At 37.4% G+C, this 61,336-nt stretch overlaps 1 protein-coding gene and 1 pseudogene across 4 annotated transcripts in view; one reads left to right on the forward strand and one right to left on the reverse strand.

Moving 5' to 3' along the window:
- IMPA1 (inositol monophosphatase 1) overlaps nucleotides 1-2,404 on the forward strand; it is a 24,267-nt gene extending 21,863 nt beyond the window's left edge. For all 4 annotated transcript variants that reach the window (XM_021712034.1, XM_008057474.1, XM_021712033.1 and 1 more), the window contains one exon: nucleotides 840-2,404. In XM_021712034.1, the coding sequence (XP_021567709.1) occupies nucleotides 840-955 (116 nt within the window). In that variant the 3' untranslated portion in view covers nucleotides 956-2,404. The remainder of the gene's footprint in view (nucleotides 1-839) is intronic.
- Nucleotides 2,405-22,915: 20,511 nt separating this feature from the next.
- On the reverse strand, nucleotides 22,916-54,427 carry LOC110595584 (annotated as a pseudogene).
- Between the last annotated feature and the right edge of the window lie 6,909 nt (nucleotides 54,428-61,336).

Consider the following 61,336-nt stretch of genomic DNA (forward strand, 5'->3'; position numbering starts at 1 on the left):
GTAAAATTTTGGGACAGTGGGCATTTTTCTCTCCACATCTGTTGAAACTTTCTCCATATATAGAGTTTTGAAAAAAGTTTTATGTGTGTTAAACTTTTAAAGCAGAAACAAACTGTAATTTTGTATAAAATAAAAATAAACAGTAGGAGATAGAAGCAAGGACAAGAGCTAGTGGTCATGTGGAACTGATGATGATAAATGACTTCACCTTTTCAAATGTGATAACAATCTCCTGAGGGGCTGTAGAGAAAGTCTGACAGTCACTGAGCTGTGGCTTGTACCCAGAGCTCTTTCGTGGTGACTGTGGTGATAGTTGATGATGGGCTTCCTCCACCATCATTCTCTGCCTTGGACTGAGGGAGTTTAAGTATTTGCTTTGATCTTATGGTGAAATTTGTAATGTGAAGGGTGAACCTGGGTTCACAGAATTCACCAGTGATCTGGGAGAAAGGGAACAAAGAAATAGGAAGTGGGAAGGACAGTGGTATAAAAAAGCATTGCAGATAAATTTTCTGTCCAGAGATTCTCAAACAATAAAGAGGTAATAAGAGTGCACAAAAGAAGCAAAAGAAAGAGAAAAGACGACATTTTTCAGGATGGTATGACTTTAAAACCTCCCTTTAGCCCGGCAACTGGTGTTTACTAAAAAAATATGCTTAAAAACTTAGTTGTGTACTACCAAAGCTTAACCATTGTAATTATGTGACAGAATAGATTATTTTAAAGAAAACAAAGTATTAAAATGTTATAATTAACCATAGTATATATTTCTGTAATAGTTTTATATGAATTATTTTTGTACTAGATATGATTATTTTCCATACTTGATTTGCTTTTAGGTGGACCATTTGATTTGATGTCACGAAGAGTAATTGCTGCAAGTAGTAGAGCATTAGCAGAAAGAATAGCCAAAGAAATCCAGGTACTACCTTTGCAACGAGACGATGAAGATTAATTACAACAGCCTCATATTCAATCACAGTTGCTTTGACCTGAATTCGCTGACTTACTAATGGATATCTGTTTCAGGTGTATGATATGCTTGGTTTAAATTGTCTTTGCCCAGATAAAAAATTGGAACTCGTTCCATAGTTTACTAAGACTCAGTTTGCAAGAATAGATATAATGTTTGCTTAATTATCTTTAAAAATTTGCGTGTAAGAATGTACTTAGGAAAATTACACAGGAAGTACACTGTTCATGAGATATCAACTGAAAGAGTCAATTAGCAATCTTGAATTTCTAAGTATCTGTATTCCTTGGACATTATGACTTACTATGTAAATACATAGAGTGTCACCTAGGTTATTACCTGTTTAGGAAAAAAATTTCTTTTTAGTTTCAAAAGCCATATTTAATTAAATTTGTAAGGATATACCTAGTACTTCCTAGACTAAGGTTTCTTTCTTTTCGGAGAACCTTAATTTTTTTATTCTTCAATGCCTACATAGCACCTGACACATTACTTGTCAAATAGTAGGCAATTCAAGAACAAAAATTGTAAGAATGAATATTTTGAAGGCAGCAAATCCTAGTTACAACTGATAAAGTAATGAGCTCACCATTCTGTATTTTTGCTTCAGGATTCGAAGTAAACGTTTTCTAGGTATCTTTTTTATATTTCACATTACCATACCATTTCACATTACCATACTACCAGATAGTGTAGTGTTGCTTATTGTAGTCATTTCTGCAATGAATGTATTTTCCAAAGCACTTTGTTACAGTATAAGTTTGGATTTCCTTTAAGTCCCTGTGTAATAGAGAATAATCTTACCAGAAAGCACTCTACTCAGGTATCTGACATAATTAGAAACAGTCTAACATTTTTACTGAATTCAGTATTCACATTTTGAGGATGTTTAGACTGATGTGGTGTGCTGGCTCATGTACTGTGTTGTTAATATTGAACTGTTTAGTTTTTTCCCAAACTCGGTATTTATTTTCATTGCTGCTGGATTCTATTCAGCCTTTAAATACTCCTGCACAGTCTTTGGCCTATCCAACTTAAAAAGAAAATTTTACTGGTTCATAGGCATTTTTAAAGGATTAATTTATTATTTTAGTCTTGTCCCTTAGCACATGAACAGACTACTGAGTTTTATTATAGGTTTGTATGAGCCTTGTATTTGATAAAATGAAGAGTGCTTCTATAATGTTTTCAAGGTAGGGAGTTATTTTATTGTTGTGTGCATCTAATATATTAAATTAACTTATAGAATTTGGATACTATAATTACTGTATTTGTATGGCTGAACACATGCACTTAAAACATCTGATACTGTATTCTAAGAACGGTTGTTTTTGCAATTAAATTATTTTAATTAAGAAAACGATCCTGAATAAAATTTTAAATAAAAAGTGTAATTGATATTTACATTATTAAAGTTTATAGTTTAAACTACTTTTAGTCATTTTTTGTTGAGTCACAAATATTTAAGCTTGAAGTTGTAATTGAAATTTTTTTTTTTCCTATAGTTTTTTTTCAACTCTTCTAAAAACTTAAACTTTTTTTTCCTGTAGGTAGCTTTTACATTTTATTATTCTAAATTTAGTTGGGTACAGTGGCTCATACGTGTAACCCCAGCACCTTGGGAGGCTGAGGTGGGAAGATTACTTGAGGTCAGGAATCAAGACCAGCCTGGGCATTGTAGTGAGACTACATCTCTACTAAAAGATATGTAAAACATAAAAATAAATGCAATCGGATGCTTTATGACTGAAATTTCTTTAGATAATGAACAAGGATGACCAGCAAGATTTATTCAACAATATTTGTAAGTTTTAAGTAACAGGACGGACTCCTTAGATTTAACCTGTATTTGTTATAGGTAGAATATATTATCTTTCTGTATGTGTAAACATACAGAGAGAAAAATAAAATATGTACACTGAAACACCCCTCCTCCCTTTTAAACAAAACTGCTCTCATTTTCTCATATACTTAATTGTGAAGCATTTGGGCCTTCATTATGAATTAGTAGTTATTCCTATCATTGGTTTACAATGTGAATCTGTAGTTTGCCTGTGATGTATAATTATGACTCAATTGTCCTTAATTTCATTATCTACTTTAGAGCCTAAGATATGTTTAAAGAAAGAAAAAAATAATTATTTCAGTGTCTTCTTTTGCCTCAAGACTTTATCTTTACCCTGGCTCATTTAGAAAAACTATGTACTTTTTATTATTATCTAATTAATATATATACATAATTTAACATTTAAAATAATAACTCAAAGCTAATGAAAAGCAGCATTTTCCTGTCCCATTCTATCCCAATGCTGTGTCCATGTCCCAAACTCCTAAAAGTTGTTTCTATTTGCCTCCATTTTAAAAAGGATAGGTATGTTCTAATATGTCTTTATTTATTGACTTTGCTCATTCTTTGCAAACTTGCATCGTTATAAAAGTTGATCCTATGAGTTACCTTTTTCTCCTCTCTGTCCTGTTATAGTGATATATACATTTTTTTGCTAAAATTGTATTCACAGTTTCTTTCCTGTGCAACTTTTTGTTCTTTCTGAAATTAACACATTTCCCATAGGATTTGTTCACCATTCTCAGGTATTCTGTTCTAGTAGAACTCTTTTCTTTTCTCTCTGTAGATAGATCTTTTGGGACTCTTTCCTTTTTTTCTGTCTGAATCGGTTGCTGGCCAGGTGTGCTGCATAATCCTTTGGGGTTTGCCTTGGCTTATGTTGAATCTTCTGTGTCCTGGATGATTCTTGGCTTATTTTGGTCAGCCTGACTTCCAGGTGCTTTCTGTGAAAGGTACTTGGGAGGTAAACTTTTGTGATCTTCCATGTCAGAAAATTTCTGTTCCTTCTTACTTCATTGATTGTTTGACCAGATCTAGAATTCTAAGAAACACAATATTTCCTCAGAATTTTTAAAGCAGTGCTTTACTCTCTCAGCTTTCAGTTTTGCTGATGAGAATTCATCCATTAATTGTACTCTTTTCTCAAAGATTTTAGGATGTTCTCTTTATTTTTGGAGTTTTCTAATTTCCTTGTGGTAAGCATTGATTTGCATCGTCTCCATTCTTTGTGTTAAATATTTATTTCCTTTCATGCTGACATATCGAGGATATAAATAACTCCTATGTAGAAAAAGGAAAGGTAATCCAGTTATAAAATAGCCAAATAGCTTGATTACATACTCCAAAAAATAATATATTCATACAATAAGCAAATCTAAAATATGTTCAATATCCTTAGTCATCTAAGAAATGCAAATTAAAACAATAATTTTATGCCACTACATACGCCAGAATGGCTAAAGTAACACATAGCAGCAACATTAACTGACTAACCCGAAAAATACCAAAGGTTGGTAAGCATGTGAAGCACCTTGCCTTTTCATCCACTATGACAGGGGTGTACATGGGTGTAACTATGGGAAGCTCTGGTAGTATCTACTAAAGCTAATCATATACTTGCCCTAGAACTCAGCAACTTCACTCTTCAGCATTCACCCACCATGAATGCACACATAACACCTATATCCACCAAAAGGCCTATACAAATCTGTCCACAGTAGCTTTATTTTATAATAGTCCTAAATAGAAAACAATCCAAAAATCTATCAACAACAGAATGGATTTCTTAAAAGTGTGGTTGAATCATGTCATGGATGCTGTATATCAGTGAAAAAAATGGTACCCACAATAATGTGGATAACTTCCAACCTGGCTCAAGCTCTAACTCCTCATTGGCTTTCCCCTCTGAAGTCACCAATCCTGTCTTAATAATTTACAGAAGCCAAATTGTTTCCTCTCTATTGTTCTTTCCTCTTGCTTGTCTTGCTTTTAAAAGCATACTCTGAAATTTTCCTCTTTGCCTGCCTACTTCTCCATCTCGTTTGTTGACTTTTCCTCCCCTGATGATGATGCTCTTCTGTAGAGTGCCGCTTCTGGTGGCTTACCTTCTAATTATCAAGATACTCTGGAGAGGGTCATGCATGCCTTAGGACTTCAACCATTATATCCATTCTACTGACTCCTAAATCTTGATCTATAGCCCCCTTCTGACTGTTCTCCACTTGATTCTAACCAAATTAATTACTTTTCTTTTTGCTCAAAATTTTCTGCTACTCTCCTGTTTGCAATTCTCCTTTGCTCTTCCAAATGAGTACCTGATATGTTTGAGATTTCTTTCCCTAGTGCTCACATTCAACTTGTCATAGCCAGTTGTTTTTTATTTTTTAGTCATACGGCCCAACCTAACATTTCCACTGAATATTCTAGCCAAACTGAACCACTAGATCTTCCTTGGACTCGTCTCACCTTTTCAGATTATATTTCTTCTGCCTAGACCTATTGGCAGTAATAATAAGTGACTTATTTTATGATTTTTAAGATAACTTAAGTCACAGTGATTCTCTTTTCTCTGGAAGCTGTCCCTAACACACAGGGCTTTGCCCACTGTCATCAGGTATGCAGATGGTGTGGCTCTGTTTCCCAGTTAGTTCAGGAGAAGACGTCTAACTCAAGAGGACAACTGAAATTTTCTAGGGAGTTGGGTATTTTGAACCCAAAGACAGATTTAGAATAAATTAAGGTGTTATAAAATATTTTAGGTCGGCTCTGGATAAGAAGTAATGTGCTTCTCAAGAGGGACCAGCCCTTGGATGGAGCTGGGTATCAGCATTCAGTCCCACAAGGCTACCTGCTTAAGAGGAATAAAAATATGCCATATATAATGTGTCCAAATTTCCGATATGTAATATGTACATATCCCTCTGGTAGCTTATTCCTCAAAGTAGCTCATGAAATCTTTTCCTTGATAATATTGTTATTAATAATATATTGCATTTGTTAAGCACAGTGTACTTAATATATAATATAATATAATATATTGCATTGTTAAGCACTTAATATTCATGATTGTATCTAATTCTTACAATAACTCCAACAGAAGTTATTGTCCTTATTTTACTGAGGCAAAGAGATGTTCTTTAATTAACCCAATTTTCCTGCTGAAAGTGACAGTTAAGTGGTGAAATTCCTGTAGAGACAAAGCTAGGGTCCATAGTCTTGACCCTCTCCCATGTCCTCACCCTGCCTGCACATTAGAGCCACCTGGGGAGCTTGTAGAACAGGCCACTACTGGGGATCCTGCCTGAATGAGTCTGACTCCAGCCATCTGTATTTTTAAAGTTTCCCAGGTGATATTATCAGGTAGCTAGGATTGAGAACCATTTTGTTTTCCAGGCGTAATTGATTTCTTAAACATAGCCAATTCACCTACCCACCCACTTACCCATCTCCACAAACCTCAGAGGGTTTTAGGGTACAATTTGATACCTGAAATTTGAATGTTTTTGTGAATTCTCCCTCTGCCACCTGATGAGCCTTCTTCGACAATTATGTGCCAGCCTTTTTTCTTTCCACAATACAACACTAGATGGCAAACTGCACATAGGGAGCCTTCTTAAGTTAGGGATTTTTAGTTGTTGAAATAGTTTTACTTCAGATAACCTCATTAGGCAGTATTAGAGTTTAGTGACACAGTATTAAAACCAGGGGAATTCTTAATAAATTGGATCACTCTGGCTCATGGGTTAACTCACTTTTCCTTAAGCACAGCCATAGGTACTCTGTGTACCCCGTGGCGTAGATTTCAGTTGTCTTCCAGCTTCAGCTTTTTAAAGGTATTAATTAATCACAAACATATAAAACAAAATACTTGTCTTGTTATCATACCTAAGAACACATTTCTACTGATGTATTTTTTCTTCATGTATTTTTTTATTGAACCTATATAGAATTCTTGTTTTTGTTACAGATTTTCTCTCATGAATATAATCTTAAATTGCCTTACCCTTTGAAAACATTTTTTTATTTTAAAGATGCGGGGTAAAGTTCAGGGTTAGATATATATATATGTTCATTATACAGGTTATTTCCTTGTTAAAGAGTTGGCCCACTAATAAAAACATTTACAAATACTTGCTTTTTGGGGGGTAGACCTTGTTGTATCTCCAGCGGTACAAGGCAGGGGGTGCTCAGACACTACTGTATACCCATTTTTCCTTTACTCACGAGTGTGTTTTCTTGGATGATGGCAGTATGTAGGTGAAGTATGTAAAGAACGATGTAAGAAAAGTATACAATATGCTATATATATTATATTGAGGAACTGCACAGTCCCATTATCACTGATTTACTCTCTCACAACGGGCAAAGTGCTTTCATATCCCTGACCTCAAAAGTAGCAGTAACCTGTCGCACCACAGCAGAGTTGTACTGGCTACACCTTTGGAGTGGCAACAGCGTTCTCCATTCTAAATTTATTCCACTACCTTAGGGTTTCAAGTATGATTTTCAGGTTCAAGTACTCTTTCTAAATGCAACTAAATGATCACCAGCTTAACGGTTCCTCAATACCCTTGAGATGAAGTCTAAATTCCATAATGCAGGTTACAAAGCCATTCAAGATCTGGTCCAGCTCTCCTTATCCCAGCCTTTTCACCCCAGCCTCACATACCCATGTAGAGGTCAGGTTGGATTTATTTCATCTTCACATACCTCTTCTGTCTTGTGAACCTTTACAACAAACTAGTTTTTTTGTGTTTATTTCTGTAATACTCTCCTACCTTTCATTTTGCACTCCATTCCAACTCATCTCATGAAATTAAATAGGTTAATACTTTCACCTGTTTAACTTCTACTTACATTTTGCCTATTTATTTGGTCTTAGCTTGCATGTAACTTCCTCCAAGAAACCTTCTCTGACCATCCAAATGTGAATCAATATTTTCTCTACTGATTGTTCTGTATTTCTTCATTCAGAATACTTACCACACTGCTATAATCGCCTCTTGTGGGGAAAGACAGGACTACAAACACAGTAGAGGCAGTCTCTTGCTCATTCTTGTATTTTCAACATCTAGCACAGTGCTTGGTTAATAACATATCCTCTATAAATATTTGTGAATACATGAGTGAAGTCTCATTATCTAATAGCAACTCTTGGATGCCATTTTTTACCCGTGCTTTAGAGCCATAATTTATGCCTGCCTACAAATCAAATAATAGACTATCTAGAACCAGGCAAATTTTTCTTCCCAGAAAATCAAAGGACTAGCCCATCTAGTACTTGATTTGTTTTAAAAAAATTCTTGTCTGTGAAGCATACTCTCAAGTGACAGATATGAAAAATATATTAAAATGTAAGTCTTTATGAACCACTCTAACAAATTAATGAAAAAAAAAGTCTCTACTGCTACAAAATTGAACTGAATGAAACTTCACATGATCGTGCAGAATTTATGAGTTTTTTTTTTAAATGTTGATAACTTTATATTGAGAATTTTGTTGATTAGGCCCACTAAAAATGGATAGGTCTTCACCAGAATCAGTCCCCACAGTGAGGATGAACTCACTTTCTTCCATTCCCTCTCTCTTCCTCCTCCCTCCCTCACAATTCAAAGCCTGAGGAAGAATAACCTTTAAAGATAGAATCAACTAGATTACATTCCTCCAGAACCACATGAATTTGTAGATAAACATCAGTGCTTACATGGCCCTGAAGCCTGTGTGATTTGCTGGAAGATTTGCAAAGGGGTTCTTAAGTTTTTGTTTGGTATCAAGATTATGGGATTGAATAGCTATAAATAGTTATAAAGTCCTTTTTAGTTCCTATCCTGGGTCAAGCCAAACTGGTTAAAAAAAAAAAAAAAAAAAAAAAAAAAAAGCTCTTGGAAAACATTTTTTGTCTCTGCCCTACTTTCACCAAATTGCAACATAATTATTTTTAAATAGCTCTGTCAAAGTTTTTGGGTTTTTTTTTCTTTTTTTAAACCGGAGTCTTACTCTGTCACCTTGGCTGAGTGCAGTGGCACACTGGTCACCTCAGCCTCGATCTGCTGGGCTCTTCTTCTAAGTAGCTACCTATATTGTAGAGAAGAGGTTTCCCCAAGTTGCCCATGTTGATCTTGAACCCCTGGGCTCAGGCAGTCTTCTCACCTCTACCTCCAAAGTGCTGGGATTACAGGCATGAGCCACCACATTGGCTCAAAGTGTGTTTTGAAGGTTATTGTAAGCAACAGCCTTGAGACCTCTGAAATTCATCTGTCTCTGTATTCGTTCATTGTGTCTCTCGAGGTTCTCTTTGTTACTTCTTAGACAAAAGTTATCTGTGATTTTAATGTACAATATAATGTCTCTTGTCCTAAGTACTTCCTTTGTTTTCATCTGAGAGATCAATACGAACTTCCTAAAAGTATAAATTCCAGGATCTCACCCCAGATCTAAGAATTAGAAATTCTGTAGTTGGGGGTTCTAATTATATAAGCTTTTCAAGTGACTCTGGTGCACACAAAATTTGGGAATCTCTCTTATAGATGAGAATTATTTAATTGACTAAGTTTCTCTTTAAACTTTATCACAGAAAAGCTTGGAGAAAAATCTGTGGTTCACTTGTAGCAGATTGTAGAGCATTGTGCTCTCTCTAGTTCTTTCCCTGCCTCCTACATTTTCATCTTTTATTTGTTTTTATGTCTATTTTCACCTTAATTCTAATTTAAATTCTTATCATATTACATGTCCACATAAGCCATCTTAAATCCTTTTTGAAGCATGGCAAAAAATAGATGGGTAGATAGCTAGACAAATAAGTGAATAATTATTACATTCAACTTCTATAGGGAAAAAATATTATTGGTTCTTGGTGCAGGATAAGCACCCTTGGCAGACCTGGAGAAAGCACTGTGTCTGTGTGTGTGTGTGTGTGTGTGTATGTATGTGTGTGTACAGTGTACACATACTCATGCTGGAAGTAGGGGACAGGAGGTTGTGCATGTTAATTAGAGAACTGTTGTTTATCAGTGAATGACTTTTTATTTTTCTATCAAAGTCAACTAACTGTACTTTCTTGCTCCTCTTCATTTAAGTCATGGTACATGTACCAGCTAAAAAATTCATCTGAACCAATATGTGGGTGTTTTGATAGGATGAATCCTTACCTTTTTTGGTGTCCTGTCTTGCTTGACCACAAACCTTTCCACTTTGATCCTTGCTTTGTCTTTGTTACTTGGTAGCTGATCCCAATGAAAACATTAATTTGTAGGACCTTTAGAGAGTAATTCTGAGAATTACTGAACGTGAAGGTGACCCGTAGGTTGTTTTGATATGTTTCCATAACGGGAAATTCATTCTCTGCTATTCTGTCTCTATCAAAATGACTGCCTGTGCAAATCACTATACATGGGGTTGAGTCTGAGCATTATACCACATAGGGACTGTCTGCTGAATGTATCTGATGATTAGTCATGTGTTGTGACTGGGAGAACCAGATTTTCTAGTGTTGCTCTCCCCAGTCATTCCCATGAAGATACTCCAATAAGACCAAAATTTGAGACTTCTTAGCTAAATGACCTCAGGGAGCTCTTAGGGTGTGTAGAGTGGTGCCACTTTCTGCCTTAGAAACCAGTAGTGACGTTGTTGGATGTCCGTGCATTTGCTGAGACTTTACTTGTTTTTTTGTTTGTTTGTGTGAGTAGAGGTCTCACTCCGTCACCCAGGCTAGAGTGTGGAGGCATGCTCACAGCCATGGCAGCCTCGACCTGCTGGGCTTAGGTGATCCTTCCACCTCAGCCTTCCAAGTAGCTGGAACCACAGGTGTGTGCCACCACGCCTGGCTAGTTTTTGATTTATTGTAGAGATGAGGTCTCACCAAGTTGCCCAGGCTGGTCTTGAACCCCTGTACTCAGGCAATCTTCTCTTCTGCCTCCCAAAGTATTTTACAGATGTGAGCTACACGCCCAGCCATAGTTTTTGCTTTTTTAGATACTTACTTGCCACACAACTACAACTGTTCTGAAAAATAGGTGATGCTGCCTGGGTTTCACCATGCCAAGAGAAACTTTATAATAATTGAGTAAGGTTTGGGCCATTTTCACGCAGCTGAAAACCTGAGCACCTGTTGAACCTCACTGGGAAATATCCTTTAGTGCTCTGTAGGTCAGCACGGTGCTTGTCCAACTGTTACTCAATTCTCAGTTGAGGATAAGCAAAGGGATCCACCCAGAGACAAGGTCCTTCAGATCAACCAACAGCCTGAGTTCCTATTTTCTGTAGGTATGGGCAAGGCTTTCTTACTTCTCTTCATTTAAGTCATGGTATTACAGGAATTGAGATGGGAAGACTAAATGCTCTCCCTCTGGATATTTATAGTAATAAGACCTAGTATTTAGTGAGCGCTTGGTAGTTAATATATAAGATTTAATTTAATTTGAAAAAGTTGGTCATTACTCTTTTGTCTCTTCTTACAAATAAGGGAACTAGGTCTATAATGGATAAGGTACTTGTCTACAGCCATGTAGACAGGTGTCAGAGTTAAGATCCAAAGCAGCTGCTTTTTCCTGACTACTGGGCCATGCCCAGCTCAGGGGGTGATGTATGTGGGTGTGTAGATATGTAGAGGGAATGAGGCACACAGTTATCAACTGTAATACCAGGGAGAAGAAAATAAGACATGTGTGATGGGAATAAGATGAACAATGTTCTATAAAGATCTGTAGAGAAAACTCTCAGGAAGAATTGGAAACACTTTATAGAAAAGTTGGCTTGTTGAATTTGAAGGCTTTAAAGAATGAATGGAATTGGGAAAGGTGGAGTTGGGATTGGCAAACCATGAAAGAAGAAACAGGTGAGAAACCTTTAGAGACAGTGAAGGACGGGTTAGTTGTAGGGAAGGGTGAGAACTCTAATTTAGAGAGCATGTAGGTAAGTCTAAGGGCCTGCAGGGAGGAACCCCCATTGTCCAGGGCCCTGGAGCTAGGCTGGGGTGGGGGAGTTTCTCTCTAATTTGCAATTGGACTGCTCACAGTTGTTGAGCAGAGAGATTGATAACAGTTTGCATACAGGATTTAGAGATGGAGGAATGGCAGCTTTCAAACAGGAGTATGTTTTCAAAGAACGGAAGCCAGTTAAAAGTCTTTAATGATGGTCCAAGGAAGAACAAGTGTGAGCAGTGTGGCTGTGGGCAGCAGGAACTCACAGGAGGGGAACAGATCCAGAACCCTTGGTAGAGGGTATTATCTACAGGATTTGACAGTAATCAGGGATATGGTGACACAGGAGCAGGTTTGGGAATGAGTTCTTTTAGGGACATGTTGAACTTCAGTCAAGAGTAGGAAATCCAGGTACAGATGCCCAGAGGGCAGCTAGAACAGCCCACTCTGTTTGATAGAAAGAATTAGGAAGACTGAGGAGTTGTTTGCTTAAAGTTGACAGTTGACCCTGTAAGAGAAGAGGTGACAGATCTATCCTCTTGGAGACAGGTTTATCAAAAAATTTGTTATCAATCAAACAAAAATAGAGACTAACAACATTTTAACCCCAAGAAAAACTGGTAGTTTGACCTTAAGATGTTGAGTATCAATTATAAGCACTATTTGACTTGAGAAAGCAATCTGGCTGAAATGATGGAAGAACTGCATAGAATGAATTGGCAAACTTTTGAAACTCCTTATACACAAAAGACTTAACAAGGAGGAAAGAACCACCCTGTGATTTTAATAATGTTTGTATTTTGGGCTAGGCCTCTTGATTTGTGATACTTGAAATCACGCTATTTTGTTTTTGTTTTTCTGTATCTGTTGACCTGGAGTAACCTCTTGTCTGCTTCTCCTGTTAGTTTCTTTTACTGTGTCTTGTGTATTGGAAGCAGACATTGGTAATTCCCCTTTCAAATGCAAACTTAAAGAGTAGGTCAAGAGAGGTCCACCATAAAACCTGTCCTGTACCTAGTGATTTTTCCTGTTTGTTCTAGCACTGGAAGGGGATCCTGCCTATTACCTAGTGGTTACCTGGGCAATGCTACAACCTGAACAAACATTTATTCCAGTTAGAAACACTTCAAATGGCAAGATGACTCTTTAAATATTTACTCTTCTGCAGTTGACAGATAGGGCACTACACTGCTGGTGACTTTTAAACACACAAAGGAAGGTTAATAGAGTTCAGTGATTATCAAGTCTTAGTCACTTGGTTATGGCAAATAGTGGTATAGAGCATGTAATGATTGAGGAACAACTACTATGAAATACATATCAAAATAATACCATGGAAATGGATTCCTTAATGCTGGCATTGCATTCTTCTCACAGAGGTTTCACTGCACATGGATGGGCAGCTCCCCTCTGTCCAGTCAGGCTCCCTCCCCATGGCGTGACTGGTCCTTTTGGGGGAATCCTTTCCTCCCAGGATGAAGGCACCTTTGGTCTCCTTGTTTCCTCTAGTGACCAGCCTCAGCACAAGTGGCACGTGAGAATCTGTTTAAAGATTTGAATCTTCTAAAGTATCAGATATTGTTCACTTTAGACTTATTGTTCTTCACCCAATCTTTAAAAAAATGGGAGGACACACAGCTCTAAATAATTCAGTTGAGTAAATTCAACCAGTAACAGGTAGCTTCCTATTTTCTGGAAACTCATGGAGGCAACAGAGACATCAGTGGGAAGGGCTCTGGAGTCATATTGTCCAGAGTTCAACTCTCTGCTCATTAATTTCATTACCTTTAGGTAATTTAACCAAATATTTCTGGAGAACCCACATTGGCAAGTTTTAGGAGCTGAGGTTATGGTGATAAACAGACACAATCTCTACACTCATGGTGCATACATTTTAGTTGGAAGAGACAGATAATTTAAAAATTAAATAACAAAAATCAAAAGAGAGCCACAAGGCTTAGATTTTCTGTTTGATTTTGGACAAGTTTCTTAGCTTCTCTGTTTTCAAACAGGGTTGTTGGGAGGATTCATTTCAATAATAATTGCAAATCACTAAGTCTATGATCTGGCATGTAGGAAGCACACAATGAATGTCATCTGATACTGCTCCCAGTGACAGCGTTTTGAATTGTTTTTTTTCACTCACTACTATGGCCCCAGTGTATAGCACCGTGCCTGACACATGGCACACATTCAGTGAATATATGTTGACTGAGTGACTAAGGATAAAGAGAAACATGATGGAAAAAAATAAACAGTAGAGATGAAATTAAACTACAAAGATACACAGACTGCTTGGTGAAGTCTTAGTAAATTGAGGGTAACAAAGTATAAGTTTTGGGGGAATTCAAGCCAAAATACACAGTTAGTGCTCAGAAATTAAAATTACTAATCCTCAAAAGAAGAAATTGAATACTTTTTCTCCATCTTTATCCACTAGAGGGGGCATATTACTTAACACAAGTCAGCCATCCCCAAGCACAGCGGAAGCTGCTTTAAAATGATGAGTTCATGGAACAATGAAGAGCTAATCACCTATCTTGTACATTTTTATTTAAGCAGAAGATTAAAATAAATGGTCTCAGATCAAATCAAATAGTAAAGAAATTATCAAAATATGATTCCTATATTTCTTCAAACTTTGTAATAGAAGAAGAAAGGTTAAATAAATTTTTATTTTTATTTCATTAACAGAAAAAAGAACAAAATCTATTATACACACGGGGAATATCAGCTCATTTAAAAATCTTTGGGCATGCAAATTTTAAAATTGCTATGGAAACATTATTTAATTGTTTTAGAAAGTTAGCCAATATTCATTTTTGGATATTTACTTGCATGCTTGATACACACAGTTTAGGAATGATAATATTTTTCTTTTCACTACAACTTCTTTCTGCCTCCTATTCTTGGACATAGTTTGTAAAGTATGAATAACTATAAATGTACATTAAAACCAATGCTGAACATATGTTGAGATTATGAGACAGGAAGCACAAATAAAGCAGTAATCCTCCAATAAAGCCTGGAAATTCTCTAGCCTCAGGGGATTTATTGGTATGTTTTGCCTCTGCATAAAGTGGCAAAATCCCAGGTTCCTTCCTCACGTGACTATTATGTGACTTCCTGGAATTCTCAGGTAGGATACATGATTGCTTAAATGCAGATTATTTTATCATAATTAGAACAATTTTAGAAATGCCTTCTGAATTTATTGTATGTGAATAAATGCTAGAGTGTTGCATGAGTCAGGGTTGTTTGTGGTTTCTGGAAGGTGAAAACAATGGATCCCATGTGTTCTTGCCAGGGGAGAGATTGCTTCAGAAGGAACATGAGATTTGCTCTACAGATAACATGAAATGCCACAGGAAGAAAGCAAAGAGGTGCAGGCATTAGGAGGAGGCCATGTGAATGTGCCAGCTGGAGGCTGGCAGCAAGAGAATCAAACATAGAAGGGAACCAGGGAGCTTTAAAGTCTTTAACCCATTACAGTTGGGCACCTTGGAGCCACCGCCCATTCCTAAGAATGGCATTTCAGATCAGCAGTGAAGGACAACCAAAGACTTCTTTCAGGCCATGCTGTCAGAAAGTTCTGTTATATCTCCCCTATCAGTAAGAAAAGCATCTAAGATGAAATGGCTTGGATCAAAAATATTGAGGAAGGGAGTAAAAGTTACTCTGTCTGATTCTTTATAATAGACTAAAACAGAATTTAAAACCTTTATAAATTATTCTGTTGTGTATTTTACTGAAGTCTCTTCACTTCAGCTTTCCTTTCTGGACAAATTGAGAAATACAAGAGGAACGAAGAAAACCCCAAATTTTATTTATAAAAATTGTGTATTTATTCTTACATGTTTAAACTTCAGTCACTGTCAAAGTACTCTCCATTAGATGCAATACACCTCGAGATGCTTTTTCCACTGTCAAAACAGTTTTTGAACTCATCAATTTGATGCCTTTTAAAGTGCTTATGCCATTTTGTTGTTGCTGTTGTTTTGTTTCACCTCTTACACATCAGCAAAACATTTCCCCTTAAGCACTTTTTTTTTTCATCCAGGGAAACAAAATTTCAGGGCAAGATCTGGTGAATAGGGAGGGTGGGGTATGAAGGGCATGCTGTTTTTGATCAAAAACTGCTGAACACCCAGTGTGGTGTTGGCAGGTGTGTTTGTAAATCACCCATCATGAAATGAACAAAAGTGTTGAAGGAATCTCCAACAAAAAAAATTGTATTACTGCCTAAAGCAGTCTCGCAACAGTGCTAGCTGGTACACTGATACTGATGAGTTCTTAGAACACTTATCTAGCGGGGGAAGCCTGTACTACAAGGGGACCACCTCCCCAAAAAATAATTCCAGTGTTTGGGGGTTCCCTCTCATATAGGCAGAAAGACCTGTTGCAAGGAGATAATTGGGCAGGGTGAGCATTAGTCACACCTGTGCCCAGGGTGCAGCTGAGAGGAAAGGACAAACTTTACTTTTCTGGGGACAAGGGAAACCTCCAAGGGGCTACATTGTGACCAACATCTGGATTCTCGTTTAGAAAGTATGCGGTGCATCTGTGGGGTGTGTCCTTAAAGCAACCAAGGAACACTAGATGCTGGTCCTTCGTATTTGTGATAAGTCTATATTTTAACTGACATATTAAATATTTGTCTACTCTGTATAGGGAATGATAAAGCAGTTGCTTGAGCATACCACTAGCCTTTTGAGTTAAAGGCTTTGTTTTATGTAATGGACTCATTTTGTTGACAATAGATTGAAAGCAAAGATTTTGTGTATTAGGGTAAAACTTCACCATTTTGTCTAAGGTCAGAAATCACTATGAATTAATAAAAAGAAAACTAGGCTGGGCACAGTGGCTCATGCCTTAATCCTAGCACTTTGGGAGACTGAGGCAGGAGGATTGCTTAAGCCCAGGAATTCAAGACTAGACTGGGCAACATAGTAAGACTTTGTCTCTACAAAAAATTACCCAGGCATGTGGTGTATGTCTGTAGTCCCAGCTACTTGGGAGGCTGAGGCAGAAGGATCACCTACCTGAGCCCAGGAGGTCAAGGTTGTGGTAAGCTGTGATCGTGCTGCTGCACTCCAGCCTGGGTGATAGAGTGAGACCCTGACTCAAAAAATAAAAATTAAAAAAATAAAGTAAACTAGAGGTTATCAAAAGCCTATCTAAACAAATTAGTTTCAAGTAGTAGTAATAAATGAGATGAATAAAGTACCAAATTCAGGATAACAAAATATTTAATAAATTGCATATATTTATAATTAGAACCTGAAATTTTACAAGCTGATTAAATGTCTCACTCTAACTTACGTATCACTAGGGATTTGGTGAGCTATGTTTAGAAGGTGGCTGGGCGGGTGTCTCTTTGTTTAAGTGCCTGAAGAAACTCTTCAGGGACTGATAGCTGTTGACCCGTAGGGTCAAAATTTAACAACATAGGAGCAATAGTCAGACTTTTCTCTCTCAGGCAAGTACTAGGTGGAAAGTAAACCTGTACATTATTTTTTATACATTTAAAATCAGCATGTTTATATCTCAATCTTGTCTCAGGAGAGCACTTCATTTTCTTTTGTAAAATACCTTCTAAAAACACACTGTTGCTTTGCGTACTTCATTGGGTTAAAAAAAAGAGAATAAATGAAAATAAATTAGGCATTTCTATATTTTTCTTCAAGAATAGAAACCCATCTTCAGATCGCTGTTGAAGGAAAAAAAATTTTTTTTTGAGATGGGCTGTCACTCTCACCCAGGCTGGAGTGTAGTGATGTGATCATAGTTCACTCTAACCTTGAGCTCTTGGGCTCAAATAATAAGTAGCTGGGACTACAGGTGCGTACCAACACATCCAACTAATTTTTAAAATATTTTGTAAAGGCAAGGTCTCCTTGTGTTGCCTAGAGGGCTTGAACTCCTGACCTCCAGTGATCCTCTCGCTCCATCTTCCAAAACACTGGGATTACAGGTATAAGCCACGTGCCTGTCCTGAAGGAAATATGTTTAAAGCTTCGACTTCACATCAACAAATAAACGCCTCAAGAGATTTCCCTTTCAAACATATTTGTCAGTGTCATTTTGTTTATATCCTAACTCAAGATAATTCAATCAAAATGTATTTATGAACACAGTCATTAATAATATTAACATATTTAAAGACGTTACACTAGTAACACACCAATAAGAATATAGTTTTTCATCTGAAAGTAGCTCAGCGGGTGCCAAAGAGGAAACAAGAATTAATTGCATCAAAATGACATTTACTTTAAGGAGATATTTTTGTGATGATTTTTCTGAGAGCATGTTTGTCAATCTAAACATTTGTAACATGGCTGAGAAAATTAGGTGTTTCCTATTTCTATTTGAATATTAGGTATTTCTGTTTGATTAGGTATTTTTATTTGAATAAAGCCCAAAACGCAATTTTTAGTTTGCAATTTGTTCTTTGAGATTGTTTCTTTTTCCCTATTTTGACAATGAGTTTTCAGTCATGTAAGCTATAAGACAGTTAGAAAGACAGTTATTTTATTCACTCCTGAAGGCGGAATCTGAAACAGTAAAAAATTAAAGCCATGAATCAACTGAGATAACATTTGTTTTTCACTGGGGTTCACTTTCGACTGAAATAAAGGTTTCTTTACTTGTGTGAAATGTTTTACATCCCTACAAATTAAATGGTGATTGGACACCAGAGCAGAAACTTGAACTGAATAAAAATGTAAGACTCTATATTTAAAATTAAATAAATCTTTTGTTTCAGGCAAATTCTCATTTATATTTATGTAAATTACAGTGACTTCATGTATTTTTTTTTCCTGTTATTTCCCAAGAGCCCGCAGGCTTCTTGAAGTGAGAACTTTAGCCTACTTTTTATAATGACCGAATGATTAACATAGTGCTAAAATAGAATTCATGCTCAATAATATCTGTTGAATTATATTTTTAATACTATAAACCAATATTTCCCAAAATATGTTCTTCTGAGAATTATAGTCTCTAAACAGAAGCTCAAAAAACGTTAGTTCCAGCCGGGCTCGGTGGCTCAGCCTGTAATCCTGCGCCTTGGGAGGCTGAGGTGAGTGGATTGCCTGAGCCCGAGGGTTCGTGACCCGCCTGGGTAACTTGGTGAGCCCTCATCTCTGCAATAAATCAAAAAATTAACCAGACGTGGTAGCGCGCGCCTGTAGTTCCAGCTACTGGGAAGGCTGAGGCGGAAGGATCACCGGAGCCCAGCAGGTCAAGGCTGTGGTGGCCGGGAGCGGCCACTGTACTCCTGTCTGGGCGACAGAGTGAGACTCCAACTCAAAAAAAAAAAAAACCAAAAACATTAGTTCCGTGATCAAATAAATTTGAGAAACTACCTGTTGTGATTGTCTGCCGGAAATTTACAGCTTCTGCACACATACTAAATAAAACTGAAAAGTTCTTATATTCAATAAAATTGTGAAAATTTTCTCTAATTTGGTCATATGATTATATTTTAATGTGACAAAATCAACCTTTCTTGGAACTATTGAGAAATCTAGTGAAAATGAATAATTAGAGGATTTTATTTTCTAATCTCAGCCTTTTCAGTACAACACCCTGGACTGGAATTCTGACTTGACTAAAATTTAAAATTAATTCATGAGACTGTTGGGACTAAGAATTCAAACACAAAATATTATAGTCATTCCTGTTTCTTATTCTAACTCAGAGAATGTAGCTGTAGTTAACAGTATTCCTGAAAGATCTCTAAAAGCAGATTTGTATAAAACTAAACATATTAAAGCAACTAAAGGTCACGAACTTAACATTCTTTATCTGATTCATTTCATTGTTATTTATTATTATTATTTGTAAAAAAAATTTTTATTTTGAAGATGTGGGGTACAATTCAGGGTTAGGTATACAAGTGTTCATTATGCAGGTACCCTTGTTGATGAGGCGTGCCCCCGCCCCCGGCAGTTTCCCACTACTGCCAATCCCATCCCCCTCCCCTGGCAGTTTCCCACTAGTGACAATCCTGTTTTTCATAGTATTATGATAATTGTTTAAGATCTGCTTATGAGTGAGAACATATGATACTCAGTTCTTTGTTTATGCGATAGATCACTCAGTATTATAGACTCTAAGTTCAAGTTGCTGTGAAGTTCATAATTTTGTCCTTTATGACTGTGTAATATTTCATCGTGTACATGTACCACATTTTTTTTTATTCAGTCCTCTTTTGATGGGCAGCATGGTTGGTTCCATGTTTTTGCTACTGTGAATAATGCTGTAATAAACGTGTGTGTGCAGGTATCTTTTTCATAGAGTGATTTGAGTTCCTCAGGGTATATTTCCAGAAGGGGCATTGCAGGGTCATATGAAAGGTCGATTTTCCAGATCTTTTAGGAATTACCAAACTGTTTTCCAGAAGTTGTACTAGTTTACACTCCCACCAACAGTGTAGAGGTGTTCCCTTTACCTCCGCATCTTCTCCAGCATCTATTGTTTTTTGAGTTATTGATAAATGGCCATCCTGACTGGAGTAAGATGGTTTTTATTTTATTTATTTATTTTTGAGTCAGGGATCTCACTCTGTTGCTTAGGCTAGAGTGCAGTGGTGTGATCACAACTCACTGCAGCCTTGACCTCCTGGGCTTAGGTGATCCTTCCATCTGAGTCTCTGAGTAGCTGGGATTACACTACCGGAGACTATAGGCACATACCAACATGCCTGGCTAATTTTTTAATTTTTTTTGTAGAGACAAGATCTCACTGTGCTGCCCAGGCTGGTCTTGAATTGGGCTCAAGCAATCTTCCTGCCTTGGCTTTCCAAAGTGCTGGAATTACAGGCTGAGCCACTGAGCCCGGCTGAAGCAATTTATTATGGATGATGTTCTATACACATTGTCTAAAATATGTTGTCAAGTGGAAAAATCAAGGTATGAAGCAGTATATATAGTATAGTGTGTGTGTGTAGTGTGTGTGTGTGTGTGTGTGTGTGTGTGTGTGTGTGTGTGTTTCTGTTATATACAGCACAGAACATCTCTCTATGGTCAAGACCATGGAAATGTTGATTGCCTCAAAGGAAAAGTGCTTGATTTAGAAGAAAGTTAGGAGAAGACCTATTAATGTATACATCTTTGCATTTTTAATTATGTAAAATATTATATATACAAAAATGAAATTTAAATAAATATATACAAAAATTTATGCTAATTTCTAACTGGAAAAAAATTTAAGACCCCCTTCAAATGCCAGTCTCGCAAAGGTGACACTGAAATGAGATTTCTTTTTTGTGTCTCTGGTTTGAGATTTTATCACTATTGTTGTTTTGTAATTCAAGTCAAATCATAAAGGCTAGGAATTAAGAGTAAAAAAGGCATTAGTCTTATGACTATCTTTTGGGAAAGACTGAAAGTATTATAATTGATTGGAAATTATCATTTATTTGTAAATATATATGTTCTCTGTCAGTTAGGATTTTATAATGTTGTTCGTTATTCTCTTATGATTCCAAATCTCTATTGTGTCTTTAGTCATTGCACTTCATTTAGAATAGTTTTAATTTGCACTTTCCTTTCATTCCCCCTTTAACAGGGTAGCTAGAAGCTTACCTTTATTTTTTGGTTAGTCTTTTCAAAGAAGCATGCTCTGATTTTATTAACCTACTGTTTTCTGTTTCAATACTTTCTGCTCTTGTATTATTTCTTTCTCTCTGCTTTGTTTAGATTTTCTCTGATTTTTTTCCAACTTCTCACACAAAATGACAAACTTTTTTTTTTTAATGTACTTGTTTGGATATGGTTTTTGCTATCTTTATTTTGATGCAATTTCAAACACAGGCAAGTTGCAAACAGTACAAAAAACTTTTCCATAGCCTTTACCCAAATGTACTGATTATTTACCCTTTTCCCTGATTTCTTTATCGTTTGCTATCTTTCTTTAGCCATATGTATGTGTATATGTGTGCGCTGATTTTTGCTCTGCTTGATTTATCAGTTTCTGAGACGGATGTGTTAAAATTTCCCACTATGAGTGTGGTTTTATTAGGTTTTTTCCCTTGTAATTCTGATGATCTTGCTGAGTTGTATATCAGGCGCATAGAATTTTTATATCATATATCATACCATATATCAGATATCATATTTGTGTATCATATCAGGTGCATAGAATTGTATATCAGGTGCATAATTGTATGTCAGGTGCATAGAATTTCTTCATTGTTATTAATTCTTTATAAATTTTTCCTTACATTTGGTTTTGAATTATAATAATATAGTTTTGCTTTATTTTAATTGTGAATATTTTACTATTATGTCTTTTTTCATCACTTTATATTCAGTTTTTCTGTGTTATTTTGTTTTAGGGTGTCTCTTGTGAAGGTGATTTGAATCCTTTTTTATGTATCACTTTTTTAATAGTATCTCTTGTGCAGGTGATTTGAATCCTTTTTTATGTATCATATTTCTTCCATTTTATGTTTTCTGCCAATTATCTTTTTTTATTATTTCTGTTTTATGTTATCTTTTATATTGATTTGATTTTTTTATGCTCTCTTTTTAAAATAAAATAGTTCACTTGTATACCCAATCCTGAATTGTACCTCACATTTTTAAAATAAAAAAAACTAAAATAAAATAGTTTATTGGACATGTTAAGTAACATAATTCTCAAATACTTGATCTTAGAATTCAAAGCACTTGACAATTGATATCCATAATATTTATGAAAGTGGCATTTCAAACATCATTTTATGATTTCTGAAAATGAAGGAGAAAAAAATATCTTCTGATTTTTAGTAGTAAAACTTAAAGAGATTCCAGAAATCATGACATTAAATTTACTGGCGGCTAGGCACAGTGGCTCAAGTCTGTAATTCCAGTACTTTGGGAAGCCAAGGTGAGAGGATTACCTAAGCCCAGGGGTTCGAGACCAGCCTGAGAAACTTGGCGAGATCTCATCTCTACAGTAAATCAAAAAAATTAGCTGGGCATTGTGGCACACACCTGTGGTTCCAGCTACTTGGAAGACTGAGGCAAAGGATCTCCTGAGCCCAGCAGTTGGAGGCTGCAGTGGACATGAGCGTGCCACTGCACTCTAGCCTGGGCGACAGACTGAGATTCCAACTCAAAAACAAATTAATTAATTAATTAATTAACTAATTAATCTACTGGTTACCTTACTCATACAAATAAAAATAGTTTATCTTTCAGAATCTGATACAGAAAAGATTTTAAGAGGTTCAGAAACTGTTCCAGTATAGCTATAAGGCTAAACAGCTTCTGTGGAAAACAATCATTAACCATGAGAAAATACCTATCATTTATATTATAAAAGAAAGCCTCATCCAATTCTTAGTCCAGAAAAAATTCCAATCTTTCTGGATCTTACTACTGGCAAAACTTGGGTTACTTTAGGACCCAATGTAACATAACCACTCTTCATATTGCCCAGAATCCACCTAGAACTGATGGCTAACTGTCAGTTCCTGAGAAGACAGTCTTAATACAACTCCCAATGTCCATTTAGGCTTGCTTCCCACTTCCATCAGTAATATTTGTCAGAACTAAATCTCTGAGAACAAAGGACAGCAGATCAGAGATAAAATCTCCTTGGGTTATAACAAATGTTTTGTTCTGTTCTTTATCACACAGCTTTTCCATCCTCAGAGCCAATAAATTGAGGAAGTGCCATCTTAAAATCTAGAATCACATCTACTTGAAATGCCTTCATAATTCTGTCCAAGCCAGAATATTGTGGAGGGAGACTGAAACCATATTTTTTAACCTAAATGAAAAGAGTTCAGGGTATTTCAGGTTTTGATACCTGTGGAGTATACTCTTAACACATGTCAGTAATCCCAGGTCTGACTACATACACTTGTCTTATCCCTCCCTCAGTAGATGTTTTAAGGTGGAAATATCACCTGAGGTTTTTACAAGGTTTTCATTTAGTTTGCTAAAATACCTATCTCTTCATCTTGTATCTACCTATGAATATCCTCTTGATCATTCTGTATAAACTGTTTAATTTACTCAAATTCAGAATTTATTCTTTCCTATATTCTACCTCTTTCTCAGCTCCACTGATTGCTGTCTTGCAGAATTATCACTTTTTCAACTCTTCAAGGGCTCAAGGCTACATTCTAGATTTTTTCTGTGATAAAGGGAGCTTTCTTAGTGGTACAAAGTAGTGCTTCTGGTGTTTAACAGATAAACTGCATTGTGTACATAAGATCTCTAGATCCTTCACATAGAAAAGGGTCAGAAACTAATTGTGCTTTTCACACACAGCACTCTCTGCCCTTTCCTCTTGATCCTTCTGATCTGGAGTAGCTTAGCAATTCAGTTCCTCCTGAAGTTCTCATATGGAAAGCAACAATGGCAGGCAGGACAGGGAAAGGTATCATTAAATCCTTCCAGGATATACTCAGGCAGAAGCTATGAAAGTTTTGCCTACAGTTGATGGTCACCAGGTCTTTCAGAAAGTTCTTCAAACAGATGGAACAGCTATACTCCTCTTGGAGGTCCACCAGGACTTTCACAAAATCCGCTGCGTTTTACAATCTAGAGAACGCCACCTAACCCTATGATAGGACAAAGTGATGAACCACAGCAGTGGGGCCAGCAGCACAGGCTGGAGGCTGTGGAAGACCCACTGGGGCCCATGGAGCACAGCATGGAGACCCCACAACCCTCTATTTTCCCTTCTATTCTACTGGTTTAGAAAATGTTGATTGCATTTTTCTTTTTCTTTTTTTTTTTTATTGAGTTGGAGTCTCACTCTGTCACCCAGACTGGAGTGCAGTGGTTGCTCCCGGCCACCGCAGCCTCAACCTGCTGGGTTCCGGCGATCCTTCTGCCTCAGCCTTCCAAGTAGCCGGAATTACAGGCATGAGCTACCACGCCCGGCTGATTTTTTGATTTATTGTAGAGATGAGGTCTCGCTGCCCAGGCGGGTCTCGAACCCGCGGGCTCAGGCAATCCACTCACCTCAGTCTCCCAAAGGCGCAGGATTACAGGCTGAGCCACCGAGCCCGCCTATTTTTTCTTATTTTAATGCTTATTCTTAATATTTTCCTTTTCTGAAATGTTATTTATTTGATGTTTTTAAAATTGCAAAGGTAATACATGCTTTTAACAAATGTAACTATTAAAAGATGCATATAGAGAAAACAAACACACCCTCCTGTGTCCCTCATCCCTTTCCACCCCCCTTAAGCAGTGGTTTTCAACTGAGGGCAATCTTTCTCCTTAAAGAACATTTGGCAACGTCTGGATACATTTTCAAAGTCACAGTTTGGGATGGGGTGCTACTGGTACCTAGTGGGTAACCACCAACGATGCGATTTAAACACCCTGCAATGTACAGAATAGTGCCCATGACATAGTTTTCTCATTTAAGATGTCCATAGGGATAACATTGAGAAGATCTGCCTTAATGTAGCCAATAATATTATTCACATCACTTTGCAATTCTTTGATCACTTTTATTACAACAGTAAAAAACGTGTATAACAATTTGTTCTAGGCACTCATTTTATTTTATTTTATTTTTACTTTTTAAATTTTAGATTGGTGGGATACATGTGAATATTTGCTCCATAAGTAAATTGCGTGCAGGTAAGGTCTGGACTTCTAGTGAGCCCTGTCTCCCCCAGCATTAAACATGGTACTCAGTGGGCTGTTGTGTGCCCTTTGTTCCCTCTCTTTCCCTCCCCTCATCAGCAGTGCCTAGTAGCAGTTGTTCCCGCCCTTGTGTTCTCATGCCTAATGTTTAGGGCCTTCTTTTGAGTAAGAACATATTGTATTCAGTTTTTTGTTTCTATGATAATTCACTTAGAATGATGGTCTTCAGCTGCATCCATGTTGCTATAAAGGACTTGATTTTGCTCTTCTTTATAGCTGTGTTGTATTTCATAGTGTATAGGTATCACATTTTCTTTATCCAGTCCACTTTCAATGGGCATCTGAGTTGGTTTCATGTTTTTGCTATTGTGAAAAGTGCTGTAATGAATATACATGCGCAGGTGTCTTTTTGGTAGAGTAATTTATGTTTCTTTGGATATATTCCCAGAAGTGAGATTTCTGGATTGTGTGGTAACTCATTTTTAAGTATTTAAGAAAATACCACATTGCTTTCTACAAAAGTTAAACTAGCATATATTCCTACCAACAGTGAAGAAGCTTTCCCTTCTCTCTGCAGTCTCACCAACAACTGTTGTTTTTTGACTTTCTAATGATAGTCCTCCTGACTGGTGTGAGTTGGTATCTCATTGTAGTTTTTATTGCCATTTCTCTGATGATTAGTGAAGCTGAGCATTTTTCATGTTGTTGGCTGCTTGGATATTTGCCTTTGAGAAGTTCCTGTTCATGTCCTTTGCCCACTTTTTCATGGGGTTAGTTTTTGTTTTGTTTTTTTTCCTGTCAATTCATTTGAGTTTCTCATAGATCCTGGCTATGAGGCCTTTGTCAGATGCTTAGCTTGGAAATATTTTTTCCCATTCTATGGATTGTCTCTTTACTCTCCTGATGGTTTATTTTGCTGTGCAGTCACTCTTTTAACACATTTTATCCTTGCAAAAAGCTTATAAGGTATGCATTTTTAACTCTTACACAGAATGGTTAAGCAGCTGGCTATTAACAATAAGTGGAGAACTGCAAATTGAGACCAAGAAGTCAGGATGCAGAGACCATGTTCTTCACATACAAGAATATGTCATAGAGCACTTCACGACTTTGTAAATGTTTTTTCCCTTATAATAAATGTTTGTATGTGTGTGTATATAGAGATATAATATACATGTGTGTGTTTATATATACATATATTTATATAATATAAACATATACATACACATATATGCATATATAATGCACATATTCATGTATATAGTTTGTATGTGTGCGTATATATATTTAACTTTACGTAAATGGAAAGGTATTCTACTTGTGTACATATGCAAAAGCATGAAAAGTGTTTTTCTGTCATTGTTTTATAAAAATAGCAGCATTTATTTAATCAGCGCACTTTTTTGGAATACTTTCTATATACCAGGCCCTAGGACCAAGGCAGTGAATAAAACAGAGTCTCTGACCTTATAGAGTTTATATCCCATTAGGGTGAGACAGATATTAAGACATAATGTGTTGTATAGCAATTAGGGCTATAAATAAAATTAAAGCAAGTTTTGGCTAGATTATATATCCTTCTCTCTACCTATATCCTTTAATTAATGCCTAGTAGAATACCCTCAAGTGAGCTGGTAATGGCTCAAAGTCATTCTCCTTAAAACTTCTTCCTAGTCTGTGGTGTGGATGTATTGTGACTTATATAGCCATTTTTCTATCGGTGAGCACTCACTTTGTTTCCAGTTTTATACACTGTGTTAAGCAGCCTCATCTCATACTTTTATTTCAGTGAGATAAATTCCCAAGAGTGTGCTTGCTGTATCAAAGGGTATGTGCTATTTTAAATATTAATAAATATTTTCATATGACTTTAAAAGAAGCTGAAACAATTCATATTTCTACCAGCAATGGTTATAATACTCGAACTTTATTGATTGATTACCTAGGCCAAACATTGTTTTGTGGCTCTCAATTTTTTAATCTTCTTTGGCACTTACAACTCTTTTGTGTTATATTTTTATTCTCATTTCACAGCTGAGTAATCTCGCGTGAAGTATTATTTAAGATCACCCAGGTGTAAGCGCCTGCCATCCAACCAGGTCAATATACTGTCCCATGTGACCAAATGAGAGTAACTATCTCCTCCTATGGTTTCTAGTAGCTGTTTTAATTCTTTTTATTATTATTATTATTTTGAATTAAGAAAGGTAGATTTCTTAAAGGGAAAATATGTTGTGAAGGACCAATGGGCAGGGCAGTAGAGAGAGTGCTGTCTGCTGCTATAGTTCTTTTTTAATATTTTCATATTGACTATAAAAGAAAATCTCACAGTTGCCTTAATTTGCAGTTCCCTGACTACTATTCAGTTGAGCATCTTTTTAATGTGGTTTTGGCCATTTGAAGTTGCTCTTCTCTGAATTGCCAATGCATATCCTTTGATCATTTTTTTTAGGTTATTTGTCTTTTCATTTTGTCAATTTATGGAAGCTCTTGGATTATAATAGATATTAGTCCTTTATATATAATCAAATAGTTTTGTAATTTTTTTCAAAATCTATCAAATGTATTGGTTTTACCTATGTTTCTCACTGACATGTCAATATTTTATATTTTTCTAAGGCCTGTCTTTTCTTTCATTTCTGTTCAGATTTTTAAAGTTTTTTTGTTATTGTCACATTTGTCTTTAATCTATTTGAGTTTTTAAAATTAATTATATATATGTATATATTTTTTTCTTTAAAAAATTTTTTTTGTAGAGATGAGTCTTGCTGTGTTGCCTAGGCTAGTCTTACACTCCTGGCCTCCCATCCAGTCGCCCAAAGTGTAGGACTACCACTACAACGAGCCTGAATGTTTTGTAGCTTATGATATGAGGTAATTTTTTTTCTAGTTATTTAGCTAGTTTTGCCATCACTGATTATTGTTCCATTGAACTGAAATACCAAAATACCACCTTCATGATAAGTTAAACATTTAATATACTATATATGGACCTGTTTTTAAATTTTTCTGTTCTAGTTAACTCATTTATTTAATCATAAGTTAATAGCAAATTGTTTTGGTGCAGTAACTTTATAGAATGTTCTATATCTGATCATGCAAGTCCCAAATTATTTCATATTTTTCTTAGCAGTTTTTTTTTAGCATTTATTCATCTATATCAACTTCATGGTTATTATATCCAAATTTTGAAAAATTTCACTTTAGGATTTTCATGGTTGTCAGAGGGGACAAGGATGTGAATGATAAATCAATTCTTAGATTGCTAAGAATTTAGACCCTTTAAAAGTAAAACTGGGAAAACTGAGTATAATTATGAAAAGTGAGAGAGAACACAGCATGGTCTTAGAGAGAAATATAGCTTCCTCCAACCCCCTTGTTTCCCACAAGGATGTGAGATGCGAATAATAGTGCCTACGACCATTTATTTAAAGGCCCCTTTGCTATCTCACAAAAAATGTCATGCCACCTGGCCTCCTTTTTCCCCCCTGGGGATTCTGGCCCCCTCCCTGCTGACAAAATACTAGTAACTGATGCAAATTTTCCTCAATACATTCCTGAGTGATTTCTATAAAATTAGCTGAAGTAAAATTCAAATTCCCCGTAGTATTTGCTAGCAAGTTCAGACTTTGTGCCTGCCTTGGAATCATTCCTAAAGAATTCACACTTAATTTGCAAAATTAAGATATACCTGAATTTTGGGGAGAAATGACATTTTTAAGACACTGTCTTCCTATAAAAAGCTTACACTTTTTTTATTTATTCAAATGTTTTATTGCCTTCTGTAATATTTTATATTTTACTTCTTTTAAATTGCATTCCTTATTTTCATTGCTATTTATTTTATGGTTTTGTTTCCATAGTAAACAGAAAATTTGCTCCGCTTCTATTTCAAAGTACTTACTGTTAATAAAGGGAAACAAATCTTGAGTTCTGTATATTCATCTTAGTGAGCTATATCACCAATTTTTAAAATTATTTAGAAGTTTTTTCCTACTAGTGTTTTAAATTTCTTAGTTATACAATCACGTCCCATGGACAAAAAAGGGATAACTTTATTTTTTCTTTTTTAATTATTGTGTCAGTTCTCTAAATTTTGTACTTCATCTAAAATCTCTAATATAATGTCTTATAATAATGATTATAACAGATATGTGTTTATGACTGGGCGCAGTGGCCCGGCTTGTAATCCCAGCACTTTGGGGTCGAGGTGAGAGGATTACCTGAGCTCAGGGGTTTGAGACTAGCCTGGGCAACTTGGTGAGACCTCATCTCTACAATAAATCACAAAAACTAGCCAGGCATGGTGGTGTGCGTCTGTAGTTCCAGCTACTTGGAAGACTGAGGCGGAAGGATCACCTGAGCCTAGCAGGTCAAGTATGTAGTGGCTGTGAGTATGCCACTGCACTCCAGCCTGGGAGACAAGAGTGAGACTCCAACTCAAAAAACAAGCAAACAGATATGTGCTTATATTTTAATATGTATAAGTATCAATCCATGACAACATCTATTTTTTTTTTTTTTAATAATGCCCATTCTTACTTGTGTAAGGTGGTTTCTCATTGTGATTTTTACGTGCATTTCCCTGATGATTAGTGTTGCTGAACATTTTTTTCATATGTTTCTTGGTCATTTGTATATCTTCTTTTGAGAGATGTCTGTTCATGTCATTTGCCCACTTTTTAATGGAGTTATTTTTTTCTTGCTCTTTTGTTTGAGTTCTTTGTAGATTCTGAATATTAATCCTTTGCTGAATGTATAGCTTGTGAATATTTTCTCCCATTCTGCAGATTGCCTATTCACTCTATTGATTATTTCTTTTGTTGTGCAGATATATTTCAGTTTAGTTTAGTCTCACATATATTTTTGCTTTTGCTGAATTTGCCTTTAGAGTCTTAGCCATAAATTCTTTGCCTATGCCAATCTCTAGAAGAGTATTTTCTGGATTTTCTTCTAGAATTTTTATGGTTTCAGATCTTGGCATTTAAGTGTTTAATCCATCTAGAGCTAATTTTTTTATATGGTGAAATATTTCTATATGTGACTATCCAATTTTCCCAGCACCATTTGTTGACTAGTATGCCTTCCCACTGTATGTTTTGTCTGCTTTGTCAAAGATGAAATGGTTATAAGAAATGGGTTTATTTCAGAATACTATAGTCTGTTCTAGTGGCCCATGTATCTTCCCTTGTATCAGTACCATACTGTTTTGGTTACTGTAGCCTCGTATCCTTGTATTATAATTCAGAGTTGGGCAATGTTATGCCTCCAGCTTTGTACTTTCTGCCTAGGATTGCCTTTGCTATTTGGACTTTTTTTGGGGTTCCATATGAATAGTTTTTCTAATTCTGTGAAAAGCAATGATCAAGTGGGTTTTACCCTAGGGATGCAAGGATGGTTTAACATATGTAAATCAATAAACATGATCTATCACATAAAAATCATTTTTAAAAATCATATAATCATCTTAATAGATGCAGGAAAATTATTTGATAAAATCCAGAATCGCTTCATGATAAAAACCCTCAGCAAAATAGTCATAGGAGGAATGTACCTCAAAATAATAAAAGCATCATACTGAATGGGGAAATATTGAAAGAAATCCCTCGCAGAATTGAAACAAGCCAAGGATGCCCACTTTCACCACTTTTTTAAAAAGTTATTATTTTTATTTTAAAGATGTGAGGCACAATTCAGGGATAGGTACTTAAGTGGTCATTGTGTAGGTAAATTTGGGGTATCTTTATGTGCCTCCCCTCCCCCTTCTGCAGTGCTCACTACTGTCAATTCCTTTCTTATAGTATTATGATAAATGTTCAAGGTCCACTTATAAGTGAGTACATGTAGTACTCAAATCTTTGTTTCTGTGATAGATCACTGAGTATTATAGACTCTAAATCCATTGAAGTTGTTGCAAAGTCTATAATTTTGTTTTTCTCTATGGCTGCATAATATTCCATCAGGTATATGTCCCACATTTTCTTTATCTAGTCTACTTTCAAGGGGTAGCACTTCTATTCAACAAAATATTGGCAGTCTTATCCAGAGCAATCAGGCAAGAGGAAGAAATAAATGGCATCAAAATTGGAAAAGAAGAAATCAAACCATCTTTGTTTGCTGGTGATATGATCATATACCTAGAAAATTCTAAAGACTCCTTCAAAACACTCTTGGAATTGATCAATGAATTCAGTAAAGTTTCAGGATAAAAAATCAAGCACACAAATCAATTGCACTGCTGTACCTCAATAATGAACAAGGTGAGAATCAAATCAAGAACTCAATGCCATTTATAATAACTGTCAGAAAATACCTAGGAATGTATTTAACCAAGGAGGTGAAAGATCCCTATAGGGAGAACTACAAATCATTGATGAAAGAAATTGTAGAGCACACAAACAAGTGGAATAACTTCCCATGCTCATGGAATGGAAGAATCAACATTGTTAAAATGGCCATACTATACAAAGTAATCTACAGATTCAATGCAATCCCTATTAAACTACCAAATCACTTTTCTAAATAACATTTTTAAGTTAATACCTATTTAAATTTACCAATACTTTTTTTTAAGTTTTTCCTTTCTTAAGGCTTATCTTTATTTTTTGCCAAAGTACATTTTTTACTAGTTCCATCAATAAGGGCCTTCAGTAGTAAACTATATCAATCTTTTTGTTTGTTTGTTGTTTATTTGTTTGAACATGCCCTTATTTTGCTTTCCCTTTTAGCTGGATTGTCTATTAAACTTTCTCAACTCTTTTAATACACTCATTAGTCTACTTTTAGGGAAATATATGTTGTCAGTCTTAATGAAACAATCTATATAACATTAATATAGGATCACAAGATAAAAGCTGTAGAACTGAGTCCTGCAAAGTTGCAGCTATGGTTAGAAATTAAATCTGATGTTTCTAAGTTTTCTGGACTCCTTGCGTGATTGTACAACCACTTCAACAGAGAGCAGTTAATTACCTTTATATTCTGAGCCCTGGGGTGGAGGGAAGCTGCTTGCCTGGACATTGATAAATATATTTTCCATTAAACAATGAGCCTACAGTCACACAAATCTCCCTGATGGCATCCTGAAGCTTGATCAGCCAAAGGGCATGAGCAGCTCTAATCTTCAGGGATCCCGCCTCCCACATACCTTCCTGCTAAACAACTTCTACAATGTCTTAACTGCTCTGGGGTTAGTAGCCAATGGTTGTGGCACTTGCTTTATAGATAGTCTCTCTATTATAAAACCTAGGAATGATGTTTGAGACATTTTTCAGGCTTTGCACTCTGGTGAACCTGAGACCCCACTCAGACCCTAGACACATACTAAGATGACTCTACTGGTCCTGTGACCCTCTCCCAAAAACTGGCTCTGAGCATAAAAACAATTTTGACTCATCTATGACTTTATTCCCAACTGATAAGAAGTACCTGTTCCTTAGGTTTGTATTCCTTTAAAAGCCCTGTTAAGGTTTGTATTAAGGTTAAGGTTTGTATTCCTTTAAAAACCCTGGCTTAAAATTCTCAGGCAGGCAGATTTGAAAAATATTTCCCATCCTCCTGCACGGCAGCCTTGCATTTATTAAACTCTTTCTCTATTGCAACAACTGCTGTCAGTGTATCAGCTTCTCTGTGCCGTGGGCAATGAGAGCCTGATCAGGCTATAACATTTTTCTTGTTGCTTGATGGGTAGCTTTTAAGATTTCTATTTGTGGTATTTTCCAATTTCACTGTAATATTTGTAGGTGTAAATATGTTTTAATTATCCAGTTTAACAGTTAAGATACATTTTTAAGTTTGATTTTTTGAAAAATTATAGTCATTTTCTCTCTGAATGTTACTTTTCCACCATTCTCTCTTCTGAAACTCTTGTTGACATATTTTGAAGATTTATAATTTTTTCTATCTTTGTGTCATTTTGTGCTGCATCCTGAATGAACTCTTCAAATTCATCTTCTGATTAATTCAGCATTTCCACTGAGTCTTACAGAAATTTATTTATTTGAATGTCTTATTTCAGAAACTATATTTTTAATTTTTGTATTTCTAATTGGATTTTCATGTTTTTGTAAAAGTTTCATTTCTGCCTGTTTTGGTTTTGTAACTTCTTGTTCCTTTTCATGAATATCATTCTTTATTTTATCTCAGTGTTCATCATCCTAAATAACTTAATTTAGTGTCTTTTTAGAAGTTCAGCTATTTTCATTTGCCTGTAGTTAGCCATCAATTTGTTTTGAAATTTCGGTTTACTGTCTCTACATCTTCATCTTGAGTAGGAGGTTCTACCTGGATCTCTCCCTGCCCTCACTCCCTGATCTCTGTCTTGCAATGCTGCATTTTCTTCACCCTCATCCAACCTCCCAGGACTGCCATTCCAGATCCAAGTTTGAGATTGGCAGTTTGTGCTTCTGTTCTGTGGAAATTTTCACATTATTACACATGCATTTGCTGAGGTGGAAGACCTTGGTTGTGTTCCCTGTCAAGAAGTTATAACTATGTTTTTCTGTCTCCCTAAATGTTAATTTAGATAAGCAATAGTCTAAGTCAACATTAAGCAGTAACCTCTTTAGCCTCCTACCCTGGAGCACAAGTCCCTCCTAACCTCTGCCAGGAATTTTATCTTTGTCTCCATGTGGTACTGTTGTTTTCCACTTACCCACAAGCTGAACTCCTATCTACTTCTTCCTCTTCTGAACCCTGAAAACGCATGACTGAACCTTCCTATCACTTTGCACTTCTGTTTCATTTGTGATCCTAAGACATACTTACCTCTTTTTTTCTTCATATGAGGCTCTGTCTGTTTAATTTAATCTTTCCATGTTTATGTTCTTGCTACTTTGTTTTTGGAGCAGGGACTGTTTTGTTGCAGATCAAAGCTTGAATTTCTTTCTCTCTCTTTTTTTTTTTTTTTTTTGAGTTGGAGTCTCACTCTGTCACCCAGACTGGAGTGCAGTGGCCGCTCCCGGCCACCGCAGCCTCGACCTGCTGGGCTCCGGCGATCCTTCCGCCTCAGCCTTCCAAGTAGCCGGAATTACAGGCATGCGCTACCACGCCCGGCTGATTTTTTGATTTATTGTAGAGATGAGGTCTCGCTGCTCAGGCGGGTCTCGAACCCGCGGGCTCAGGCAATCCACTCACCTCAGCCTCCCAAAGGCACGGGATTACAGGCTGAGCCACGGAGCCCAGTTTCAAATTCTGATGGGTTCTTATTGTTTCCTTTTAATGCTCGTTATCTGTAATAACACATTCCAACAGTCTCCAACAAATCTACATAACTTAGTATGAGATAGCAGTTGTGTTGAATCTATTCTTTTAAAAAATAATTGTGATCTTTCCCCCACAACATAGAAATACTTCAATTATACCAAAATTTTTGTTGTAGTACAAATTGATCTGTAAAACCAGCACTTTAAAAAGCAGCTTTTAGGAATCAGGGTAGGTGAAAGTCCAAGCACTTTTGCTCCTATTCTTTCATTCCTGCATTGTTAATGCATTGGGAAAATACCATATAAGAGGGCAGGTAAGGTACAGAGTACTAGAGAAACCATCTTCTGGTTCCTCTCTTTGTTGATATGGTACTTACATGGGGGGCTTGGGGTTTTTGTTTGTTTGTTTTTGAAGTTCTTTGTTCTCAGAAGTCCTGCTATCTCTAATACTTGTGAGATCTTTCACAAAAGAAGAAATGTTACACAAATTCGGAATCTTTTAATTGCAATGCTGAACAGCTTCCACATGTAATAAAGAATGATAGATTTATCTGGTTGTAGAGGATGACCAAATTCAGGGACTCAAATTATGTTGAAAAGGTCCACCTGCTTTATTGACTTCTCCCTCTGTGGTGGACTCATTCTCCCCCATTTGAGGCGACTTATTCTACACCGGTTCTGGAAAAACTAAGGGATATGGGAATTAACTGCAGGTGGCTCCAGGTTTAATTCAATAAGACTTAAAATTCTCAGAAAAAAGAGTGTTCTTCCTCTCCTTAGCATTTGAACATGAAATTTCAGGACACCACTCTGATTGGTCTAACACATGCCTGTCTTTGCAAAGATCACCCTGGCCAAGGTCTCGGTCCATGCATTTAGGTGGATGCTTGGCTAGTATGAGTGGCATTTCTACTAATAGATGCACTGTTACAGCGTAATCCTTCTTTGACTAGAAGAGAGGAAAGGATGTCACCAGACAAAAACAACTGTCCCTTTCATATATATAATCTATATTTTAAGTTTTTTCTTTTTATAGACAGAAAGAACTTTCAGTTTTTCTTACCTATGGGGAGCAAAGAGAAGAGCAAACCAATGTTCTTTTGCCATCACGGAGCTCTGGAAAGACCACAGACTTTGCTGCCTCTCTAGCCAGTCTTAAAAATGACAATAACAAATAACAGCTAAGGCAACATTTATTATTTTTTTCCAAAATTTTAGGATACTCTCTACAAGCATGTTTATTTATTACAGTATGATTTATTTCTCCATTCACAGAAATTAAGGTTATGTCACATTACTTCAGGAGAAGCCTTACCCTTGAGTCATACTTTGAAAACCTAGATGTCTATGGAGGATTCTCCTTTTTATAATGGTGGAAATATTATGTTGGAATATCTTAATGATGAAGAACAATTTGGTAGGAATATTGAATCTTACTTGGTATAGTCATACAAGGATTCAAGACAGATATCACGAGGAAAATTCTATGTATATGTTTAAGTCATTGTCTTTTCTACTATTTTCTTTTATTTTAAAAAGTTACTTTTTAACTTATATTCACTTGTCATATTTTACATTATCAGTGTTCTGTTAATATTGAGTTTTTGTCTTTTATGTTTAGTAACTATGTACTGACACTCAATTATTGCAAGTCCTTGTGTCTCATTTGCTTTCATTAGGTTTTGCTGCAGTAACCACAAAGGTACATTTCTTGATGGGTAGTGTCAGCTAGTGATTGACTGTAGCTCTACTTCATGTCATCTTTACTCCAGGATCAAAGCTGAAGAAACAATCTCTTTTTTTAGGAGATTGCCTTTCTTGTGGTGGTGAGAGAACGAGACACCAGATATTTCAGTTGGCTTTTAGAAGACACATATCATTCTTGCTTTAAGGAAGTCATATTGCTATGCATAGCATCATGGGGCCAGAAAGAATAGCCTTACTATCTACCTAAGTCAAGATGTATAATTTGATGTGTGTACATGAAGTGAAAAAAAACTTAGAGATCACCTCATTCAATATTCAAAATTTTTGGATGAAAAATGTCAGGCTTTGGGGATTTAAAAAAAAAAATGATTTTCTTTGTAGCACCTAACTATGTTGGAGCATATTTCTGAAAAAGACCCCCTGCAGTAGAATTCACCTTTTTTTGTGTGTGAATATATTACAAATGAGAAGAAAGATGGGACAGTTTAACTTCATTACAGTCTCTGTGTATATATATTGATACAAAATGCATGCCAAAAGTCATTACAGTTTACCAGCAAATTCAGATGACTTCCTGTTTGATGTTTTCTGGCTATACCCAACCAAGTACTACTACACAGAAGAAACACAAAAATTATTTCTGTTTATTATATGCCTCTTTTCTATTCTCATTGCCATCTATAGTGGCTTTAGGCTTAATTAAAGGATTAAACTCAGACTGTTCATTTAACCTATTTCCTCTAATTCTTCATATTATTTTCATGTGAGAAATGCAAGTGATTTCTGACTTATTGGGTGCTTATACGTTCATTCATTAGCATAGTTATTTGAGAACCTATTAAATAGAAGTATTTTTTTTTCTAATTGTCACAGTGTATGCAATGCAATGGTGTATATACACAAGCATACCTCAGAGATATTGCAGGTTCATTCCAGACCACAGCAAGAGTGAATATCTCAATAAAGTGAGTCACAGAATTTTTTTAGTTTCTCAGTTCATTTAAAAGTTATGTTTATGCTATACTGTACTAAGTGTGCAATGGCATTATGTCTAACAGAACAATGGACATATCTTCATTAAAAACATATTTTTGAGCCGGGCTCAGTGGCTCAGTCTGTAATCCCACACCTTAGGGGGGCTGAGGTGAGTGGATTGCCTGAGCCCACGGGTTCGAGACCCACCTGGGCAGCGAGATCTCATCTCTACAATAAATAAAAAAATCTGCTGGTCATGGTAGCGCGTGCCTGTAGTTCCAGCTACTTGGAAGGCTGAAGCGGAAGGATCACTGGAGCCCAGCAGGTCGAGACTGTGGTGGCTGGGAGCGGCCACTGCACTCCAGTCTGAGCGACAGAGTGAAACTCCAACTCAAAAAAAAACAACAAAACACACTTTTTTGCTAAAACATTCTGAAAATCTTTTGAGCCTTCATCAAGTCATAACCTATTTGCTAGTGGAGGTTCTTGCCTCGATATTGGTGGCTGCTGACTAACTATGGTGGTGGTTGCAAAATGATGTGATAGCTGTGACAAGTTTAAAAATAAGACAGTAAATTTGTTACATCAGTTGACTCTTCCTTTCACAAAATATTTCTCTGTAGCATTTTGTGCTGTTTTATGGCAATTTATTCACAATAATACTACTTTCAAATTTGGAGTCCATCCTCTCTAACCCTTCGGTTACATTATCAACAAGTTTATATAATAGTCTAAATATTTTATTATCATTTCAACATTGTTCACAGCATCTTCACCAGGAGTAGATTCCATTTCAAGAAAACACTCCTCTTTGCTCATCATAAGAAGCAAGTCCTCATACGTTCAAGTTATATCATGAGATCATAGCAATTCAGTCACTGAGTCAGTCTTTACTTCCAATTATAGTTCTCCGGCTATTTCCACCACATCTGCTATTATAATAGTAACATCAAAGACAAGATCTGATTACAGATCCCCATAGCAGATACAGAAATATAAATTTTAAGTATTGAGAGAATCACTGGAATGTGAAACAGAGACACAAAGTGAGCACATGCTGTTGGAAAAATGCCACCAATAGACTTCCTCAATGCAGGGTTGCCACAAACCTTCAATTTTTAAAAATGCAACATCTGTAAAGTACAATAAAATGAAGGGCCATACACCATAGTATGCTTGTATTTATAACACTAAGCAGTGTAGCAAGTGTCAAATTAGTAATGTCAGTAAGTATAGTTATGTCTGATAGCTCTTTTATCAGAAAATATAAAACTATAGGAAAAATATCCTTAAGTAGATTCCAGATACTAGAAAGTTTTAATACAAATGAATACCTTAATGCTTATCACAATTACTTGCATGCAGTAGATGATCAACACATGTCTAGGAGTGGAACTAAAACTATGCCAGAAAGACAATAATTATGAGGATTGCGGAGAGAGGAAGTGAGGCTGGCAGAGTTTGAGTTAAGTCAAGGAAGAATGTAGAAGAAATCCTATTAATAAATAAGAAACAGACAAAAACGGCCTGGAAGGAAGGACTCACATCAACAGTCATACTGGTGGTATGCATATCGCAGCAAACTAGTGGTGGAAACACGGGTACTAGCGTCTTCAATACTAGACACTGGTGTCAGCAGTGTGAGCAGTCCCATAAAGAGGACAAGGTCTGGGAGTGAGAGTATCAGCCCCTCCAGTTCCATATTTCCAAATACTCTGAACTCAGACAACTTTCCTGGGCTTTCTTTCAAGACTTTCATTTAAAGATACTCAATGAAATTTTAGCATTTCACTGTCCCCACCCTACTCTAGTATCTTCTCACCTGCTTGCAGACAACTAAAATTATAAGAAAACCCACAAACAAAATGAAAGTGTTTTAAATTCCGATAAATAATGGAAATAATACTGATACAAGTGAGTTTTGAAATCACCAGGCAACAAACACATGTGAATGATAGATTTCTAGATTTCCTAGATTGTCTGATAAAGATGACTTGGACAGTTTTTGAGAGTTTTGACGTTCATGCTGCAACTGCCAGTTCCTAGTACTGAGGATACTAGTACCTGTGTCTCCACCAGACTTGTTTACTCCAGTATCTGGAACCTGATCTAACTTCCCACCAGAGGAAAGATTTTACTCCCCATAGTTTTCAGATAAGGAGAGGACTTCAAGACACTCAACAAAGGAACAGGCTGTGGATGGAGAAATCTGAGAAGAAAAAAGCTGATATACTTCACATTTAGACCAGGAAACAAAAATTGTGTATCAAGATATTTGGTCAGGCCGGGTGCAGTGGTTCAAGCTTGTAATCCCAGCACCTTGGGAGGTCAAGGTGAGAGGATTGCTCTCGGGTTCTAGACCAACCTGGGCAACTTGGTGAGACTTCATCTCTACAATAAATAAAAAAATTAGCTGAGTGTGGTAGTGCGTGCCTGTAGTCCTGGCTACTTGGAAGGCTGAGGAGGAAGGATCGCTTGAGCCCAACAGGTAGACGCTGGGGTGGTTGTGAGCGTGCCACTGCACTCCAGCCTGGGTGATGGAGTGAGACTCCAATTGAAAAAAAAAAAAAAAAGATATTTTCTCATATAACGATAAAGATAACATTAGTTTTACAAAGTTTTGTTTCATGTTTGTTTTGTTTTTGTCATTTTCAGGTAAGGAATTTCCCTGGAAATTTAACTGAGGTATTACTGAACAGATTAGTTTCGTTCCCTATTCTTACTATTGGTACAATGTTTTCTGGGGTTTTTTTAAATGCAATACAAGGAAGTAAAATTTAGGAAATCTAAAGTCTAGCACTTTTGAAAGATTAGTCTACATAAACAATGGAATTTTTAAAAAACTTGTCAAAATGATAAAAATGGCTTTGATAGTTTTTGAGGAGCAGGCATAGTCTAAAATACTTCATACAAACTATCATTGCATTAAACACAGATTTCATGATGATTATATGAAATCATTACATGCAGAAATAATCATGGGCTAAGAGACTACAAGAACTGTAGGTTCAAAAGAAGACAGTTGTAGTTTTTTTGTTTTGTTTGTTTATTTGCTACTTAGCATGAGAACACCCTCCCCTCATTTGGGAAATATACAATTGTGTGAGTCTGTGAGGGTGAAGACCAAAAAGTCTGATGGTTTTCCTTATCCCTGGCAACTGAGGGATATGACCTAAGTTGGGTCAACTGAATGTCCTTGCCCCTAACTGTGAAAAGGGAGTAGTGCTACAAAGAAGGTGTAAGGGATGAGAATTAATGCCAGTGTCTTTCCATTGTCCATTGTGTCAGAGTCCAAGTGCCCAGTAGCAGCGGTACCTTAGTCAGGCTGTGCCTTTAGCCTTGGTACCAGCCATCTACTTTCCCTACATTTGCAAGTTATTTAGTAACTCTTCAGAAAATTATTTTCCTATTTAGAGATATCAGAACCGTTTCAGTTTTTGCCTCACAGATACAGCCATCCCTTAAGAGTTGTCAGAAAAATGATTAACAGCCTAAGAATGCTATCAAAGCCAGCTCCCAGGCTCTGCAGTTTTCCAACCTAAGATATTGGGCCACCCGATTAAGCTCCAGGACAGCAGAGACTGTATCAGACTTGATCACTATGGGATGACCAGCTCCCAGCTGAGGGCCCCAGACAAACAGATACTCAGTGAATATTTAGTTGATTTTGACTTGATGAACAAAATAGTAACACTGATCTCCAGTCCTCATTTTCTGTTAAGGTATTTTTAATCCCAACTGCTTTTAGTGGACCTTTTCTTTTTAAAGAAAGAAATAACTAAAAAATGATGACCTCAAGTTTTTTAATTCAGGTTAAATAGGAGGCTGATTTTTTTTTTTTTTAACTAGGAGAAATAAGGAAGTTAGGAGAAAAGGGATTAGGTTTCTGTTGAGATAAACAATCTGTTAAATGCCATGACTTTTACATTTTCTTAACTAAAAGTTAAACAATTAGCTGTGCTCAATAGATAGCTTTACATTTGTTTGAAAAGTACAACAGTCCTTCCTACTGGACTTGGATCCAGGAAAGACAACAGATACCTACTCAACCTTTGACCATCGCCTAAACAGGTAGGTGTACAAGTAATGTTCTTTAGTTTTTAAAAGTTTGTCTTGTAAATATAGTTTATTTCAACTTTTAAAAAGTTAGAGAACTTTGTATTTTCCTACTTTTATTGTTTTTGAGACTCTGGGAGAAGCAAAGACATAATGCCTCCATTTTCTGAATATAGAGCAGACTGAAATATGTTTTTCACAAAGACTGAGGAAACTATCTTTGGAAGTTCAAGTCACACAGATAAATTACCTAACTCCAGCTACTTCTTTGCACAATTAAAATGCTGCAAATGGTGAATATGACTAAAAAGATCTCATTGGATTTTACAAACTTTACCATAAACCCAAAGCCAGATGAAGAAGGGAAAATAAATTTAACCATTCAGCTCTGGGATTTTGGAGGTAGGCAAAAAAGACTCATTGAAGGAATCAAGGATGTCAAAGTCAAAGTGACCAAACAAATAGCAGAGAGTCTTTTCCAGGCACCAATGCATATTGGTAGAAATATCCTAGTGCTTAGTTTGCTGGTGAGACTGCTAAATAAATGAGCTTTTTCCACTTCTTCCTTCTGTCTTCTTTTTTTCTATATAGTTGTTCTATTATCCACAGAAATGTCTACTGTATCTTTTTATCAGTGTCCTCTCACTTCCCAGTGCTACCTCTTCCTTCTGCACTATATTGCTTCTTCCCCAAACCTTTGTATACTGGCTTCTGGCCTCCCTGTCTACCCTCCAATCACTGTCAGATTAATTATTTAAGAATTGTCTCTGATCATGTAATTTCCCAGCAATAAAGTCTTTTTGTTTTTAAAATAAAGTCTGTATTTCTTAGTAGGGTATTTATTACACTCATTATCTGATCATCTGATCTTAATCTAGCTTCCCAGTTTTTTTCTCTTCTCCCATTTCTTTCTTTTTTTTTTGAGTTGGAGTCTCACTCTGTCACCCAGACTGGAGGGCAGTGGCCACTCCCGGCCACTGCAGCCTCGACCTGCTGGGCTCTGGTGATCCTTCCGCCTTGGCCTTCCAAATTGCTGGAACTACAGGCGTGCACTACCACGCCCGGCTTATTTTTTGATTTATTGTAGAGATGAGGTCTCGCCAAGTTGGCCAGGCGGGTCTCGAACCTGCGGGCTCAGGCAATCCACTCACCTCAGCCTGCCCGGCTATTCTCCCATTTCTTTACAGACAACTTTTGCCCAAATCAAACAGGATGACTCTAAAGCTCATGAATATGCCTGTGTTCATGTTAGCCAACTGGCTTGTTCACAGCTATTTATGTTGTTGTATTATTTTTCCTATCTTGCTGTAAATCCTTGAGTGTAAGAATTATGTTTATTCATTTTCATATTCTCCATCATGTCTAGCACAATATTTTCTATGTACTTATTTAAATAAAATGTTCAAGCAGAAACTGGGATCCCAATGAACAGTGTACTTTTATAAAATACAACTTTTGGATTTTCAAGGGAAATTTTAAATATCCAATCTACACTCTTCACCAGAGAAAGTGTGGGCATCAAGAATAGGAAATACCACCCTAAATAGTCCTGCTTTCCCTATTTCCTGGCCTTATGATTATAGGCAAATTCTGACAGTACAGTTTCCTCATTTAAAAGTGGAGATAATGGTATTAACTCTATCAGATTATCCTGGGAATTAAATGAGAGCATACATGGAATATGCTTAGAAGAGGACCTGGCACATAGTAAGTGCACAGTGTTCACTACTATCATTATTTTATCAGAATTTGAACTTTCAACCGTGATATATCTGTTGCTGGTTTGGAATAGCAATCTGGTCACTATGTATGAAGCTTAAAACTTTCAACCTTTTCTATCAGTGTTATTCACCATCCTGCTTACAGTATTGGGAAATTTTTGTTTTCTTTGCAAGTTGATAAGATAACCAAGGGTTCTGTTTTTTTTTTTATTTGTCTTGTCACCAAATCCAACATGACTACCAAGATTTATTATAAAAGACCTAGTTTGGTGGTGGATGGTTAGTCAATTAATAAAGTGATCATTGCCTATATGGGATATTTTACTCCTTCAAACAGAAATCTCCACTTACGCGTTTAAAATAGAAACCCACTTGTACACATTTAACTTACAGACATTTAAATAAACATATTTTACTACTTGGGAGACAGATCACTTTATTATTAATCCATTACTATTATCTATCAAACAAGACACTTGTCTTCACTTCAGTTTTCAAGTCTGTAAAATAAAGAGATTCAGCTGAGGTTTAAGATCTTGCTCAACTCTGCAAGTCTGTAATTCTGGCATAAAACTCTAGGACTGGTCAAGTGTGGTGGCTCATGCCTGTAATCCCAGAAGTTTGGGAGGTGGAGGTGAGAGGATTGCCTGAGCCCAGGAGTATGAGATCAGCCTGGGCAACATGGTGAGACCTCATCTCTACAATAAATTAAAAAATTAGCCATGCATGGTGGCTTGTGCCTGTAGTTCCAGCTACTTGGAAGGCTGAGGCAGAAGTATCACATGAGTCCAGCAGGTTGAGGCTGCTATGGCTGTAAGCATGCTACTACTACACTCCAGCCTGGGTGACAGAGTGAGACTCCTACTCAAAACAAAAACAAAAACAAAACAAAACAGAAAAGAAAAAAGAAAACAAACAAACAAAAATGGTAGGACCTTGTATTGTGAACAGGGTGATGGGCTAAAGTGAAAAAGATTCAGGTTGATAGAATAACACTACATTTACTTTCTAATTAAGGCAACAACCAAACAAAGAGTGACCTTAGGGTTAGGACCACATACTAGTCTTTGATTTCCCTGTTGTGTTTGCACAATGCATTAAACAGAGGGGATGCTCGTTAAACATTTATTAAGTTAATCAATCATTGATATCTATAAAGTTTGCATCATATACTTTGGAGCCAGACTATGCCTGGGTCTGCACTTTCAGCTCTGTCAACCTACCAGCTGGGTGACATTGATCACGTTACTTAATCTCTCTATGTCCAAATTCATGTGGAAAATGGGAAAAATGGTAATACCTACCTCGTGTGAATATTGTGATGATTAAGTGAATTAATGTGAGCAAGGTCTTCAGAACAATGCCACTTATCTAACTCTTACATTAATCCTAACCCTAACCTAGCCCTGCCCTTTATTGGGTTGTTACTATATTATTGTTATTGTTACTCCGTGCATATTGGAATGGTCTTATACCTTATAAAGAATTGAAAGTGTATGGATACAATTTGGAATATATTTCTATTTATTTTATAGACGTATTAGAGAAGATAGTTTTTTTTCATAGTAAAACATTTCCAAAAGTTTCAGTAGGGATGGAGTGACCCTAGTCATTTTATTTTTATTTTTTAGTAAGAGGGAGAGGCATAAAGCAGACTGTTTAATTCGTAGGGTTCACACTAACTTTTTGTGTGTGAATGATCTGTATGCTCTCTTAACTCCGTGCTTACCTGTGCCACACTATTTTACATAGACATGATTTGGTAAACTAAAGATTCAGATATAGAAAGGTTAGGCCAGTTTTTGAAAAAGTTTCTTTCCAGTCTTTCAGAAGGATGGTTCTATGATTCATAGAATAACAATTCTATGATACACGTATATATATGATACATAATACACATGATATACATCCTATGATATATAGAATAGCAGTTCTATAATATACATTTTATATTAGGAAGGCTATTGACATTACAGGGAATGTCAGAGGTAGTAACAAGTATCTTCAACTCCAACCTTTGTTATATCAAAACATGAGCTCTTATTAGAGATCTTGGACACTTCACCCCTGAGCAACTGCACATCTGTATGTAAATTTGATCTTTTAAAATCAAAGTGCATTTCAACTATTCAGTAAAAAAGTCTTGGCATATGAAACCTGAGCTTTCTTTAGTAAAAGGAGTCATCATTTTTAAAAAATCAGCTCCAAAGACTACGTAGGTTAGAAAGGTTCCTACAATTTCTGGGGAAGGAATTCCTGTGATGGCCCCTCTTATTATTATGCAAATACAGGGCTAGTGGAACTTACTGCTCCTGGAGAAAGATGACCAGACTACCTTATGGCTTCACAAATGCCATCTTTCCCCAAAACACCCTAGAGTACAGTCAGGTGCCTGGAGAGGTATCAGAGGCATTGACTCTCACTTCTCTTCCATTTTGAGATTCAGTGTAATTAGAAATTCTCTCAGGCCTGGCACAGTGGCTCAGCCCGTAACCCCAACACTTTGGGAGGCCGAAGTGAGAGGACTGCCTGAGCCCACAGGTTCAAGATCAGCCTGGGCAACTTGGTGAGACCTCGTCTCTACAATAAATCACCAAAAAGTAGCCAGATGTGGTGGCATGCATCTGTAGTTCCAGCTACTTGGAAAGCTGAGGCAGAAGGGTTACCTAAGTCCAGCAGGTAAAGGCTGCGGTGGCCATGAGAGTGCTGCTGCACTCCAGCCTGGGCAACAAGAGTGAGACTCCTACTCAAAATAAATAAATAAATAAAAAGAACCTCTCTCATAGCTAGGAGTCAGCTGACAGGAAAGGATATCAAAGATCTCGAAGAGGGAACTTTCTATTTGGGGAAGATGGAACAATATGAGCTGAACTTCATGCCCAGAAGTAGATTTTGTCCTGGCACTGTGTGTCGCTATGGCCAGAACCTGTCCGCTGCCCCCTACAATCACTTGGCACAGCAGATGTTCATTGGGATTGAGAACAATGGCTGAAGTAACCATAGCTTTATAAACTGTCCTATTGGAAACCTAAAAGCAATGCATTCTGTACTGAGGTCTCTGCAACCATCTGAGCTACTTTCATAGCATCTGACAAATGATCCTTTGGACTGTATGGGACCAGTTTACAGCACTGTCATAACTGAATCTGAACACTAGGCTTCCCTGTGCCCTGGCAGATTTTTCATTTTACTTTACATAAGACATTTGGAAGCAGAATGCCATCTTTGGACTAAAAAGAACTGAAGTACCAGAGAACAAATGTGAAGTAACAGCTGAATCTTAGAAAATAAACAGATTTCCTGCTCACTTGGTTGTTTTAAATTGGAGAAATATTTAATATTTTATCCACCTTACTTCAAATTGGTTATGATGATTGTAGCAGCTTTGCCAAATCAGAGGGACCATGTTCATTAAAAAAACTTTAAAGATGACAGATGACATTTCTGCAAAAGCCTGGGAAGTTTTATTTGGTTACAAATCAACACTTGTCAGCATGCAGTTGGCAAGATTTTTATTTTAAGATGATTGACAATGAAGAACAAAAACTCCTCACTAATTTCTGAAGGATTTTCTTTTCATCAAGAAAACAAAAATATCATTTGACAGGCAAACAGAGGTATTCAAATCAGATACCTAAGGCATCATGCTTCAGAAGAATAAAGATATGTTTCTTGCTTTTGTAAGGTGTGAGACTTGGGCCCACCATTCATATCTTTCATCTTTGAGAAGTGTATTATTTACAACATGTTGATGACAACATCTTGTCTTTTGATTAAATGAAACAATCACTTCATAAGCAAGGAGCCAAATAATTCACTTTTCTGGTCCTGTTGTGGCCAGGAATATATCTGTGCAATGTTTTGCTTTATAATGCCACTCTTTCAAGAAGAGTACCATGTTAAGGGAAATAGACTAGTCCTTGTAAGACATTTGGAAACAGAATGCCGTCTTTGGACTAAAAAGAACTGAAGTACCAGAGAACAAATGTGAAGTACATTTGTTAAGGAAAATAGACTAGTACCTCATATAATGCAACCACATTGTGTCATATACTGTATACTATGTATGTGCACTTTTGTAGGACCAAAGGGAGACCTCTCCTTTGTCCTAAGAAGTTTTACTGAAAATCAACTGACAAAAGGCAGATTAACAGAAGATAAACATACAAATCTATATGATCATTGCTCTATGTAACATGAGAGCCTTCAGAATGAAGAGCCAAAGATACAAAATATACAGGGCAACAGTTCATTTTTATGCTTAAGTTCAACAAAGTATGGCAACTGTGTAGAAATATGATTAGACAAAAGGATGTTATCTTTTGTTAATAGATTGAGTGGGAAAGCCCAGCAAAGCCTCTCTCCTTAGATTCTTCTTGGCTTCTTAGTACAACTTTATTTCCTTTTGGGTATTGGGTAGAACCATCTCTGGAACTGGGGTCTTGTGACTTACAATCAGAAAAGGTAGGTCAGGTAATTTTTTATGATCAGTTTTTATACAGAAAGACGAGAAGGAATTATAGTAATAATTTTAGGTTTTATGGTTAGCTTAGAGGAAAAGGGATTCTGGTTTCTATATCCAGTCTTAGAGAAGAAGAATTCCAATTTCCATGGCTAGCATTGGGAGAGAATGTAGGGCAAGAGATGGGAGCAGTAGAGAATCAGAGAAAAACTTTTGCTTCCTAGGCTGCTTCTGAGGCCTTCATTTTGGGCTATCATATTCTGAGTCCCAATATTTTGGAATCAGTGTGTTTTAATCTCTACTCTTGCCATGTGACCTGAAGACAAATAATTTAACTTCTCTGAGCCTCAGTTTTCTCATCTGGGTGATAAAGTTAGTCATTCTTTTCTTATGAAACTGTGACAATATTTAAGTGAAATAATGTATATAAAAACACAATTGTGTGAAGCATAGTACAGCCTCAATAAATGGTATCTGTCTAAATTATTGAGAATAAGGCACAGACCCCCAACCCCAGTCTTGCTTCAAAATTGAAAAAATCCAGAGGCATTACCTTGAAAAGAATAGGGGATACAGTAGCAGAAGTGAAAGTTATTCCCTTTCTCACTGAGAAACAGAATTAAAGAGAAAAGAAACCACAAATGAAGAAAAATCAACAGAGGAACACAGGAAACCCACAGAGTTCTAAAAGGATAGTGCCCGAGAATACAGACTTCAGAACTCAAACAATGAAGAGTACCTAGAACAACTAGTCTCAGAGACCACAAATGCAGAGATCAAGGAATAGATGGAGAAGATGAATAAGAATCAAGAAAGGCAAAAAGAAAAAAATGAGAAGAATGAGATGTTGGCCATACAAAACACTATCCATGAAATAAATAACAAACTGACCAGCATGGAAAGCAGAATTGGCAAAGCAGAAGAAAACTTTTGGAGCTAGAAGACTAAAATATGGAACTAACCCAATCTACTAATAGAAAGGAAGTTTAAATAGACAGAACCACCAAGAGATGTGCAATTATATTAAGAGGCTGAACTTACACCTGATTAGTATACCTGAAGCAGAAAAGGAGACAGAGAACACCTTTGGAAAACATTGCCTGAGGTTATCCAAGAAAACTTTCCTCATCTTATCAGAGATACAACCGTCCAAACAAAAGAGATTCAGAGAACCCCTGCAATGTATCAAATGAGAAGTCCAATCCTAGACACACAATAATCCACTTACACAAAGTAGGTATAAAAGGAGAAAATCCTAAAGGCAGTGAAAGAGAAAGGTCAGACTACCTACTGGGGAAGACCAGTTAGAATAGCAACAGGCATATCTACAGAAACACTACAGGATCAAAGGGACAGGAGTCCAATCTTCAAACTTCTCACAGATAAACAGTTCCAACCAAGAATTTCCAACATAGTTAAGCTAAGTTTCATCAGTGACGGAGTATCAAAATTCTTCCCAGACACTCAATCCCTAAGAGATTATGCTGCTTCCAGGCCAGCTCTATAGGAGACACTTAAGAAGGTATTAAGCATGGAAGAAAGAAGAAAAAAGAATGACCATGCACTTCATGAGAGTACAGGAAAACAGAATCAACAGAGCATACATTGTGACTACAAAATTGAAAACACACACATATATCAACATATAAGTTAAAAGAAAACAAACCAAAAACTTTATAAGAGCCTCATGACAGGAATAAACTCTCACATTTCAATAATCAGCCTGAATGTGAATAGACTAAATGCACCACTGAAAAGACACAGAGTGGCAAACTGGATAAAAAGGCATGACCCAACAATATGCTGCCTCAAGGAAACATCTCAGTACAAAGGACACCCACAAACTAAAAGTTAGAGGATAGAAAACAAAGTTTCAGGCAAATTGAAAACAAACAAAAGGCAAGAGTCATGATTTTACTAACACAAAACAACCTTCAATCTATCAAAAATTTAAAAAGCAATGTAAGGACACTACATAAAGATAAACGATTCAATTCATCAACCAAAAATGTCCATCTTAAACATATATGCACCCAACACAGAAATATCAAGTTTTATAAAGCAACTACTAAGTAAACTAAAACCAGATATTGACTCTAATTCTATCATAACTGGGAACTCAAATACTCCACTAACAAGCCTAGATAAGCCGGGCTCAGTGGCTCAGCCTGCAATCCCGCGCCTTTGGGAGGCTGAAGTGAGTGGATCACCTGAGCCCGTGGGTTTGAGACCCGCCTGGGCAGCAAGACCTCATCTCTATAATAAATAAAAAAAAATCAGCCGGGCACGGTAGCGCATGCCTGTAATTCCGGCTACTTGGAAGGCTGAGGTGGAAGGATCGCCAGAGCCCAGCAGGCGAGGTTGCGGTGGCTGGAAGCGGCCACTGCACTCCAGTCTGGGCGACAGAGTGAGACTCCAACTCAAAAAATAAAAAATAAAACAAAAACAAAAACAGAAAAACCCTAGATAGATCATCGAGGCAAAAATCAACAAGGAGATCTGGAATCTCAACTTGATGCTTGACCTAATAGAGATCTATAGAATACTCCACTCAATTACCATGGAATATACATTCTACTAATCACCACATGGAGCACATTCCAAGATTCATGACATTCTCAGCCATAAATCAAGCATAAACAATTTCCATAAGATCAAAATACTACCATGCACCTTCTCAGAACACAGTGGAATAAGAATAAATATCACCACCAAAAAGGTCCCCTAGAACACACAAAGACATGGACACTAAACAGCATAATACTGAACAACTCCTGGGTCAACACAGACATCAAAACCAAAATTAAAAGATTCTTGGAAATAGATGAAAACAAAGACACATCTTACCAAAACTCTGGGGATGCCATGAAATGAATACTAAGAGGAAAATTTATAGTTCGTCACGCACACATCAAGAAAATAGAAAGATCATGAGTTAACAGCCTAACATCACCTAAGGAAGCTGAAAAGACAAGACCACGAAAATCCTAACTTCAGGAAAAGAATCCATATCATCAAAGTAAAAGCCCAAATATGGGACACAGAAGACAAAAATATCAGAATAAAGTCAATGAAACAAAAAGCTGATTCTTTGAAAGGATAAACAAGATTGACAGACCCCCCTAGCCAGACTGACCAAGGAATAGCCCAAATAAACACAATTAGAAATAAAAGATTAAGTCACAACTGATCCTGAAAAATTCAAAAGATTATCAGAGATTACTGTGCACACCTATATGGAAAAAACGCAAAAGCCTAAATGAAATGGTGAACTTTCTGATATCACACAACCCCTCAAGTTTAAAGCAAGAAGAAATTGAGACCCTAAATAAGCAAACAACAACCCAGGAAATTGAGTCCATCATCAGAAATCTACTACAAAAAAAAAAAAGAGCCATGTGGACCAGATGCCATTCCAGTGAAATTCTACAAAACATACAAGGAGGAGTTTGATAAGAATTGAAGGTTTTCCAAGCAATCAAGAAAGATGGAACTCTCCCCTGATAATTTTATGACGCTTACATCACACTGATACCCAAACTGGGCAAAGATCCAACAAAGAAGAGAACTGCTGGCCAATATCCCTGATGAACATAGATACAAAAATTTTCAACAAGATTCTAGCAAATCCAACAACAGATCTCAAGAATTACCCAAAATGACCATGTAGGCTTCATCTCTGGGATGCAGGGCTAGTTCAACATCTACAAGAACATTAATGTAATTAAATACATCAACAGACGCAAAAACAAGAACCACATGGTTATATAATTAGACACAAAAAAATTTTGACAAAGTCTAGCATCGCTTCTTGATAAAAACCGTTGAGAGTCATCTATGGTAAACCCACAGCCAGCATATTGCTAAACAGACAGAAATTGGAAGCATTTCCCCTGAAAACCAGAACAAGACAAGGCTGTCCACTCTTACCCCTCCTGTTCAACATAGTGTTGGAAGTACTAGCCAGAGAAATCAGACAAGAGAAGGAAACCAGGGGTATCCAAATAGAAAAAGAGGAAGCTAAGTTATCCCTCTTTGCTGATAATATGATCCCATACCTAGAAAACCCAAGGGGTTCTGTCAAAAACCTCCTAGCACTAATAAAGGACTTTGGCAAAGTCTCAGGGTACAAAATCAATGTGCAAAAGACAGTTGCATTGTTATACATCAATAGCAAGCAGACAGAGAACCAAACATAAAGCACAATCTCATTCACAAGAGCCACAAAAAAATAAATGAATACGTTGGCATCTTCCTAACCAGAGAAGTGAAAGACCTTTGCAATGAAAACTATGAAAAAGTGCTCAAAGAAATCAAAGAAGACACAACCAAATGGAAAAATATTGCATCCTCATGGATTGGAATAATCAACATTGTTAAATCAAGGCAATCTACAGATTCAATGCAATACCCATTAAATTGCCAACATCATTCTTCTCAGACCTGGAAATGACAATACAAAAATTCCTATAGAAACAAACGACACTAATAGCCAAAAAAATCCTCAGCCAAAGAAACACAGCAAGAGTTATAACACTTACAGACTTTAAACTTTATTATAAGGTTACAATAATCAAAACAGCCTGGTGTTGATACTAGAACAGGCATACAGACCAATGGAACAGGATAGAGATTCCAGAAGCAAAACCTCAATTTTTCAACCAATTCATCTTCAAAAAAGCCTCCAACAACCAGTGGAGAGGAGAAACTATGCAGTACATAGTGTTAGGAAAACTGGCTGACCATATGCAGAAGAACGAAACAGGACCCTACCTATCACCATATATAAAAATTAACTCTAATTGAATCAAAGACCTAAATGTGAAACCTCAAGCTATAATAATCTCAGAAAATGCAGGAGACACCCTGATAGACATTGGAATAGGCAACCAACTTCTGATCATAGCCCCAAGCCCATGACATAAGAGATAAGAAAGACAAGTGGGATCTCATCAAACTGAAAAACTTTTGCAAAGCAAGAGAAACCATCAAGAGAGTGGGGAGACAGCCTACAGAATGGGAAAAAATATTTGCCAACTGTATACCTGACAAAAGCCTAATATCCAGGATCTATAAGAAAGGGAAAAAAAAAAACAACCCAAAAAACAACCTTATTAAAATGTGGGCAAAAGACATGATAAGACACTTCTCAAAAGAAGACATACTAACATCCAACATGAAAAAAATGCTCAGCCTCACTAATAATCAAATAAATGCAAATCAAAATCACACTGAGATAACACCTAACTCCAGTCAGGATGGTCATCATTAATCACTCAAAAGACAAAAGATCCTGGGGAGGATTCGAAGGAAAGGAATGTTTCTGCACTGTTGGTGGGAGTGTAAATCAGTACAATATCTATAGAAAACAGTGTGGTGATTTCTAAAAGATCTAAAAATTGACCTCCCATATGACCCAGCAATCCCTCCTTCTGGGAATATACCCAGAGGAACTCAAATCATTGTACAAAAAAGATACCTGCACACACACGTTTACTGCAGCACTATTCACAATAGCAAAAACATGAAACCAACGGTGCTGCCCATTGAAACTGGACTGGATAAAAAATGTGATACATATACATGATGGAATATTATACAGCCATAAAAAAGGACAAAACTATGGACTTTTCAGCAGCTAGGATGGAATTACAGTCTATCATACTCAGTCATCTATCACAGAAACAAATAATCCAATACCACGTATTCTCACTCATAAGTGGATCCTGAACATTTATCATAATTCTCCAAGAAAGGCTTTGGCAATAGCAGGACACTGACAGGGAAGGGACACACAACATCAATAAGTGTGCATGATTCCAATTTGGGTGAAGTTAGGTCCAATGGGAGGTCAAAATTTCACCTGTTTGTAGACCACTTATGTACCCAACCCCAACTTGTTCCCCACATCTTAATAAAATAAAATGTTAAAAAGATAATAAGGATGGCTAGTTCTGGTTGTCAGTTTTTTGTTTGTTTCATTTTTAAATCTAGGTTTAGCAAATAAAAGTTGAATAACTGGAGTCGTACCTCCAATTGGTGTTTTGTCAAAAGAATACTATGGATTAAATGAGAGAAATGCTGAAAAAAAAGTGGAATAGCATGAAGTAATAGGTGATAAAAGAAGAAAAGGAAAAATATAAAGAAAAAAATTTTTAACTTAGATAAGAAAGGGCAATCAGGAGAAAAGAATTTAGAAGAACCAGAAATGAGAGCAAAGAGGCTGGAGGGGATATGACCCAAGGCAGGCCAGGATCCAACCTGGCCAGACAGGGGCTTCTCAAGGGGGCAGCCTGGGCCGGCCCAGCAGCAGAGCCGGGCTGAAGCAACCACGGCGCCAAGCACTGATGGGACTGAAGAAGGTAGAACTGCCCCTCCTTGGCAGCCCGCTGCCTCCGTAAGAGCCGAGCCGGGATAATGCTGGACACCGAGAGCACCGGACGCCCTCCAACTCGGGGTGAGTCCCTCTTGTTCCCGCGACCCCCGCCACCCCCTCCGGGTTCTGTGGGCGCCGCGGGCCTGGGCGAGGTGAGCGCCGTCTGCGGGGCGGGGGCGCTGCGCGGGGCCGCATCTAGGTGACCTCTGCCCCGCCGCGTTCTCCCGAGCCGCCATCGGGTGGCACCAGGAACAGTCTCGACGTCTATGTAGCGGTTTCGCCCACGCGATCTCTCTTGACCCTTGTGGCAGCTTCTGTAGCCTAATTGCCCCTTTTCATGGCCCCGACTCGGAAAAGCGCCGAGAGACCTGGCACATTCCAGGGTCAGGTCGTCGCTGCAAGGGATGGGGCAGCGCCCCCGGTCGCGTGCTGTCTGCTGTGGGGCTGCTGGGGACAGAAGACAGAGAGGAAGGTGGCACGGCTCCCACCGCCGTGAAGGCTGTGGCAGGACAGAAACGGCAGGCAACGTTTCAGGTGTTTGTGGCTTTGGGCAAATGCGAGTGAGTAAACTCTGGCCCCTTTCCATCAAGAATGGTACTTGTGATATTCATATATATATATATATGCTATTCACATATATATATATACACACACATATATATATATATATATATATATATATATATATATATACACATATGTGTATATATATCTGTAAGTTTTTATTCTTGGTCCCTGGCTCATAACTCCCATAGCCTTTTTGCCATAAGCTAGAGGACTGCAGGCCTCAGCAAATGAAATCTCTCTGCTCTCCTTTCACTGGCTCTGTTTTCTCCCCAAGGCAGGAATCTTCTCTCACCTTTCTGTGTTGGAGCGGGCCTCAAAGAGATTCTCTGACCTTCCTTGTCTGACTGTGGGCCATATGACCGCCATTTCGGAAGGGGTCCCGCCTCATATCCTGGAGGTGGGAATGCTGCACGAGGAAGTAAGAATAACCTGAACAGAGGTCTTGCTGGATTCCCCAGCTCAATCTATAAGAATTGGATCACACCTTTTTGCCCAGTCACATTTCTGCAGGATTGGCGATCATCCCTATCCATGAAACCTAGACTCAGTTTCTGAATTGAAGTCTACTGAAATAACATATTTATGTATGCGGGCCGTACCTCCCCCTGAGCTCAGAATCCATTTATGCAGCAGCTTCGTAGACATCGCCTTTTGGTTTCACAAAGGCCTGCATCCTCTGCTAATTACTGGTATCATATGCTAATTAAACTTTTGATCTCAGGCCGGCTAGCTGGCTCAACCTGTAATCCCACACTTTGGGAGGCCGAGGTGAGTGAATTGCCTCAGCCCACGGGTTCGAGACCCGCCTGGGTGACTTGGCGAGACCTCATCTCTACAATAAATCAAAAATTAACCGGGCATGGTAGCATGCGCCTGTAGTTCCAGCTACTTGGCAGACTGAAGCGGAAGGATCGCTGGAGCCCAGCAGGTCGAGGCTGCGGTGGCTGGGAGCGGCCACTGCACTCCAGTCTGGGTGACAGAGTGAGACTCCAACTCAAAAAAACACAACAAACTTTTGATCTCCCAACCTCTTGCCCACATCCAGACTAGACTCTTTTCTGTTGCTCCCAGTTTCACCATATGTCATTATTATCCATTCAGTTGCCAAAAGGGGAAATTTGGGTGTACTTGAACTCTTCCTCTCCCCCACAACCCATATCCAATCTATTACTGTCCCCCTAATTTTATTTCCCAAAGCAGATAGATATCTCTTGACTCTCTTAATTTATCTTTCCCTCTTCCAGGTTTAAGCCAACAGTCGGGTCTCCTATGGACTACTGCATCCTGAATCTCAATCTGCTAACCTTCTACCCACATTCACTCTCTGCCCTTCTCTTCACCCTCTAGTGTCTTCTGTTGAGTAGCCACAATGAAGCGATTCCTCATGGCTCTCCAATCAAAATCTTATCCCTAATGCTCTGGAAGGCACGATCCTTACCACTTCCCAATCCATATTCCCCCATTTCCCATCTGCTTAGGCCTTTCGGTTACTCCTAATGTACCAGGCTTCCCTCAGTTGAGTTAGTGTCCAGGCACTTATCCTCTCCATCTTGGTTTAGACAAATCCTCAGGAAAACCTGATCTGATGCCCAGGTCCACGTGAAATCTCCCGTTAGAAGCTTCTCATTGCACTACTCCTCCTTAGCCTTTATGATTGCATTTATGATTTTGCATGTAGCCTGTGAGTTTTTTATTACTATCTGACTCCCCCCTAGAGAATGTGAACAGGATTTGAATTTTCTCCCCATGGTGAAGTGTGTAGCATACAAGATGTATTCAGCAAACATCTGAATTGAAGGATTAAACAAATAGTGACTTCTGCGTGGAAGATCCCAGAAAGAGTGGGTAGCTTTTGAAGTGGGCCTTGAAAAATTGGTAGGAGTTGTATTAGTGTAACTAGAAGGTGGGGTTGTAAATGGCTTGAGCAGTTTCTGCAAGAAAGCAGAGGCAGTCTGAGAACACCTAGTTCTGTTATGACAGGGAAAGCAGAATGGAAGTAAGAATGAAAAAAAAAATGTGTGGGAACAATTCTTGAAGAGCTCTAAGGAGTTACTTATATGGCTCAGAAAGTGGCCTTCTTTAAGCATCTTTATAAATGCTTTTATCAGGAGGAAAAGAGCAGATTGTAGAAACTTAATGTGTGGGTTCTTGGCCCGTCTTCATCTTTTTTCCCCTTTATTATGATGTGAGATTTCTGAATAACCTTCAATATGCACCTCTGTGTCAGTTATTCTTAGCTGTAAAGGAGACAAAATTAAGATTGCTTTATAAATTATACCACATTTTTTTTAGTCTGGCAGCTTAAAAAGCTTCATTGTACTAGGTGTAGACTTCAGAGTGTGGCCAGGCCAGGAGTGAGTTATTTTAGTCTTCAGAAGTCAGTGGAAAGCTGGGCAGTTCAGAACACAAATATGTGTTGGGTTTTTTTTCCCCTCTCTCTGAAACTCAAGGAAATAAATGTGCTTTTTTATAGCTTTTTCAGTCTTGGAATTTTCTTTTCTTATAATGTTGAAATAAATAAATGGACTTTAAAATCAGAATTGTGTTGAAATTCTTATTGTGGCATCTCTTTCTATCATCTCAAGAAAAACTTCTCTGAGTCTCAAGTTCTTAGTCTTTACAGCCTTGTTTTAAAAAATAAACCTCACCAGGCTCAGTGGCTCAACCTGTAATCCCAGCGCTTTGGGAGGCTGAGGTGAGTGGATTGCCTGAGCCTGCGGGTTCAAGACCTGCCTGGGCAGCTTGGCGAGACCTCATCTCTACAATAAATAAAAAAAAATTAGCCAGATGTGGTAGGGCCCGCCTGTAGTTCCAGCTACTTGGAAGGCTGAGGCGGAAGGATCGCCAGAGCCCAGCAGGTCAAGGCTGCAGTGGACAGGAGTGGCCACTGCACTCCAGTCTGAGTGACAGAGTGAGACTCCAACTCAAAAAATAAATAAATAAATAAATAAATCTACCTCATGTGTACCGCACCTGTCTGGCATTCAGCTAATACATGTGCCTTTGTTTGTCCCTTCAAAGCCTCTTTTATTTCAATGTTACCAGTGTTCTTTTTCTCATCTTCACTTTATTTTCCATCCACCCAAACATTTGCCTATCTTTAAAAATATTTCTCTGGCTGGGCTCGATGGCTCAGCCTATAATCCCAGCACTTTGGGAGACCGAGGCAAGTGGATTGCCTGAACCCGCGGGTTTGAAACCAGCCTGGGCAACTTGGTGAGACCACTTCTCTACAATAAAAAAAAATTTTTTTTCATGTCTTTTCTTCTCCATTTCCCAAACCAGTATGGTTTTCTTTGTTTGTTTGTTTGAGTTGGAGTCTCACTCTGTCACCCAGACTGGAGTGCAGTGGCCGCTCCTGGCCACTGCAGCCTCGACCTGCTGGGCTCCGGTGATCCTTCCGCCTCAGCCTTCCAAGTAGCTGGAACTACAGGCACGCGCTACCACACCCAGCTCATTTTGATTTATTGTAGAGATGAGGTATCGCCAAGTTGCCCAGGCGGGTCTCGAACCCACAGGCTCAGGCAATCCACTCATCTCGGCCTCCCAAAGCATGGGATTACAGGCTGAGCCACCGAGCCCGGCCCTTTGTTTGTTTTTTAAATGTGATGTAGTATGCACACATTGGAAGACAATTTTATATGATATTTGTAATGAAAATATTTTTACAATAGAAGTAATTTAGGTTAAAAAATGTATGTTTTTTTCTTTTTTCTTTTTTTCTTGAGTTGGGGTCTCACTGTCACCCAGGCTGAATTGTAGTGGCACACTCCTCTCATCACTGCAGCCTTCACCTCCGAGGGCTCAGGCAATCCTTCCACCTCAACCTCCTGAATAGCTGGAACTAAGGTGTGTGCTACCACACCTGGCTAAACTTTTTTTAATTTTTGTAAAGATTTTTACTTTGCTATGTTGCCCAGGCTGGTCTCAAACTCCTAGACTTAAGCACTTCTCTCACCTCAACCTCCCCAAGTCCTGGGGTTACTGGAGTGAGCCACTGTGCTCAGCCAATTTAGGTAAAAAATGTTTTTTTGCTGGACCAAGGAGTAAATCTTGGGGGGAAAAAAAATTGAACTTTAGAACAGCGAAGGGCTGAATTTTGAAATTAGTGTTGCTAACTAAGATGCTTTTGTGAACTATTGTATAATTAAGACTTTAGAGAATTGTAACTGCTTTGTGCTGACTTGTGTTAAATATCTTCAGAAGATGGCTGATCCTTGGCAGAAATGCATGGATTTTGCAGTAACCCTAGCAAGACAAGCTGGAGAGATATGAACTAAAATGATATCAGCCATATGTGATGAGTATGGACAGTGTGTGACTGCCTTATTAAATAAAACATGTATTTTGATCAAACTGCATTTGTTTTTGTTTCACTAAAAGTTTAAATAGAGTGACTACTTCAAATTTAATATTATTAGAATTTTTATGTGACAGTTGTGAATCTAAAATAGGATATAAGATTATATAATTTTGTACTTAGAAGGTCATAACCATTAAATGCTTATGTTATAGCCATTTTTGTAAGAAATTCTTTAGAATATATTTAAAGAATGTCATTTAAGAAAGATTGAATGTTTTAAACTTTTCTGTGTTTATCTTTCTGTTTGATTTGAAATTACTTATGCCTTTTTATTGGTTTATCAAAAGAATCTTTTTAGGTCTTCGTGAAGTTCTAAAAAATGAGTGCTATGCTGAAAAGTTCGCCAGTTGATTTGGTAACTGCTACTGACCAAAAAGGAAAAGTTCTCTGCTTCTGACTTCCATAAAGGAAAAGTATCTCATGGGAATTTCTTATTTTCATTTACAATGATAAAATGCAACCTAGAACGGAGTCAGTATGATAGGCAAGCACTTTGATTCTAGAAACTGACTTTAGTTAACTTAAGCTGAAAAGGAATTGATTAGAGGGTACTAGACCCCTCGGGTCAGACAGTGGGAGGGAGGAGACACATCTGTAGGTGACACAGGAACCACCACTGAGGATGCCACTGGTGGCCTCACTCCTGACTCTGATTGTCTGAATCCTTTCTACCTAAGCTTATATCTTGATCTCATTAGCTTAAAATAAAAATCCTAGGCAGAAACATGTAGTTTCCAAACTTAGGTCATTTGCCATGCCCAAACTGCCAAGGAGCAGGGATGAGGGAATGTTTAGATTCCTTCACAGGAAGCAGAATATTTAGATGCTGGAAAGCTAGTGTGACAAATGTGTGCCACTGGCATAATTAAGACATTTCATTTTATTCTCTATGTTGTAAATTTTGTATGGCAGTAGTTTTAGGGAGTTTGAAAGAAAATCCTGAAATCAGAGGTCTTTTACAGGCACAGAAATTTAGCAGAAACATTGTCATCATTATAAGTGTTTAAAAGTTAAACACCTGCCACAGGGTTGTATTCATCTGTGAGATCACCCAACAGGAGATAAGTGAGTGTTTAGTGTGTGATCAGTCCTGGGCTATGTGCTGTCCCAGTCATTGAACTCACAGTTCAGCACAGTTAGGTGTGTGCACAGGTGAAGATAATACCTGGTAGAACCATGAAAAAGAAAAAAAATAATAAAACAACTGTGAGAACACAGGATGTAACCAATTCTACCGACAGTAGGTGGAGGAAATCTCATAACATAAATGCTTTTAGAAGTTAGTCATGTTGGCCCTTAGAAAATTAAGGATTTGCCAGATAAAAAAAGAAGAAGAAACCAATTCAATTTGAAAGCACGGCTTGGAGAAGTTGAAGAGCATGGTGTGTAGGGGAAATGGTGAGAAGTAGCCAGGGTGGAGGTTGGTGAGGTGAATTAGTAGTGGCCTTACCGTGAGACATTGTGGCTTGTCCATGTGAGAGGAATCAGTTGATGGAGCAGTTTTTCAGAGTGTATATTAAAGGGTAGGAATCCTAGCAGGAGGAAGTGTTCACCCTAAACAATAGGAAAGGCCTGTCTTTATCTGAGGTAGGAGAGAGAGAGATAAGGCGGGTGCCCTTACTTAAGTCTGGATATCTATGGAAGGAGAATAGAGAATTCATGATTTCAGATCTGATGATCTCTTTCTCTGATTAGGCTGGAAATTTGCATTCTAAGTATTCTATAGTTCACTGATTTGCAAATTGTGTTTATTTTCTCTCTTCTTTTATTTCAACTTCACTCTTGAATGTGGAGTTCAAGTAGGGAAAGAAGTGTAATTGAGCAAAAAGTTCAGGCTAAGCACTGTATTAGGAGACAGAGGGGGGGAGATGATTAAGATTGGCTTTCTCCCCTCATGGAGTGCATGGCTTATATTTTAGCCACTGCATCTCAGATTCTTTGTAGAATTTCTGTGCTCTGATGCCATTGGGACCAATTATTAGGAAGTAAATTGGGAGGAAAAATTCCGTTAATACTAAAATTTCATATTTTTTTCTGAGCGGGAAGGTAGGCATTTTAAGTCTTCTTCCTCTGTGCCTTCTGTCGGTCTATAAGGAAGAAGCTCAGGCAAAACTAATTTAGAGAGTTTATTTGGGCTGAGGTTGAGGACTGCATCCTGGGACACACATCTAGGTTGCCTTAGTGAGTGATCCAGAAAACAAAGGACAGACTCAAGTGGTTTAGTGAAAAAATGGATGAAATCAAGAGAGACGAAATTACAAAAGCTGTTTGTCTAGAATTCCCAATCACAGAAATAATATTTGTTAGTGGTTGGCCATACACTGTTGAACTATAGGGTGTATGGCAGTTCATGACTACTTAGGGTCAGTTAGTCTACAAGTCTGCATAGGGAGTGGTTTCAAGAGGTGAATATTTAGCTCAAGGGGTAGTGAGATGTTACTGCTGTTATATTTTGAATGCCTCTCTGGACCTGATAATTTATTTATTTATTTATTTTTTTTTTAATTTTTTTTTTTTAGTTGCAGTCTCACTCTGTCGCCCAGACTGGAGTGCAGTGGCCGCTCC

Source organism: Carlito syrichta, unplaced genomic scaffold (genome assembly GCF_000164805.1).
Source record: "Carlito syrichta isolate Samal-C Ts95f unplaced genomic scaffold, Tarsius_syrichta-2.0.1 Scaffold303022, whole genome shotgun sequence".
Taxonomy (NCBI): Eukaryota; Metazoa; Chordata; class Mammalia; order Primates; family Tarsiidae; genus Carlito; species Carlito syrichta.